Genomic DNA, 72089 nt, shown 5'->3' with positions numbered 1-72089 from the left:
TTAGTAAGAATTTTGATGAGGAGGCGCTCGTCAGCGCGATCCAGACCCTTACAAGGGGCCGGGTAGCGCCGGTGCTCCTCCTTGTAGTAATCGGTGATTTGTTTGAATGTAATGGCCAGATTGTCTGATTGGGAGTACCCTTCCAAGGACAGGGAGATAGCCCGGGGAGAGAGTGCGCGGGCGGCCTGATCGGCCTGTTCGTTTCCCTGGAGTCCCTGGTGACCGGGGGCCCAAATCAGGTTGCGTGGAGTTGGATCTTCAGATCGACAGCTATATTCCAGTATGCGCCAGGCAAGCGGGGGAGCCCAGCCCAACTCGTAGTTCCGACAGGCCCCTCGCGAGTCTGTGATGATGTGTTTCGACTTGGGAGTAGTGAGAGCAAGAGCAATGGCAATCTCCTCCGCGTGTGTTGCGCTGTAGGCTTTGAAAGTGAGCCCGTTGACTGTGTTTGTGTTGTGTACGACTGCGGCCGTGTACCACACCCCGTGGTGTGGGCCGGCAACGTCCACGTAATACACATGTTGTTGGTTACCATAGTATCGCGCCAACGCTTCCGCGCGCGCCTGGCGACGACCGCTATGGTCTTCTCTGGACATGTTGCGGGGAAGGGGTCGGACCCGGAGGGCGCGTCTCCAGGGTGCTGGCACTCTCTCCCTTTCCTCAATATGGTAGTCATGTTTGATGTGTAGCCGGTCCAAGAGGCGGCGACCGGACGTGGTCTGTGCAAGACGCGTGTATTGGTTGACTAAGTGGGCCTCTCGAAGCTCCCGAAATGTGTTCACCACGCCCAAGGCCAGAAGTCGCTGGTTGGACGTGGTGACCGGGAGGTCGAGAGCCCGCTTGATGACTTTCCGGTGGATGACCTCCAGTTGGTCATCATCATGTTGCCTGCAGTACCTTCAGAGTCCATGGCGTTTATTTGTGCGTCTCCTTACCGACGCCAGCCCGAAAGAAGGGCTAACAAGGACCTTGCGTTATTCGGTGTTTGGGGCCGTGCCTAGTGACTGGGACCGTCTAAAGGAGCAGTGGTGTCACCACTGCGCCTCGTTTAATTGAGTCCCTAGGGCTCGCGTGTCAGATGAGGTGCGCGTGGTGACGTCGATGCTGCGTTTTTCTCAGCGCACCCTGTCGCCTTCGTCGCCTATATGCGGATGGAAAGAGGAGTTTCGGAGCGTCTATAGCATTTGTTACGAAGAAAGCCTTTAATGCCTCATCGTTCTCGACAGAATGCTGTGGGTGGTGGTGGTGAAAACATTTATTAAGAATGAACAGGAGGTATGTTTGGATGAGCCTGTAAGGGACCGATCCTTACAAACACTGTCAGCAGAAGCTTGGCAGCAGAGGTGTCACGCTTTTGATCTGTTGTTTCAGCCAGTCTTCGCTACGGCGGACGCGGTTGTTGCGACGCGCGTCTCTTCTGTCACTCTTTCCTCTTATCATTAAACTCTGGTATCAGCACGTGGTAGGGGTGGTGGCTCGACTCGAGCAAGTCGGCAGGTCCGTGCAGTTTCCTTTTCACCCTTCTTTCAGACGCAACAACAACAAGAACGCTTTTGATGGGTGTGCACCGATACATGTGAGACAGTTACTGCGTAATTTCTTTTCCTCAAATACAATTTTCATTTTCTTCATCATGGCCCCTTTTTCTCTTCTTTCACTCCCACTTCCTCCATTCCTACAAGTCCATCGAGGTGACAGAGAATTACTGCGCCGTTTCCTTTCCTCAAAAAGCGTTGCTTTCAAAGGGCGAGGCATCGCCCCGAACGGGTGGTGGCGTTCCGTGGACTCCCTGGCAGCGCTACAACACGTTCTCGCGTTCCACTCCAAAAGGCGAAGCTTAAGCGTCATTAATTAGCAGTTAATTGACATTTTGTCATTAATTTGTAATTTTACATTACTTAGTCATTAATACTTAATTATGTGTGACGTAATCTAGTGGTGACGTCACCAGTGCCACAGAGGCAGTCAAAGTGGGGCGGAAAACAATTTCGCCTCTACGCACTTTAGACAGTCAAAGTGCCTTCTGAGATGCCGCCGCCGCTGCGACTGCCGCGCCGTTGCTTCTGCATTATACTCGGGATGGCCATTGGACAAACATCAGCCAATTTTATTGCGAAAGCAATACTACTTGCACTTTCACGCCTTTGCCGTGCCGCGGCGGTGACCACCATTGACCTTCATTTGACCTTGATTGCGTTAGATTGGATTAGATTGGATTTAACTGGATTGGACTGGACTGAACTGGATTGGATTGGATTGGATTGGATTAGATGAGATGAGATTAGATTACATTAGATTAGAGTAGATTACATTGGATTGGATTGGCTGGAGTGCATTGGATTGGATTGGATTAGAGTGGATTGAATTGGATTGAATTGGAATGGAATGGATTGGATTGGAATGGATTGGATTGTATAACCGATGCATCACCACAAGTCTAACCACAAGCACCACCATCAGCTACACTACCAGCTGTACCATGGCGTAGGTACGGATATTGCTTTCGCAATTACCGGGCTTAACCAAGCTAAGCCACAGCGAATTTTTATGCGTAGCATATTGCAATCACTCAGTTCAGCCCTTGGGCGCGGCCGGGCAGCCACCAAACCACGTGACGTGACGTCACGTGGTTAGGTGATACGTGACATGACGTCACCGAACCACGTAAAAAAAGAAAAAAAAGGAAAAAAAGAAAAAAAAGGAAAAGAAGGCAAAGCGAAAAAAAAAACAAGAAAAAGGAAAAAAAGGACGGCTGAGCATGGTGGCGGTTGCCACCGCCCCGTTTCAAAGTGGGCGCTCCTATCCATCCATCCATCGATCCATACGTCACGGAGGAAAAGCTGCTGAGAAAATCGAGTGCCGCCAAGGAATACCTCGCGCAAAAAGACCGCGCAGTATGCAACGCATTCTTGGCTTAACCACGCTAAGCCTGGGCATTTTTTTTTTAATCATGGACCTGTCTGATCAGCCTGCCGCTTTCTATGCTTAGTCAGTGACCTATTCAGGCATGTAAGAGTAGTAGTTCCTGATAACATCGTCGCATGCCGTGCGGTGGATATTATGGGCTCGCTAAAACCTGTTGTGCTGGTGGCTCGCCGCTCACCGATGCGCAGCGTTCAATGGCCGCGCTTAACGTCGACACCTTTCCCAGACCATCTATGCGACTGAAGAAACTTGGCTGGGCAGTGCTGCCTACTTATGACCAGTTAGAGCGGTGAGGTCGATTGGAAAACATTTTAGTCGCCGGTAAGAGGTTGGTGAGAGGTCGCATTCAGTGGCCGAGAGTACATAGCCCTCGACGACTTTGTCAGCCCACTCTACCACCTGAAATTGCGTTATGGGGTCAGAGCTAGCCACCACGGTCTCTCAGCGGTGGGTTGTGTTACGCTCCAGTACCTGTCCGAATTTCCCGCTCCCGGAATCTAATCGCCACGCTGCAGTCACCTACGTGGTAGCTCGTCTTTTGGCGCGCATACTCCACCTTCTTCGACATGAGCTTATGAGGTTTTTGTCGGAGGAGTTCTTTTTCTTTGTTCTCTCCGGCAATGGTCATGCCCATTCATAGCTGTAAACAACGATAATCTTGTTCTGGGTTTTTGGTCAAACTGGAGCTAAGTTTTTTGTTCTCTGTCGAATTATTGGCGTTTCATTCTTCTCTCAGTAGGTGTGCTAGCCCGTTTTACACCGCCCACAAGTACTTCCTGTTAGTTGCCCAAAGGTGCTTATGGTACATCTTTAATTGGCTTGCCTTACATGCTTAACGTCATGTCTACATGTGAATGTCAATTTATCCGGTAACTTTGGCATGAGTGCATATGTAAATAAAAATTTTTTCGAGACAAAAGAAAATACGTAGTTCGACGCTAGGAACCTAGCGCCGAATTATCCTTATGTGCTTCACAAAAGCTGTCTTAATGAGTGTAAAAGTCCAGAATTGCTGCCCTGGGTGATAATGCGCATGTGCGGACAGGCACATTAGATTTTGGATTGGATTGTAAAACGTTTATTGCCAACAGTCTGAAGGGCATATAGGCCCCCCGCCTAAACGACGGCCAGAAGGTCTTGGCTCCTGGCGGCGTCTTCGGCCAGTTGGACGACTTTTGTTTGAGTCTCCGGATCGGAGCTGAGTAGGAGAGCCTCCCATTGTTCAAGTGACTTTATTTTTGTCCCTCCAGGGGGGCAAAAGGGCATTTCCAGAGAATATGGTTGAGATCCGCTTTGGCCTTACATTGCTTACACTCGTTTGAATATTGTCCCGGATAATAACGACTACACATAACCGGGTTCGGAAACGTATAAGTTTGGAGACGGCGCCAAGAGGTGGCCTGACTCTTTGTCAATGATTTATCAGCAGCGGGGTACTTTGTTCGATTGAGCCTATAATGTTGTGTGATTTCTCTGTAACCTACAAGACGATCCCTGTCTGCGAAGCCCTCGGTATGGCCACTGGCTCGGAAAGCAAGACCTCGAGCCAGTTCGTGAGCTGCTTCATTTCCAGCCAGGGATGCGTGTGCAGGTGTCCAGACTATGCGAATTTTGCGGTCGTCCCTTGCAGTCCGCAGGATTCCGTTCGTCAGAGGGGCGACCCTCCCCTTGGCAAAGTTCATCACTGCTACCTTTGAGTCACTGACTATCATTGACGCATCCGTGCCCACTATTGCAAGTGCGATGGCGGCTTCTTCTGCAATTTCGGGACTGTCCGTCGTGATCGAAGCGCCGGCTCGGAGATATGTCTCGGCGCTAGCTACCGCTATCACCATTCTCCCCCTCCCGCAATTAGCTGCGTCCACGTAGGCCACGTCTTCTATCGGATAGTTTTTGAAACATTTGCCGAGGGCTTCAGCCCGTTTCTCTCTGCGATCCTTGTGGTGGACGGGATGCATGTTTTTCGGTAGTGGTGGGATCATCAGCCTATCGCGCACGCTCTTAAGCATGTCCACTTTCGGACCTCGCTGACTCTCGTAATTTATTCCTAGTTTCGCGAGGATTTGCCTGCCTGTAACGCTTCCCGACAGCCTTTCGTACTGCGAGACTGTCACGCCTTCCACAATTTCATCCAATGTGTTGTGAAGACCTAGTTCTAAAAGTTTTGCGGGGGGGGGTCCGAATTGGTAAACCCAGCGCCTGCTTGACACTTCTGCGAATGATCCCTTCCAGCTTGGACTTCTCCGCTGCCTTGAGATTAAGGAAAGGAGCTACGTAAGCAATCTTACTTATTACAAAGGCTTGAACTAATCTGATTAGATTCGTTTCTTTCATGCCATAGCGCTTATTTGCGATTCTGCGGATGAGCCGCATAGTCTGTTGCGCGCATATCTCCAACTTCTTTATTGCTTCTCCATTGAAACCGTTGTTTTGAATGTACAGCCCTAAGACTCTAATCCTGTCCACCGTCGGGATATCGAGTCCCTGAGCCTTAAGAGATATCCGCGGGTGATCCGACATTAGAACTTATAAGTTATATCAACGTCTCCTGGATATTCTTGGTCAGAGGGCGCAAGCCTTGTCTTACATGCGTTTTATATAAGCAAAAATTTTTAGTGATAGGTGAGGATATATTTCCAGGTAAGAAGATTTGCGCTTCGGTGTGGCTGGTCGTCCACGGAAGGCATCAGGAAATAAAGGAACCATGCAAACTGATTAATCACTTAACCAAAAATATTAGTTCATACTTTGATTATTGCAGCTACGCCCCTCCGTTCAGTACATGATATGCTAAATGCGCAGCGCCGACTCTAGGCTCTCCGAGAACTGGGCCTGCCGTGTAGGCTCAGTCGAGAAAAGGAAACCGCTGCCCCGCATCGGCATAAAACGGCTGTGCTTCGTTTTAAACATGAAATTCCGATGCACTGTTCTGCTCGCTGCGCATTCTGCGAGAACACTACAATGAATGCTGGAACTAGGCACTTTTCAGCTTCTAGTATTTTATTTGTTTACTCTGTGCCAATGTTTTAACGGCATCCTTTGCCACGCGAGGCATCTTATGTCAGCAGCCCGACAACGCACAGCTTTTGCGCTGATTTCTCAGAAAGTTTTATAAGTGGTTTGCGCTTAAATTGAGATATGGATGTGAGCCTCTACTGTCTGTGATCAAAACTAGAAGCCAATTTCGTCCATTTTACTCTCCGATAGCACATATTCGGTCGGAATTGAACATATCGACTTAACGAAGAAATACAGGAGGCGAATTTTTTTTATCCAGCTCACACCTGTGTTGCCTAAGCGTGCAGTCCAGTCACAAAGAAGCGCTTTCATTAATTTAGTGGCAAATCTTCGCTATGGGCACTCAGTGTGCTCTATTTACAAACTTGCGTTTTGTGGCGAACTAAATGTACTGAAAGAACCGTTCGCCGACTACTGCTTAGCTTTCTACGGGCACAGTTGAGCTTTTCCCAAGTTAAATTATTTTTAGAAGGGCTGGAAAGCTCTTTTGACAATGGAGTTGTTGCAAGGCGCCATGCATCGTTTTCCTCTAATGTCATGCGTTCGCACGTGCCTAAGTTATACGCGTTAATGCTTTTTTGTGACGTAATACATACGAGGTATAAAAACTGAGGTGTGGATGTTTCGTTTTTTCAGGATTCCTACAATCCATATCCGCGGTGACGAAATTCTGTTCAGGAATGAATGATGTAATTGCTTTATTGTGACGGAGTGATGCGTTACAATGTACGCACTGTGCTGAAAACGCTTCGGGTCGCCTGATGCTATTATTGTTGTGGCAAGCTTGAACACCTTCCTCCGCGGTTTCAATATGGCGCTGGACGCTGAGACAGCGAAAATCAACTCTTGCAATGGCGCCGGGGGTGACTTTGAAAACCATGGGATGTGCGTCGCGTATCGAAGTTCAAGGAATGACATTATGCGGCTGGTCGAGAGTCCTGTGTGGTTCTGCTGTAATGCACGCAGCTGCTAACGTCGGTGAGCACTATAATTTGCATTGCCACAGAAGTTGGTTCAGTCCAGGTAAACACATTTGTGTACTCAACGCAAAAGAACCACTCGCTATTTCATACCAGATGAATTTTCGTCCACTTGAAACTAAAATCGCGATGATGATGCGCTCAGCTTTACCAGGTGCTTAAACGCGCAAACTGAAACGCAAACAGCACAAAGTCAATAAGCTTTCCAAACCTACGCATGTAGCAAACGGCAGACCAGCTCGACGAGCTTGCTGGTACCAATCTGAAAACAGTATGCAGCGGGCGTGGTGTTGCCAGACCAACAAACCATTTCGCATATCAACTATTGAGGATTCCCTGCTGCTCGTGAATAATAAAAAGATTATGCTCTCACTGCTGGCGCACCAACTAAAGATTTTACGATCGTTGTCTCGTCATGCGTTGGTGGTATTCGAACCACTACAGCAATGAAGAAGGTATCGATACTCTCAGTGGAGTGTGCTCTTTTGATCTTTATGGTACAGACTCTATGTGTGCTGCAGCGAACCGTATGAAAATCTGACTCTATGTTTAGAGACATGGAAAAGGAGTCGTAAAAACCTCTTGAATAGAACAATAAGTATGGCGTTATTACTTTTACACTCTCTCTGGGGCCTTTTAGTACACGCGCCGGTCATCCAGGTCCAGCCTAGAATTTCGACGCTTTTTGCACTGAGACAGCGTCGAGGAATACTGTTCAACGAAAGCGTTCCCCTTATAGTAGCATACAAAACTAAAGTGCCCTTCGGTGGCCACTTAGCAGGGCGCCCATTTTAAATGAATAGTTTTTGCTTGTGCCTCAGTGTAAATCAAAATGTTTATTCGTGATAATGGAGACCATGTTGGCACTCTTATGAACGTGCGTTCGATTTAAATGCATCCCTGATAATTAACGCCAATTAGGGCGCAGATTTATTATGCCCGATACTCTAATAGCACGTTGAAAGGAGAGCGTCCACCGCATTGAGCTTAGGCTGATTACATGCATGTGCATCTGTTTTCCTTGTTTCTCCCACAGGTTGTGCCGATTCATCCTCCAGCAAAGGAGTGTTTTGTTCCCCGGAGGAAACATCCAGCTCTGGCGCTTTCTACACGGACAGTAGACACCGTATAACGGTAGTGTATCGGTTTCGAATTATTATTCAAAAACAGTGCCCTCGTTACACTTTCAGTCTTTTTCCTGACTCGCCTAGCCCGTTATACTTCTGGTTGTTCATTCTCACGAAAGCGAAACGCAGATCTAAGGAAAGTGGAGAACCACCCGGGAGCGAAGTTTCCGTGCGTGCTATCCCGACGGAAAGAAACGCGAACAACGCGGCGCCTACGCGCTCCGCTGTTCGAATTTCTTTTTATGGCGCTTTTACCCGAGTGGCAAGAAAAAGGCGTTAGAGTCATCTTAGAATGCATCTGGGACAACTCTAGCATCTTTTTGCTACCATCAATAAAAGCGTGGTTAAAAAAAATGCGAGCAGCTGAGCGCCTAGGCTCCGCTCTGTTCGCGCTTCTTTTCATCGTGATAGTACTCTCCAGAGGCTTCGGCAAGTTGGTGTGGGTCTATGAAGAAGGAAGTGCGATTCGTTCCGCTACCGGGAATATTTAGGAATAGCAAGAAGGAAGCATTTGAGGCCTCCACTCTTCCGAGTTGTTCGTGTTTGTGCGCCCTGGCATTATTATAGACGTCTTTGTACTCCTTCCATTCTTCGCTTGGATTCTAGCAAGCTACTATGGCTAACTAGGACTTCGCGATAATTGTGCCATCTTTCGGTTTTCGGTGGTAGACAAAAAAGTTTGAACGGAAGAGAAGATAGGTTAATTAGGCGAGCACAGCCTCAGCAAAGCCTTTGCCTTGCTGCGCAAAAAGACTAAAATAATTAGAAATTTCCCGAAAAAATCTCCTCTCTTATAGAAAGTCAGAAGGGCATAGAGCTTATGGCATTTTATTTTCAGAGTTGTCAGCTGTGTAAATCATAGTCGTCAACCATGAAGGCGACATACTATTACATTTCTTTATTGCTCACCAATCGGGTCTAAAAACAACTACTTTGTAAGATTTACAGAGTAGCTAGTTTGCAGAAGCCCCTCTTAAAATGATACTGTGGTTGTGAAAGATCCAGAGGTTAACCTGCTGGTTGATGGCTTTACCAAATTTGCGTGAAATAATTGGTGCACATTTTTATCACTTTCACCTTGCGTATTTTTCGCTCTAGAGCGGCTGTTTTTAGGACGCCGTCGATCATGGCGGCTAAACGGTTTCTTGGTGTAGATACACACCGTGATTAAAAAAAAAAAAGGAAGGATGAAACACCCGTCGGACGTCCCCGTCCCATAGGCATCGCCTAATTATTCTGAAATTAACAAAACAAATATAACCGTAGCGCATGATTTGGTACTTCGCAGCAGATTCCTGCCAATTATGAAAGTAAAATATTTATTCCGGGCATTGACAGTGTTTCCTGGCTTTAATAAAGCCAGCTTTAAAACTAACTATGAACCGGAAAGTTAACGCGAAAGAGTTCAGGGTCCAGTTCAGCGAGAAACCCGGCGTCCTCGAAATCCGCATAGCTATTTAAAAATAAACCGTTTCAGAGAATTTGCGCATCCAGTAATAATGTAACTATAGACGACAGCAGACGATGGAAATGTAAAAAACGGCGATTATAATGAACTTTTTAACTCTGCTACAAGCTTGACATCATAAAGGAAAAAGAAACAGAATAAGACCAGAGCGAGCTCAAAATGGAGAAAGACAATCCTGCGGTTTTTAATGCGGCTCGTACGCGACAATCTCTGAAACCCGCAGGGAGAACCCTTCACGTATTAATATAAGCGGTAAAAGTCACGGAAGTCCCAAATCGACTTCGATGCTCGCATCAGCGTACTGGAGCTTTCTCTTGCTTTCGTTGCTCCTACGTGACTAGGAGTGAATGCCACATGCAGAAAAATAAAAGATATTGCTGGCTTTATTTCAGCAGTTTTGCGTGTTCTTATATTAGCTAACTGAAACCTGTGGTTTGGTCTCTTCGGCTGACCTCTTAAGCGGAGTGCCGCGCAGATTGAAATTCAATACCTGCTTTCACAAAGCGCATGGAGTCACGCCTCAAAGAGCTTCGTCCCTGGAAGTACTCCTATCTGTTCTTCGTAGAGAAGGAAGAGTAAGCCTTCAGCCGTTCCTTATAATATTTGTTCGTTCCTAACCTGCGATAGTGGGCTCAAGCTAAGAGTTCTCGCTATATTTTTCCGCCACATTAGAGCGGGCAGCAGGAAGCAAGCACCACATAAAGGCTTTTTTATGTTAGTTAAAAGAAAGTGTCCCCAAGGATACTGGCACCTTTAAAGCGCTGTTTGAACTGTTTTATTCCTTAGCAAAGCCTGAATTGTTGTGGCTCTGACCAAGCAGCCTTCTACCGGTTGAGGCACTTAAAAATTATGAGAGAAATTTATTTAAAGGGTAAGTCATGATATTGAAATATATTAAAAATAACTACAAGAAATCGTTAGTCATAAAGTATTCAAAAGACGCTTTTTGAAGTTTTTTCAGAACGTTTTACTCTTGACTTTATAAAGCGTTCGTTATCACTTGTCACACGTCGCCGAAATAAAACAAGGTTCTTCTCTGTTTTAAGCCCTATTCTCGTTACATAATGAGTCGAGAAGCGTATGACATTCAACATTAGAAGGAGTTTGGCCTGTTTGTGGCTGAATAAGCCGGTAATACACTGCTCCTTGCCTAGCATAGGGTAAGCTTTTAATGCAATAACACATCATGTGCTTGATAAACCAGTATTAGTGTGACTAAATAGAGAAACATTCCTCTTTTTTTTTTTACAATTCCTTTGCTCATAGGCCATAAGCTGAGCACACCAGAGGCTGCAAAAAGACCACTGGCGATTTAATTCGCTTTCACCTATTATAATGAATCATAAAATCATTTTAGCTAATTGATCTGTCTCACAAAAGTTATGAGAGAAGCCAACAGCCACAGAAACCAAGGGGCACAGCGGGTTTTTAATTAATTAATTTATTTATTTTGTGTTGTTCATCAATTTATAATATGACTGAATAGGTTATCGCTTAAAGCTAATTGATTAGAAAAGCAGAAGAAAAAACACCCAAATGCCGCCGGTGGGATCCGAACCCACTACCTCCGAATTACGCATCCGGTGCTCTACCGCTGAGCTACGGCGACGGCTGTCAAACCTTATACTTTCGGGGGTATTTATGTTTACAAATAACCTAAACTTGGGAGTGTTCACCAGCGCCACCTACGTTCTTAAGCGGCGGACGTGGCACGTCCTGGGTTACCGCTGATGTGACATAGAACGTCATCGAACGGCGACGGTGGGAGCTGTGTAAGAAACCTTATACACATAAGTTATACACGATTAAGAGACAAGTCAAGGTGATCCAAGCAAGAATTCGTTGCGTATAGGATTCACACAGTTAGTAGCAGAAGTGTACGGGTAGCACAGTTGGTAGCAGAAGTGCGTTAACCTAACTGAATCGCTGTATAATGTAGTAGTCTGACGGTCCATTGTAAAGAATACGCCAGGCGCTTCTATTTTGGACATTGGATGTGCTGTTGTGAAAGTCTATCCTTAACATTAAGTTCAGAGCACTATACAACACTTCAGCCTTCAGTCCACGACACGGAGACTCCCTTTTGCGATATTTTATACATGGATTGAAGGAAACTTCCGGGTTTCGGGTACTTTTCCGATAGGTCGTCTAGTGCTGGACATAAGAGACCGCTACCGCTGTCTTCGCCTGTTCAACCGGCCATTTTTAAAGGGCCATGATCGAGTTGGTCAGCCGCCTGCCCGAAAATGTTGCTTTCCCTGATTCCATTGCATGTTGGTGGTGCGATAGCGTTCGAAGCTGTTGATGCGTTTGCCGAAACTGACTGGTCGAGCTCGTGAAACCCAGGCTGCTCTACCCGAACTGTTCCAGCATATTACCTGCCACGGCCAGCAAATGGAGGGTTCGTACGGATGATCCTGGTTTGGTGCCGTCACTTACCTTCAAGCAACTAAATACTATGACGGGACAAAGAAAAAGATTTAAAGAAAAAAGTGTTCCGGCCCGTGGCAGTTATTCAATAGGAATTTTCTGTTCTCTTGACACGTACATCAAGGCAGTTCGCTTTCTTCGCTCTGGTGTCGTCACTGATCACGTGACTCCCCGCTAACCGATCAGGATTTTTCTGGACGACGCCGTATGTTGGCCGCCAGCTTTGCGCTGCGGGGAGGCTTCTACCCTGCTGCATAAAAACGGAGCAAGAAATACCTACCCGGTATTCCAAGATGATGGTTTGGTTTGGTTTTGGTTTATGGGGTTTAACGTCCCAAAGCGACTAAGGCTATGAGAGACGCCGTAATGGGGGGCTCCGGAAATTTCGACCACCTGGGGTTCCTTAACGTACACTGACATCGCACAGTATTCCAAGATGATGTGAAATCATGTGAGAAGTATAAGATAGCGCTATCACTTCGAAAAGCTCGCGTGACCGAAAGGAATGTATATTTATTCTGAAGATAAAGCAAGGCAAGGCGCGTATTTCTTGCACTAAGAACACATCACGAGCTAGTTGGTTTTCCATCACATGAAAAAAGCGCAAACTTCACAAAGGACGTAGAAAGGGGAGACGACACAGCGCCTGCGTCTCGTCTCCCCTTTCTGCGTTCTTCTTGAAGTTTGCGCTGTTTTCGTGTGTTCTTGCATTAGAAACTCTTAACACTGTATAGTTGCAAGAGGGAGTATGAGAAAGATCTTAATGCTCCCATAGTCTGTGCGTCTTCCTTGGGTACATTATATCTCAGTTTGCGAGCGAATGCATGAGCGTACCCATTTGCTGGGAAGCTTTCATCGACCAGGTGCAATTCACTTATTTTTGATCACACCTTGAATAAGTGCACTGCATCATTAAACATAGCACATGAGTAGAAGGCCGAGACCCTTGCACTTCTTCGCTAACTTAACTTCAGCCTTGCCCTATACCCTTTCCTCACTGGTATACTTACTGCTTCAGAAATTTATTTTCCTGCGCACATAAGCTCATTTACTGTTCCGTCCTTTTATACTCTCGGCCATAATCATTACCACTGCGGAATCGGTACCCCTGCAGCTATTCACATTCTTCAGTTAGCGTTGTTCTGAACTATTCTAGGTAGCGAAAGGCCATCCCATATTCCGCTTGTCTGCAGTTCGCAAACGGAAGTTGCCACACACTGCAATATAACCTGCTTTATATCCTTCATGAATACGAACCTGGATTTGTACGCATATTTAGAGGAATACGTTTATTTTAGATAAATATAAAAAAAAATATCTGCTTTATATCGCGCTGTAACCCATTTTTCAGCTTGTTGCTTTTGTTTGAGATAATTGCCGCTATTATTAGTCTGGCTATTAAGATATTAACAGGTGTCATATTCATTTTGGTATAGCGTTTGCACGACTGTATTGCTGCACTGCCTTTGTTCTTTTTATAGTAAGGTACTGTTACTTTTACTACCTCTTTTCTTCGTAACACGCCACGCAAGTTGCATGCAGGGTGCTAATTACATTACAGTTAATTTCAGGATTTGCAAGGTTATGCTGCCGTTGGCCTGTCATTGTGCTCCTGCGCCAAGTCTAGCTGATAAAAAAAAATAAACTTTAGGAGATGGGCGCTTGCAGCCGACTTTTGGGAAAATGATCAAGATTCACACATCGCTTCATCATATATACTTTTTACTTTATATTCAGATCACCTAAACGACTTGTTTCTGTTTAATGAGAACAACTATAGGTTAGAGGTATCACACCTCAAGGTGAATTCACATGGAAGAAAATGAAGACTCGGAAATCAGACAGACGGGCCATTGTGAATGATATTCTCGGTGCGGTTACAACGACTCTGATCACAAGAGGTTTGGAGCTTTGTTAGTTGTTAGTGCAAATAAGCAAGAAAATAGATCCCGACAAGAAAGGAAAACAAGGTTGAGCAGCGATCTGAAACACAGGAACCCTCTGCGGTGCAAAATACCACGATTAAACCTTTATTTGTGCCCATCGAGGTTTTCTCTGCCGAACCTTTGTGAATCAAGGGGCGAAATTAAATCACGTCATGGCTTTCTCCTCTCTTTTCGGCAGTTTGCTTCCCCTAGAAAAACTAATCTTGAGGTTCCCCTCACACGACTGGGTTTTCCTTCTTTCTATTGCTGTCCTTCTCTCCTTTTGAGCGGGCACCAGAGGCTGTATCCTAAAACCAATGTGCGATAATCTTCATGATTACATCATTGCGTCGGGAAGACCCGTTTGTTAGTTATAATTTTCAAAATTATTTAATTTGACCCAAAATTTCCCCCATGCCTGCCTTAATTGCATCAATGTGTCACTACTGTTTGAATATGCAAGGCACGCTGGCCAATCTCCCGTATTGGGTATGTGCCACTACACAAGAAGCCAACAACAATAACAACAACCCGGACCATTCATTCACGCAAAATGGGCACTAGCATTTTCCCTCTTATCGTCACTCCTAGGCTCGAATAGCAAAACCCCGTCGTTACAGAAATAGCCCACACCAGCCGAATAAACAACACCGAAGGCAGCAGTTGTGGGAAGTCTGTATTTATGGAGTAGAGGCCCAAGATCTGTTTGTCTAACGGATGGGTCGAAGACGGTCAGACACATACAACTGTCGAGGTCGACCTGGGACATTCGCTGTGGAGGATAAGGAGAGCGTTCCACAAGAAATATATAGGAAAACAGTGGCACGTGTTTCTGCTTGTGGGCTCTGTTGGCACAGCTGCTTCACTAATCCAATATTAGGGGCTGAATTCTTCCTTCCACGGCATATTGACTTCTACCTTCGAAATAGGACACATTGCCCTACCAACTACACGCAAGAAAGATATACAATTGAGGGGCTTATTTTCTTACGAAATGGAGCCGCCATAGTGTGTATCGTTTCAACTGACGCGTCTTTGTTTTGTTTTTTTGCCAACAGCAGTACTTATACTTTTCAAATAATAACAGTGAATCATATTCTTTAATGAGAAGTTTTCTAATCAGGTTGCCCGTGATGCTGGGTGTACAACGTTCAAAAGGTGCTCCTATGTGGGTGCGGGGATAACAAAGCTACCACAGTTCATTAAAGCAAGTCGCATATTTTAGTTACGAAGAGTGCTGCAATACATACGCAGCACGGCTGCAAAGTTTTGCAAGAAAAGCGATAAAAAAACCATTGCAGGCGTGTGTCCAGGGTTTTCTGATGGCATGCAAAAGACGAGGGTGCACTAATCCAGAATGGACATGCCTGAAAAAAACAACAAAGGGGCTGGTGGTCACACAGTTTAAAACAATTTGTCGAGGTAGCCCTTATTGAGCACCGAATTAATTCTGAACTAGCGAGACTGAAGCATTGTCAGCGCATTTGATGTGTATCAAAGTGGACTGGCGGTGCAGAAACACGCTCAAAACATCGAAGGAAGACAGCGTTTTAGCATTTAATTGAATATGCGATTTACTTTTATTATAAAGCCTTTGAAAAAGACTTTAAGGAGAATAAAAATACAGGGGTGCCAATGATGATCTGGAAAAGAAGTGCTAGGAAGTTACGGCATAAAACAATGTTTGTTGTGCGAAGGTTTTAATTAAGAAAAAAAAACTGACGTTTCACGCTCAGAGTGGCCTTAGCATAGTTTTCATTAATCTTGAACAATTTAGCAAGCCCAACGCCTTTTGTGTGTCCGTTTCGAAAGTCATGTCGAGCTGTGCCGAAATGTTGGTACCTGAAATGGTCACTAATAATCCGTGCCCTCCTCTTCGGCTTCCCTGGTCTCTGTCCAATGGTGTTGATTTTGCGTGCAAAAACCGGTTAACCTGTGGGCCCAATCCTGGGAAACAGGAATGCGATATATATCCTGAGAAAAAATGTGTTACACTCTGTTTATCGAATCTTTTTCGCAAAATTGCGGAATGCGTTTCTTTTTATCATGCGAAAAATAAAAAAAGAACTAAGGCGTATGATGAAATTGCATTGAAATTGTAAAGTGCTTCAAAACAATAAAGCAGGTTGCCCTAAGTGTGCAACGAGCGATCGCTGCTAGTTGGTTCGCGACTAGATTAACGCAATGTTGACGACGATGCGACGTGGCTGTTTCTTTGATGGGACGATTACAATCAACCCAAGGGGTGAGAAATTTTTGGGCACGGTTTTGAGGGTGTTGTCTCTAATGAATGTGTTTTTTAACTCCGTGACTAGGAACGGATGAGGATGCGACGGCGATCACTACGCAACAACGAGAGAACTGGGCTTAGTAAGCGAGCACTGTAACATTAGAAGCCATGCTCGGGCCTAAACCTGAGGCGGCTACGTACGGTTTCGGTGTAGCACAAACACTTGCTTCTAGGTGTATTCGAAGTTTCCTACGTAACGCGGATAAAGCGCGGCACGCTGTACTTAAGCATGAATTTTTCTGCTTTTCTTGGCTATAGTGTTGTTGCGCTACAGTACGAAAAATTCTGGAAATGACTGTAGCGAAACACAAGGCGTAGGACCAAGGGAAAATCATGAACAGCACGAGGGTTCATGTTCTTGTTGTTGTTAACCTCGTACAATGGCGCATGCCCACACAGGGTTATCGGCCAAGAAGTGGGGTGCATCATGCTGTTTGCGTCCGTCACTTCCTTCTTCGTCTTTTGTTTTGCGCTATAGCTTTACGAGAATAAAACGCCAACAAGTCCTACAAGCCACGCTTCTTCGCGGAAAACTTCAATGTATGAGGACGAGTAAATATATTGCATAATTTCAGTTTACTCCCCACATTTCACTAGAATGGAAAACATGAGTCGCCTAGGAAAAATGATGGGGAAGAAAATCACTAAATGGTGCCAGCAGTGACCCTATACGGCAAGTGTGACCTAACTGCTCACGCTGCTTGCTTCACAGCCTCAACCGGAGGTATGCTGTAAACTACGCTGACAAAAGATGCGTAAAGAAAGGGAGAGAATTTATAATTGTCACGGAAGAAAAGCATTACAAAAAAGCTGCCGCTTTGTCATGTTCATCCCGCATCACCAGCGAAATCGACTTGTCCCATACTTGCGTTTACTACTCGTTCTGTAATGAACGCTTCGGTGTGCAAGCAGATATTTGAAGGGGACACGAAAAAAACTGGCCATGAAACAGCACACGGCCTTAAAGAAGACAAAAAAGTGTCACAGCAAGCAACTATACAAAAAGCAGGTGAAACATGAGCAGTGTTGCTTTCCGCGTTAAATAAAGTTACACTTTTCGAGTACATTCAATGACATTTCATAATTAACGAGGACGTAGCTTTTGTCCTAGTTACTGTACTACTAATTTTTGATGAATATGCGAGCATTTTCTTATTGGGTTGAGTACATAGCCTCTAGTGCTTACGCAAACGAAGGTCGAACTATTCACGCTCCATTGCAATGCTAAGGAGTGACTTGGGCGTAAAAGAGGCTACGTACCGACGATATTTCGCCTTTCTCTACCTGCCACATCAGATAGCGCTTCGGAGCCCTATTGAGCCCAATGCTGAAATTGTGAGGCTTCGTTGCTTTCGATCAGTCTACAGGCACCATCATCTTCACACTGTCAGTCTGAAAGGCAAGAACGTAATATAGCTGTCATAATCTTCACCGTAAATAGTAAACGCATTTGTTTACTGTAGGAACTTTTGCACTAGGCTCAGCCGGTTGCTGTTCCCAGGCAACGTATATTCCTTTGCTAAAGTAAACTTCGGACACTGTTTCGAATGTGAGATTCGGAAAAGTGTCTGTCTGTAATTGTTTTATCACTAGGGTGACTAAAATTGTGAGGAGGGAAGAGCACACAGCCGCTACCAATAACAAGCGATGCCGCGATGCGCGTTCCTGCCACTAGAAGAAAATTCAACGCTTTCGTCTAGGGCGCCACCAATGCATTGTCCAATATGCGGGCGCCGCGCAATGTGCCCTGCTTTCTGCGCAGTTCGGTTCTATTTTTCTTGCGTTTCTGAAGTGGTTCTCTATATTTGGTGCTGTTTGTGGCTTTCGTAAGCTCCTGCCACTGCGTGAAAAATAGAGTCAACATTGAAGAAAGGAACACAGAGGTCATGGCTCTTGACAAATTCCAACGCCGGTTCTAAAGTTTGCAAAAAAAGTTCCTCTTTCGCGCGTCTGCGTGCAAAGATAATTTCACAAAGACGGCCCGCGCCAACCTAAGGGCCAACAAACTCCTGCAAGAAAATTGTCAGGTTTTCGAAAGACATTTGGACACAAGGCACGTGTTAGAGCGTTTGTGACAAGTTGATATCTTCACCCATGTTAGCTTCTTAAAAACGTCAACTCTGGTTGCGCCGCTGCTTTTAGATTGGGGCAACAGTCTCCCTACAATGTTGGGAGTGTTGTTTTTTATATTTCTGCAGTTACAGTTTTGTAAAGGAGTAAAGCTCAACGAGTTTGCTTCCAAGTCATATAGCGGGCTCTTTAGCACATTTGAGAGTCTCAAACTTAGGTAGTGTCGAGTACTGAAGTTGCTTCCGCCTTTGTGAGATTAGGGTCCCTGTATATGCAAGAGGAGCTGCAACCTAGGGCCCAGAAGCAGACCCCTTGGGCTGTATGCTTTTGACAAAGACTAAACCTTGCGACGTTTGGCGCTCGTCAGGAATAGAACGGAAGTCGTCAAGCAACGTTGTGTCCTGCACTTGAAGGTGGGGCTTTTGGAACAGCTTTCACCCCTCTTACTTGATACAGGTCGAAGATTCTGCCGAAAAAACCGCGAATTATGAACGAATTTTAAACACCCTACTGTGACTACGAAAAAGACCCGCAGGAATCGTGATAAGTCGGCATGCGAGTGAGTTTGAGCAGACTACAGACGATGATCAATTGGACAGAATTATCGACGGAGTCTCTGCCAAGCTTTTCTTCTTTGATCTTCAACATCCATCACATCACTGGTCACGACATACGGTTCATCGCAGATGTCTTACCATACATCTGCGGTGTATAAAATGCTGCTCCAGCTGGCTTCCACAAAATATTCATGCTTGAGGACGAAGACCAAAATTTTCCCAAGCTGCAGCCTTTTTATGGCTAGCAGACTTCAGAGTCAACGGGATATTCAGTGTGAGTGATGGGCGCATGAGCATCTGATGTGCACAAAAAGGCGAGTTATGTGCTAGCTTTTCTTCAAGTAAATGCGAAGGAGCAGGAAGCTCTATCAGCGTGATGTGTTGCACTGCAGAAGATTACCTGGACGCGACTCGTTCTTCAATTTTGGCCCGTACGCCACTGTTGATTTCGAGCACATCATTCTCTCAAGTTCTAAGAATATAAAACAGTTTTCTTCAAATGTTTGAATGTTTGAGTGTTTCTTATGCTTGAGTGTTTGAGAGGCAGGAAAGTTTAGCGAATCCTACTGGCCCGTTCGCGGAGTTTAAATAGCAAAGTGCGGCGCGTACCAACGCAGACTGCTGGAAGGCGATTTAAGAATGCTACGTGCACTTAGTGAGGAAGAAAAAGTTCACATTCTGCCTGAAGTCATCAAAACGCTAAGAGTAGAGTATTAAAAAATTGGACTGTAAAGAAAAATATCTTTGAGGTAAAGGTAAGCTATTGCACTTCTTCGTAATTAACAGCTTTTAAAAACGTTGCTCTTTGTTTTCATTTGAGGTCAGAGATTCCCAAAAACCAGCTGTATGCTAAGCGAGCATACTCTGCAGAATCGAAGCGCTCCCTGTGCTGATATAGGTATCAATAGACATGGCTAATGGAGTGCATTAATCAGTGGATTAAGTGCACCTCTTTTTGCGAGCATTTGGGCTTCACAGTATTCTGGCACTTACAAGGTACATCAGGGTGTGTGATTGAAAGTTTTATAATTATGCATAATTTTGTATTCTTTGTCTTATATTTGCAGCCATCAAAAGCATCATATGGTTTCATTCAGCCCACAACTTCGGAGCTGTTTCAAGAAGAAAGCCAGCAAAACCGATCAAATGAACAGGCATGGCTGCCTGGTGGTAGTTGAAACTTAACTTTCGTAACACCTTTATCTGAACTCTACCACGGACAGTGTAGGCTCTGTGAACCTGGGTGAATTTAATGGAGCACGCGATTGGGAAGTTCAATGGAGCTTTGTGCTCTCCGCGTGCACGCGATTTTCGAATGGCGTCAGAAATGGCTCATAGGTCCTGATTCATGGTGGACGGTTAATCGAGTTTTTCGAAATTTTAAAAACTAATGTGGCCATTACTAATGGCCGGCCGGATATCTTTAATTCCAATCTCGTGCCCATCGGTAAGAGTTGAAAAGTTTACTTTTAGAATTAAGTTAATCACTATTGTAGTCAACCTGATTGTCCTTTTTTGGACGGCTGCCAACACTGATATTACTCTTTCGCACTTACCTCAGAAACTCTATTTTTTTTTTAAATTTGTGGCGGGCTTTCTTAAAACACTTGAAATATATATCTGCACACCAGGGTAGGCGCTTACAAATGCGGCTTTTACAGCACACATGTGAACAATGATCAAGCGCTCACAAAAAGCAGTCTGAAGTGGCCTCGAATTGCCATCTACTAAGACCTCACGCGTGCGTTCAAAACGCGCCTATGGGCGCAGGGTACGCGTTGGTTGTGCGCTGTGTTGGCACGCTGGTACATCACCTCGCATGACTGAGCACGCAGGCACCTTTGATCAACTGATGAAGGAAGCAACATGAGAGAAAGCGGGAGAAGAAAGACGAAGAGAACGGCGTTCCCTTCCCATAGCGCCCCGCTTCGAAGCACGTCTTTATAATTGGCCCAATTAGAGATTAGTCATGTTACCGGTTCCGGCGGGGTTGAGACACTCGGCCAGAACAGCGCGTGCGGTGTGGTCGCCATCCTGTGCGGGTGCGTTCGTTGTGGCCTGGGAAGTGTCAAAACTGACGCCTGCGCAGAGTTCACGCTGACTCACTCCCTGACTCAGGACTTGCGCTTTATTTTTACCCAAGAATTTTTTTTTTAATATTTCACCGGCCCGCTGGTGTTAGCCGCGGCCATCCTTATTACCTTCATTTATTTTTTGCTAACGTATTTGCTCCTAACATTGCCGTCTTCAGGCGAAACTTCATTTTTTCTTCGTTATTGCGCATTTGATATATTTTGCGAAGATTTTGAACCGAAAGAATTATTCGACTATTGCCACGCTGGTTAAAATACTTGGTTTTGCGGAAAAATTAAACCGAAACTACAGAGGAATAAGCCAAGGCGGCAGACAATATGGCTCGTTAACCACTGCACAAACGGAAGTTTACATGATTGCTAGGTTTATTGAGAACTTATCACCCCGCACGTCACCTCTGCTTAGAATGCCCGATTGCGTAGTCGCTGTTTCTGACGTGCTCGTTTTCAGTCTATCAGTTGATTTGTACCGAATTCGCTTTGATGATAATTTCTGCCTGGTATTTTCAGCAGCGTAACGGTGAAATACGAGTTGTATTAGCATCTTTCCAGCTGCGGCAGTTGCAAGGGTTGTTAGGTTCTATTCGCCACCTGCCAAGTTAAATTTTGCTTATACTCCTAGTGGGAAATTTCTCTGGTCAAATCTTAATTAGAATAAGCAAGCATAGTTTCTATCCCTCAAGTCTGTAGTGTTTGTACAACCATTTGGTGCAAGAACGAGTTTTGTGCATGTCACCTTTTTGTCCGATGTTAGCATTTACGTGCAGACTAGATTAAACAACACTAATACACCGGGTAATTTTGTCTTAAGTTATAAGGCCCTGACGGCTGATGAGTGTACAGCGGAATGCAAGAAAAAAGTTACTGAAATGTCTACTAAATTTTTACCGCACGCTCTCTTTTGCTTGGTAAAACGCAGAACTCATTGTAAGCTCCTGCTCCTGCTCCTGTTTTTGGTATTTATTTTCTTTCGACAACACGATAGCCCATTGTTGCCACAGGAGCGGCAGCGACGTTACTGTTATGTGACCGCCTCAGGGTCATCAACATTTTTTATGTCACTGCGCACTCATTCTCAGATAATTTATCGCGGAACGAACCATATCACGTAACTTAACGGGTGAGGTGGCGTCGACTATTACTAAACAGCCTAGGAACAGCTCCCGCGGTAAAAATGCAGACCCTATACCGCCTGCCTCATGCGACGTCCAAGTCTGGGATTATAAAACTGGCGTTACTCCCAGCCATATTATGTATTCGTGCTCACAGTGTCATATTTGGTTTTCACCGCTGTAACCAGAGCTGCGTGTCATCACTGTTTACAGATTATGTGACTACAGCGGAATATATAGAACCCGCCACGATAGCTTAGCACCTGCGGCGTTGTGATGTTCAAAACGTCCCCAGACTGAATGCCAGCCGGAGCTGCCAAATTTTTACACGGGCAAAATTTAAGATCACCTCTGTGCTACACTGTGTCAGTGGACGGGAAAAGAGCCGAGGTGGTCGAAATTAATATGGAGTCCTGCTCTCCGGATTTTCCCACAGCTCATGTGTACTTTCGCGATGAAAATATTGGTTTGGTTTATTGGGGTTCTGCGCCCCAAAGCAACTCAGCCTATGAGGGACGCCGTAGTGAAGGGATCGGGAAATTTCGACCACCCGGGGTTCTTTAACACGCACTGACATCGTACAGCACACGGTCCTCTAGAATTTCGCCTTCATCGAAATTCGGTCGCCGTGGCCGCGATCGAACCCGCGTCTTCCGGGTCTGCAGCAGAGTAGCATAACCACTGAGCCACCGCGGCGGGGTGCGATGAAAAGAAATGTGAACATCTCGGAGCCTACGCGCTCCGCTATTCGCATTTATTTTCACTCTGATTATACTTTGGTGGTAGCAAAAAGACGCTGGAGTCGTCCATGGCACATTGTAGCACGACTGTAACATTTTTGTCTTACCACCCAGGCAAAAGCGTGAAGAAAAGAAGTTCGAACAGTGGAATGCGTAGGAACCACGTTGTTCGCATTTTTATTCATCGTGATAGTACCTTTGAAAATTGAATGCACATATCAGTCCAGAGAGAGTGGCCGGAAGTATGCCAGTTCCAGAGACATCGTTTTGTTTTGGTATGGGCTTAGGGCAATAACTTTACAGGCACCGTTTATGTCTAATGATAAATAATGCCTAAGAAATTTTCTGACGTGATAAAAGCCTGTAAGGGTAGGAGGTGAAGAACGCTAGTTGGCAGTAGAAAGGAAGCTGCGGCCAACAAGTGGAATGGTGAAATATTGTTCTCACAAACAGACTGCCGTTTTCTCGCGGCTATTTTTCTTCCAAATGGCCTGTACCATGACCGAGAACTGCGCGGGATGCAGTTTAATGTGTCAGCTCATGTTTCCGGCTTTATGTTTTGGAACCGTCTTATCTCCTCTGACCGTTTGACTGCATGGCTCTACCGGGTTGGTTGCTTTTAGTAATGCATGCGTGAGTGAGAAAAAGCACTAAAAAATTTTTTTTTTTGAATCGGCAGTCAATGAGCCCTCCAGTGGCATCGTACTTTTTCTACTTCTCTGATATCTCACCTGTTTAAAGCCGAAAAAATATGAGCACGGAATTGTGAACACTGTTAGCTTCCGTCTCTGGCTACGAAAGTATACTGAAGGCTTTAGGAGCGCTTATAAGGCGCTTGGTGCTTGGCGCTTGCGCAGTATTTAGATACTCTTCAATGCAAACACTTGTCGTAAAATGTCAATAGTGCGCATACAGGTTACAGCGACGTCAGCCGTTTGCTTTCAATTGCTGCTTTTCTTCGCCTGTTCTGGTCAATCAAGATGATTGATAATTTTGTTGTTTATAATTTTTTCTGATAGTTTCTTGCTCTCGACAACTGTTGAATAAATGCAATGTGAACTGTGTGTGCCTCGCCATTAGACGGTTTTCTACTTGTAATGGCGAGAACAAGTATGGTGTTATGGCTCTCGTACATTTGTCAGGCAGTTTAAAAGGAAGCTGAAGAGGGCTTTGAGAATTTGACTAGAACTCATGAATTCCACTATGTGAGGCTTGAAAACATGCTAAGTTTTAATTCACACTGATTTAAAATCGTGATACTCAAATAATCACCGTTTAACTACGCGGCGATGTTTAGACTTTTCTTGGTTACGTTTGGACAGTGCCGAGAAGGTCAGTGAATTCATAACCACTTGCTAGATTTTATATTCTCGCTGCCTAAGCTCATATTCTTAGCCATCAGATGCGTCCAAACGACATTCCCCGCCCTTTGCCTTCGGTGCCATGTTTTTTTTACCACGAGTGAGCGTTTCTGAGTTTAAAATATGACACAGCCGTATATGACGTCATCATCGGGCTCCGAACAGGGCGATGTGTCGTACTGAGAAGCCCGAAATACAGCACGGCTTCAATCTGTAATTACGTCGCTATTTCTTATGCTAGTCCAAAATGGTTTCACGTGCTTTAGCTAGGAAGTTTTACACTTTTTATCCACTAAAGCTCGTCGAATCCTGAAAACTCTTCGATTGCCCTCTGACGTTAACATCTTTGTTCCTAACATTTCTTTTACATACCGTATTGCATGACACATTTGAAATCCAGAACATGACTGGTCCGTTGTTACCGAGCCCCATGATTCAGATATCACCAAGAAATGATATAATAATCGTTACCGCTTTAATGAGTAAAAAAAAAGTGCTTCTCTTGGCGCCACGGAGAACTTTACCACAAGTCATCTTACCCTTGGCGCCATGCAAATGAGCTCTTTTCTGTACGTAATAAAATCAGAGCAGTGCTGCCACAGTGCGCACTCACACGTCTGGTAAAGTTTAGGGTACGTAAAAGAAAAAAAAAAGATAAAGAGGGCATAGAGAGCCAGCATATAAGCTGAAGGCAACACCGATGAAGCACCCCCACTGTAGGCACGAATTCAACAAAGAACGCAAAAAGACGAGATGTGCGGGCACTCATCTTTACAAACAAGGCAAAAGCAGCGGTTGCGATTCATCTTTCCTGTTCTTTAAACTCGACCAAGAAACTGATGTAGCCCGCAATTACGGGCCGACCCACTAATAACTACGCGCAAGCATCGAAGTCGACGTCAAAAGTGGGGCCGATTGAAATCTCCGTTTCTATATAAATTACATGAATAGCCTCCCAAGCTGCGCATTTCATCTGCTTGAAGAACAGTCGTTAAAGAAAGTGCGCCAGTTCTTCAGAAAAGAGAACAGACAGCAGTCAGGTTCCCTTGGCCATTTTCAAACGAAGAACAAACTGAAGCAAGTAATTTGTGGGGAAACTAAAAAGCGCGATGGGTTTGTTAATTTATTACATGTCTTGAGGATGGTTTTGGGGAGCGGCGCCAATGTTTTTATTTTTTAGTTGCATTGAATCTCGAACACGGAAGCCAAGTGGGGGTCCTTTTGTTACGTTTATGGTCAAGTAACTTAAATTTAATTTGGAAGGCCATTCTTTCGCGGAGAGATAAAATTGACGGGATCCAAGACATTTATCTACAGCACAGCAACTGTCCACCAACCACGCATGCGCAGGATTTCTCTCCTTAATATGCTTCTCCAGCGCCTGCATTATAAAATTGGCGCACTATTGGAGCTCTGCTGGAGTAGGTTTGGATTTTGTATATTGCTTTATAAACTAGACTCCTCTATGCTATACGAAGAAAGGGAAATGTAAACTTCCCAAAAAACTTCACAGAACATTTCACAAAAAAAAAAACAGGTATATTGCCTTTGACGGTTTTTTTTTTTTCATGCGCTTGTTTTATAAACCCTCTGAGTGTTTTTATTTCTGACATATATGCAGTAGCATTACTGCCCTTGCTTTTCTATGACAGTTTTTTACACACGGATCTAATCGAAAATGTGGCAGAAATTCGTCTTTCGCCTTGAACATTGAATGGGTTATGCTGTTGAGCGAAATATCTATGAAATCCCTTGCTCTGTAGATGACGGAACGTACCTGGTTTTAGTTTTTTGCTACGTATCCAAAGCGGCACGCATATAATCTTTATTTTTGCTGAACCTGCACTCAGTCCACGAGTAATGAAGTAAAGTGGCGCATGTGCAGGCTACATCGCTAAAAGTAAGCCCAAAAAAACGTCTTCACTAAAGGATTTCCAGACCGCACATCTGTTTGTGCGGTCTGACGCACAGTAACTTTATAGCCTAGTTTAATCTATTACCAGCATGAGCGGTCGCAGCAGGAGGAATGCATCTTATATTTTTTTTTTTGGGGGGGGGGGGGGGGGATTGGTCATTAAACAGTGAACGCTAAAGTTCTATCAGCAGGCATGCGTTGACAAACCATGCATGGCTAATGTCGTGTAGGACGACAGCAGCAATACACGACTGTCGTAGAATGGAAACCATTCAAACGTTTTCCTTACTGCAGTTATGCCGTTCGCTCACCTATATTTTGTCGTCATTTATCTGTCGCGCGTTGCTTGTTTATTTAATTTTGCGGAAGCAGGTCGAAAGGGAGAAATAAAAAGTGTGACGCCGAATCTGGATAACTTTCTCTCACTTCTCTCGAAAAGAATCCTACGCCAAGGCTAATGCGAACGAGCCACTGGCAAGATCTCTGAAAAAATTGAAAGCCGCAAGGCTAACAAGAGTACAAAACATTAAAATGCTATAAATGTTTCCGCAAATAACACTATACAGATGAGTGCATTGCCGGAAAATATTGAATAGACGCCCAACTATGTTATCATGATGCTAGCCAATGCGCTGCTTCTTAGTGCTCTTTCTTATCGCGTGTTTCTGCGCTGAAGTACGTCCGATTGTACCACCCAATAGATGACGGAAATCATGAGGTACAGGAGGACCACACAAAATTATATAGTATGCAACCATGCAGGCTAGGCGACCAATGGTGGTCCGCATATATTTTCGCTCGAGAAGAAAACGGGGTGAGACCAATCGCATTCGATCCCGGCTAGTTTCGCATTGCAAATATGGGTGTCCAGGCCGTAATTTTTGGTTGCAGGGCCGCCTTTTAGGAGCATTTACAATCGTTCTTGAGTTCTCTCTGTCCCAGTTTTCATTACTTTAAATTTTTTTTCGTGCGCTTGTTTCTAGGTTCCAGAAAGAGGTGCGCTTGTTTTTATGCTTTCCTGATACGGGCTCGTCCAACCCAAACCGGTCAGCTCTGATGACTTGTTATCAGAGCTCTCGAGAGCTTTGTGCAGCATCAGAGCTTTGTGCAGCAGCCCGCTGAAAGAGCAGCAATTCAGTACAAGACGGTGGTGAGTGTAAATCGTCCGCGAAAATATATTCGTGCTTTTGCGAGAAGTTCCCGCAATACTCAATTAATAACTCTCCCCCCCCCCCTCCCCACGGCTTATACTGGGTAAAAAGCGCCGATTATTTCTTTGAGGTGCACCGCAGCAAAACACGTTCTTGTCAAACCACTGCATATAGAAAGATCACTAGAAAAAGGGGAAAATGGCTCCCCTACTTGCTAAATTTCAATCGTGCTTCACATTACAGACGTGCTTCACTCAGATCTTCAGTGCAGAAACTCTGCAAACTTTTCGCTCTACAATGCCTTCCCATATTCCGAAAGCGCTGCATTTTAATTGACGCTCTTTTTGGATGCTCAGTCGGAACCTGGAGCCGCCTCTTTTCGTCATAGATGACGTGGTTCCAGTTCCGTACATTACATTTTTTCTTTTGCACGTTGTTCGCTTCACGACAGACACAAAAACAAGCTTCCAAATCTTACAGTGCGCTAGCGTACCTTACTGCATCATTGGCGTGCTTGCGCGTGACGGATCTGGCGATGTCATTAGAATGGGTGCGGTAAACGAAGCTGACACATTGCCTCTGCTCTCACATTAAACACAGAAGAACGCCTTGTGTCTTTCGGATGGTTCAGCGCATAGAGGCTCTCGCTGGCATAAGCGCAGTTAATCTGTTTGACGGCTGAGTTTCGTCATCCCCAGGGAGACTACTCTATTTGGCAAATTAACTGCGTGTAACTAACAAAGTTGTGCTGAGGCTACATATAATAAGAACATATTATAGGAGCTCTCTTTTGTGACAAGGCCGCAATTCTGCAAACTATATTGTAAGAAGCATGTCTGGTTGCGCGCAAAGTTAGGTGCAGTTTATTGTTACTAAACGTTTTGAGGAATCTTACCGCTTTACTGCGCAAACGCCAGAGAACCCGAAGCGCCTCGCATTGATTCTGACGGTTCGTCTCTTATTTGTGCTGCTTTTTTTGCTGTAATTATTCCTCGCCAACTGGCACACATTTATTTACGCGCACACCCCAAAATACAGTATGGTGCATTAGGTCGAACGTCAGGCAGCTGCAAATAAAGGTTATTAGGAATGCAATATGAAGGCTTCAGATTAACATGGACCCTCTTTGGGCTTCTCTAAGGCGCACTGCCATATCACAACACATCACGGGCGTTTTTTTTTCGTTTACCCTCCGTCAGAATGTGACTGCCACGGTCGGGGTTCGATTCTGAGGACTTGGGCTCAGTAGCCGAACGCCAACGCGCCTAGAACAGGAGGATCAGGTCGTCCACGTTCTTCTCAAGGAATATCTCCCTGTCCTTGAAAGCCTACTCCAAATCAGACAATCCTGCCTTTACATTCAAACACATCCGCGATTACAACAAGAAAGGGCACCGGTGCTACCCGGCTCCTTGTAAGAGACTGTATCGTGCTGAGGACCGCCTCCTCATCAAAATTCTCACCAGCACTTTACTGTGCCCAGCGGCGCTTCCACATTTCAACACATCCTTTGATGGCGCGTGCCAGGTGTGTGGGGAGGTGGCTGGCACCTTCCACATGGTTCAGACATGCTAATCAAACCCATCTCTCCCCCCCCCCCCCCCCCCCCCCCCAACCCCACTTCCAACAGCGAAGGCTGGGAGGCGGCCCTGCTCGGCTGTCAAGACCTGAAGACCCAAGAGAACTTGGTTCTACGGACGCGGGCAACGTTGCTTGCCAAAGGGGCCCCGGTATAGAGGCTCCAGCTAGTATTGTGAGTGGAAGGGGCCAATAGGGCCCCAACCCAATCACACCTATTCAGGTCAAACTCTTGCGCGAATTAACACGATGCACTCTGATGAGGCCATACTTTCTGGCTTTTTTCATGAGATATATGAATGAATTGTCTCTTCTTTGCACAAGTTTTGAAAGACTGGCCGTCAATATGCCCACACCACCACTGCTGAGTCTGTCTTATGTACGCAGACGGAGGGACCTGTGGACATTCACAGGTAAAGGCACAGCCAACTGAGACTGGAACAGGGAGTAGGCAGACACAGATGCTTTACTTGCAGAGCAAACATGTGTATTCTTTGTACTGAAGCGTTTTACGATTAACGTGAATTCTGGTTCCAGTATGGTCAATGAATTGCCGACTTGAGGTGGTGGTGGTGAAAACTTCATTTACAGCAGGGGAGTTTGGGACACACAGGTCCGTGGGCCCCCGCACGGCCCCACTGCACTCAAACGTTCATGTCCCGGAGGCTCATGACACTGGCAGCCCGGCCGGTGGCGATGGCTTGCTTGGCCGGGTCCTCAGAACGCAGTAGGGTCTCCCAAGCCTCCCAAGTGGTAAGGTGCTCCAGGCCCTGTGGGGGAGGATCCGTCGGGCAGAGGCCTGCAAAGCCGAGCGTCGGCTCTACCCTCCATCCCATCCCTCCCTCGACCATTATCATCAGACACTTTGGAGGCGTCTTCAAACACGCACCTTACCCTCCCCTTATATACGCTCGCGCTATCACCAAGGCTTCACAAACCCCTCCTGTACCCTCTGCCACCACCCCACAAAGCCACTCTAGACCATATCCGACTTGAGGAAAACCCGAGAAACTTGGCTGAAAGATTAAAAACACGAGCGTGAAATTTTCATAGATTAATTGAAGGAGGATTATTAATCGTGTTATAGCAATATATAATTAAACTAATCTCGTCGTTGTAACACCTAGCATCTTTTCACTCGAAATAAAGCACAGCGAAATTTCCATCACTGCATTCTAGCTGCTCGCTCTATGAACGAGATTGTACGAAGTTGTACTTTTTTGCGCTCTGTAATGTACCCAGACTGCAATCTTTACTCAACCACTGATAGACACGAAAAGGGCGCCCTCCACAGCAGCGGCCAGTCTATAAAAAAGATCTTTACCGGAAACTCTGTCTACAAAGCTCCACCAACATAAATTCCACGCATAGGGTATCCTTTTGACGCATCATCTTTCATTGTGCTAATAAGTTCGTAAACATTAGCTCGTGCTGGAGAGCGCAGCGTCATCGAGAATATTAATTGTTGGCTATTTTTTTCTTGCGCGGCCAGCACAAATGTGACCCTCACAGAGTAACGTCTAAGGCATTTTGTGAAGGCTTTTAGTTTTCGGAGTAGGCTTCAGCATTCGTCCGTTTTCGCATGTTGCTAGTTTGTATTGTGTTGCAATAACTGGCACGTCGGTGTGAAATTCTGCCACCTTTATATTATTTGGTCACTGTTTCACTATTGTCACGTGGAGACGACGCCGGGGAGAACAGTCGAGCAGCATCAGGTGTCACTTACTGTTTATTCGGCGAAATAGTGACTGTGAAAAAACTGGAAAATTCGGCGGCGGTGTTACGAAGAAACGTGCGCTGAGATCTTCGAAGAGCAGATCCATCGCTGCTCTCGGGCCCACTTAGTTTAAAGTTGAAGATTAACTTTCAAGATCAGGAGGTGTAATCTTTTACAACAACCTCGAACAGTGTAGAGCCTATTGTGCGCGTTAACAAATTGAATTCAATTCAATTCAATTTATTAAAAAATAATCCTGCAGAGGTTACAAGGCTAAAAGCTGTTAGTAAAACAGCTTGACTGGGGCCAGGAACCTCTATAAGGGCAGTAAACGATCCGACGCTCATAACTAGATGATTTTGATTTGACAATAATATTTAAGCAACATGAAATTGTGAAGAGGTATTAGTAACAAGTTTAACATGAGTACATAAGTCAATTTCTACAACCACACCAGGTACAAACTTAAACACAAGCCACAAATTGAACACTCAGTATGCTTGGGTGATAATAACAGTTTGCAGAGGTACGTACAACCTAGCACTAAACAGAGTATGTTTTACGCTCAATTAGGGTAACATTAGCTAAAGAAAGGGATTTGTCAATAATAGACGGTAAGTTATGTTCTAGTGCTTGTAGTTTTTATAATTATTTCGAAGGTATGGTATAAACCAGCGGTCTGTGTTTCGAGTGGAGATTTGGCTTGATGGGGATATTAAATGTGCAGTATTTGTTAAAAAAATCCCTAAAGGCAGGAGAGGAATGGCAAAACGAGCGCAAAATTTGAAAGACATACATATGCTCAAAGCGAATTATTTTGTAATTCTGAAAAGCAGTTCGCGTCAGAAAGAGATAAGGAACATTAGCGATATAGCGAATTATTTTCTTCTGCATGATCTGTATTTTTTTTATATTTGTTTTTGTAGTGGTCGCCCAAAACAGAGTTGCAGTAATTCAAGACAGAACCGAAGAGAGCATGATAAACCTGAATTTTTATCTGAGTAGGGAGAAGCTATCGGCATCTGGATAGCACTCCTGCTATCGAAGAATGCTTTTTACATATATTATCTACATGCCAGCCCCAACTGAGGTGGGTTGAAAATGTAACGCCAAGGATTTTGTACTTATCTACAACTTGAACTTCCTGACCTGCGTATTTAAGAACGTGTAGTAGTTGAGCTGGCTTATTTTTGCACGGAAAATTATTACCTTAGTCTTTGTAGGGTTTATTCGGAGGAAATTAGAAAAAGACCAATTCTACAGTCTCGTAAGTATTGCATTGCACGTTTGTATTAGATTGTTCACATCAGGGCCAGAGAAAAGTATACTGCTATCGTCGGCGTATATAATAACTTTCGCAGTATCATCAATCTGGACAATGTCATTTATGTAGACGTTAAAGAGCAGGGGTCCAAGAATGCTTCCTTCGGGGACACCACTTTCTATTTGTAAAAAAGAAGACTGATGGCTCCCTATATAAACAGATTGTTGCCGATTATTCAAGGATGACTTCATGAGGTTAAGAGGTATCCCACGAACTCCAATCTGATAAAGTTGGTTAGTTAAAATTTTATGGTTAAGGGAATCGAAAGCCTTGCTGAAATCAATGAAAAGTCCTAGAGCAAAAATTTCAGATATTTCAGATAAACAAGCAAAGTGGCGCATTCTGGCGGCTTTCAGTATGAACATATGAGCACTACAAAGCTTTGCGGGACTAAATATTTAACGTGGCTTATATAACCATGTTTTGTAAAAACATTACCACTTTAACTCAGTGCATATCGTCGTTCCTGCCATCCTAGTTTCAACAATATAGGACAATAAAGTTGCTGTACGATTAAGCTCACAAAAGCTTTCTCCTTATGTCTTACGCGCCATATTCACCAAGGACCATGTTGGGAACACACAACCGTACGCTGGACCGATTTTGAACAAAACTAAGCATTATTAAAGACCAGCTTTCTCGAAATCTTTGCGTAGCAAGACAGCCAGGCGAAAGCACTCGTGGAATATTTTATTTTTTATGGTCTTTATTTCCGCTTACTGCGACTGGTTTAACGATGCACGGAAAGACACTCTATGCACGCTTTACTTGGGGAAAAGTTCCTGTAAGAACCCATAAGCTGCAGAGCTCACTAAGTACGATGATTACAGTGTGAGATTCGTGCATCTATTTATTATTCATGCCTTCCAGCCCCTCCTGCTTACACGTTCACTGTTTCTCACAATGTAACCGGTCTTAGCTGGTTATAATGGTTTGGCGCATCTGCCGACGTCGAGAGACCCTCTGCAAGGATTATTCTTCTCGGAGGCTGTATTGTACCTTATGCACAAAGAATTACAGCGGCTTAGGGTATAGAAAAAGGGCTTCTGAACCTCGCAAGAATGTGTCCCCTCAGCAAACCTTTATTATCCATGATTTCAGCATTTCTGGCTGTGTCGTGTGTATTACGCCTAGTCTAGGAAAGCTTTGTGCTATTTTTCTTAATTTGAAACTACACAGCACGATACGTTGGTATCGCAAATGCATGCGAGAAACAGAGGCAAAACAACCTTAGTATAGCGTTCTTGTTTCTCACTATACGACCGAACAACGCATCTCTAAGGTTTACCGCGTTTTGCTTTAGGGCTGCGCGATGACTCTCCCGCGACACGTGTATGTAGGTAGTTTCTCATGTCACGCTTAACTGGGCATATATTGGGCGCAGACTAATGAAGGAAGCTTTTTTCTAGTTTCTGCGCGGATGGCCGCAGGCCGGCATTTTTTACTGCACTTGCTTGCTTTCGCCTTGCCAGCGACCACAGCATGGTGTCAGCAGTGGGATGGATACCTTTTATTGTTAATCGGCATTATTCGGCCTTCTCGGCCTTGAGTGCTGCGTAGGAGCGAATAAGCTTCACAGGCGACGATACCGGAGCTTTGTTTAATTAAGGCGTGTGTCAATGCACATGTAACGAAAGTGGTAGTTCTCCTCACCAGGTGCCCGGCCCCACTGGGAAATTCGCAGTCCAGCCACTACGGAGGTTCGACTTTGGTAAGAGATGCGAATGACCGGCGAGATCGGATGACTCCGATGGTTATCGTTTCACCTGTGCAGTGAACAAATAAAACGAGGAAGCTAATGCAATGTAGTTGCAACGCGGTAGCGTAACTTCCATAAAATATCAAAATAATATATCCATACTTTAAAAACAATGCAGCTAGAATGGTTCACTCGCCGTCCAATCTGCGGGAAGAGGAGGAATGAACAAAATCTGATGTCTTATTGACGTCCTAGAAACGCAACGTCGAGCGTGCGTGTTGTTTGGTGGGAAAAAGAAATGTTCGCTTATCTCAACGTTCACAGCGACGACACGAGCTTGAATGAGGAAGGCACGACGAATTCGGATTATCGACACAATTATTAGAGCGCTCGTCTTGACTTCCTCATCTATCCTCGCTAGTTGTGCCCCACTGAAAGTAATTGTAAAACGTGCAACAGCACAATTATTAATTTTAACGCCCAGTAGGTACATTTATAGAGGCCTTCTCTTTGAGAGCTTTCGGCGCACCCGAGTACGCCAGCAACGGGCAGTGAAAGAATTTTGTTGTTGCAGTTTTTTTTTTCAGAGGAAAAGATGGAACGCAAATTTGTAATAAAATTCTTAATGTATTACTTGGTAAACGACGTAACACAGAATTCCGACTGAGAATAATGATGGAAAAAGAGGTCGGTGTAGTGCTAAATAAAGTGTTAAAGCCTACACGCGGAGAGCATAACTTTGTTACATACACTGTGTAAACAAAAGAGTTATGTAAATAGCGGTACACTTGTTCAGTAATGTCAAGGCTGCCTTTGATAATGCAAAGCTCGATCAATCAGTTATAGGGAGAGACAAGAAAGGCCAGACTTAAAAATTAAGAAGCAGAAAACCGAAGTAATGTTCAACAGCCTCGGAAAGGAACCGCCGTTCACAATTGGTAGCGAAGTGCTGGAAGTCGCAAGGGAATACGTGGGCTTAGGGCAGGTAGTGGCTGCTGTTGCAGATCATGAGAGGGAAATAACTAGAAGAATAAGAATGAGGTGGAGCGCAAATGACAGGTTCTCTCAGATCATGGATGGCAGTTTACAATATCGCTCAAAGGAAGTGTATCCAACAGCTGTATCTTATCGGCACTCAGCTATCGGCAGAAAGTTGGAGGCTAAAGAAAAGGGTTTAGCTTAAGTTGAGGACAACGCAGCGAGCTATCGAAAGAAAAATGAAAGGTGTGACGTTAAGAGATTGGAAGGGGTGAGAGTGGGTGAGGAACAAATGCGGGCGAATGACATCCTAGTAGAAATCATGAGGAAGAAATGGGTTTCGGCAGGGCATGTAATGCGAAGGCAAGATAACCGCTGGTCCTTGAGGGTTACGGAGTGGATTTCAAGAGAAGGCAAAAGTAGCAGGGTACGGCAGAAAGTTAGATGGACGAATGAGATTTAAGAAGTTTGCCGGGTTAGGGCGGCTGCACCTGGCCAAGAACCGGGCGAATTGGAGAGATACGGGAGAGGCCTTTGCCCTGCAGTGGGCGTGGTCATAATGACGGTCATGAAATACGATCGATAGGCACGCAGACAATATGAAACATACAATTAAGCACTGAGAGAACAACGAAGCAAATCAAGGTACGCGAGAACGACCGGATATACCAATGCTGAGACTTTAGACATAGAGTAAGCAATTTCTCCGAGGGTTGTTAAGCAGTTTTCAATGACAGAAGCGACCTCATTAAAGACTGTTGCATGCCGAACGCAAAAACAGAAAGTATATGAGCATCGAAATGCTGCAAAGGAAGCAGATAATTGCATATTTCATTTTTTTCTGTAATTTACAATAAAAGTGAAGTACAAAACGGCATTATTAATGAACAAAAAACTATATGCTAAGTTGTGCACAAAAATTTCTCGCCCACGGTTGCTAGCAGTAACATGCAAGTGGCGTGAAAGTTCAAGGATGACGTCATTTAGGTTTTAGAGATACAGCGTTAAACATTTCTTCATGTATTAATCTGTTCCCAAATATTTAGAGAGATATAAATCAAAACATACACCACATCACAGAGACGCCACACCATACAATATCTGTGTGCCCCACCTTCGCCATTGAAGAAGGCCCAACTGCACGTTGATTCATATACATCATGGCACACTTATCGAAAAAAAAATATTTTTGGATTTCATTATAACGAACACAAATATTTCTCATGTATTATATCGCGCAGTTGGATAAATGCAACGCATGATCATTTCGTGCTATTTCACGTTCCAGCAAATGAGTAGAATCCACTACAGGACACGCTCTTCCGTACTATCAAGTGATAATCCGAAGCTTACCCCAAGCACTTATCAAAGAAGTGTTATAAAGCAATTTTGTGGCTTCTTTATGGAGCCATTGATAACGGCACTGCAGTGCCAATATAGTGCTAGAGTAAATTTAATACCGCACCTTCGCATTGTGATTCCAACAGAATAGTTTTCACTTTGGTGCTTTCCTATAAAGCACCATTTGTTCGTCTGCTGTGCACTCTTCTTCCGAAACCGCGTGAAGCGTTTCAACTTCAAGAGCCTCGGACGTACCACTGGAGCTGCGACTTGTAACGCACGAAGAAAATCGTGGATCTAGCCTACTAAAACGGAGCACAAGAACAATAAGTAAGCGAGCACTTGAAAGAAAAGCTGATCCACAGTGAGAACCGTACGCAAAGCATTCGCGTGCTATACTCAGGCCGGCCAAGACAAGAAAGAAGAGCCACTGCATTGACAAGACGAAACACAGACAGTAGTTATGTGTAAGAAAAATATTACACTTTCCACGAACAAAAATTTTAAATTCCAGAAACCAGTACGGTGTTTTGTGTGGTTAAGAAACACAAAAAATTTTCGAGGAAAGTTAAGCGCCGGCTTCAGGGGGTATGAGACGATAGAGTCAATAAGTCGCATCGCGACTCCACTTAATCTCATTAGCATATTACCCGATCACGTGCTCTAATAATGTTACTATATCATTATACACATCACTGTCAGGCGACACAGGCATACACTCGTTCGCGTACAGTCACGCCTCGCCGACATGCACATTGCTGCCAGCTTAATTACAACTCCCTCAGTTAGTCCCTCTAATTACACACATTCTCTGCTTCCACACATTCTACCTGCCTCGTAGCATATGGGCAGCATGTCTGACTTGCAATCCATGGTTGAGGAGTTCAATTCCACAATAATTTCTGCATTTTTGTTTTATCGCAATTTACATTATATACTTAAATGTCTTAACTACGTTTGAACCATGATGCAACCTTGTAATCATAATTTGTCTAATTTGTTATTAACTTCAAATTCTTCCACTCCATTTGTGACGTCAAATCTTGTCGACCAATCCGAAGTTTCACGATTAAACGTCAAATGCCGCTGACGGGGCACCGCATTTTCCGCTGAACACGAACCTTAAAGGGAAACTGTATAGGTTTTAGAAATCAACGAGCTTAAGAGGGTCGAATGTGTGAAACTTGCAGGTAAAGCATGCGAATTCTTTTTGAGCTAGCACTTGAAATAGTGAAGTAATCGCCGATTAAAATCCGGACGCCCTTCAAGCTTCACCACAGCGCGCAACACCAAGTGTGTGTGTGTGTGTGGGGGGGGGGGGGGGGGGGCAAGATAACGTCATCGAAGGTATCGGTACATTTCCGACGCACAAACGCCTGCTTTGAAGGAAAAAAACCAACGCCACCGAAGGCGAATCCTGCCGAGATTTGTTTGGCAGTCTAACGAGTCAGGGTAGGGTGTGGCTGACGACAGCGGTAATTTGAAATCATACCTTCCATGACGTCGCGCTGAGTTTTCCGGCATTCCTCTGGGTATTGAGGAGAAGCGCAAAATTCAACCGTTGATTACGTAACTGTTTTAAATGCTAGTGCAAAAACACTTGGCATGCTTTACCTACAGCCTATATAGATGTGAATCTTTGAATATCGTGAAATTCTCAAGAAGTGCTGCAGTAGCCCTTTAAACCTATCGCTTTATTATAAGACAGTAATATTGGTTTCTGTTCTATTTGTCTACTGAATTCATGATTCCGCTTCTGTCACGCGCCGCCACCGGATGCTACTGGCACTTGGTTCTAGGCAACACTCGATCCTCGGCTTCGCAACCCATTTCATTCGTCCTCCGCTAAGGTGCGAATCTCGTGCTGCACTCTGGCGAGTGAAAACGATAAGCACAAGTGAGCAATCGCCAAAGGGGCAGAATAAAACCCGCGGCGTTTTATTCTGATGAAGAGAATGTTAGACCGTTCGCACTCCTCATAGTCATCGCCTGCGAAAAGTTCTTGTTCTCTCTCAATTTTTTTTCATAAAATGCTTCTGTAAGACAAACAGCAACAAAATAACAGTAAACATTTGGCTATACCTGCGCACTGCGACAGGGTTCAAAAGAAGGCCTTGTGCCGAGTCACGCACGCCCGACCAACGCGTGGGTCGGCAAGTGGCACTCCGGAAATTTGCGCCCCCTGCCGACCTTCCCGAGCTGCAAACGTGGGAACGGCCCCGCACTGTGGCCGCAGCGCCGCGCGCTGCGATTCTGCTCTTCCTATCTGGTTTTGAACTTTACTTGTAATTGGCGCGAAGGGACTCCAGGCGAAGAAAAATTTTTGAATTGAGTTTTGATCTGAATTGGTCCCTGAAGATTACCCGACAGTCAAGAGAAGATTCGCTGACGATTTCATTGCCACTCGAAACCTGTTTGTTAAAGTGCCCGATGTTGTAGCCACTACCGAGAGCGAGTAAAGTCATTAGATCAGCTTTTCAGAGACCGCAGTGCCTACGAAGGCATTGAAGAGCGTATGGTTCGTGATAGCGCTGCTGTGGGCCTGCGTGGTGTCAAATGATCAGCGGTTGTTCAAATGAATCATACGAATCGATGCTCAGTTCGCTTTGGCTAGCGCTCTTGCCAAAGAGACGTTGGAGCGAAAGCAGCCGGAAATAGGCTGCAGATATACGGAATGCTCCGAAGATGAAGGCTGCAGTGCACGCAATTTTTGGAGAGCAGCAAGTCAAGCGCCTTCTGCCGTGGAAGAACCACGCCAGTAAGCCGGACGCACCTTCACAGTATTTAGACAATGAATGCACGCAGCCTCGTCTTCTCTTCTGCGAGAGGTGCAACGTGCCGTATTTGTGACAACCGGAGACACTTCACTGCCATCTGCAGAAGTGAAAAACCTTCAAGGTAGGCGAGTCTCTCGCATAGACGGCCATGCAAACTTTCAAGAGCACGAACTCCGTATAAGCTCTTGCTTGTTTTGCGTTAAATTCTAAAGCTGAGATGGTCCAAATGTTCGCATAAAACAGACAGCGTGCGCAACAACGTGGCTTTAAAATGAAAGAACTAAGGAAACCTCACTAACATAATGTCCATGGGTAAAAGAGATCAGAGGAACGCAGAAAAGACGTTGTGGGGTATAGGGCTCAATTATCGATCCGTGATTAATTAAAATCCTTCGAAAGCGAAGGCTGGGATTACACGTGAACAACGATCAAAAGAGTGCGAACATAAAAGGCGCTTGCACTAATCTTGTAATCCGGTACGCGGTGGCCTTGCTTCTTGCACACCTCCTTAACAGCCGTTGGGCCGAAGATTGAATAAAATATTTTCGAAAAAGTGCTTATTTCAAGCAGTGGCCCTTGAACTACATCTTCTTTTTTCAGCATTGGAAAGTCGATCGGAAATGTGCTTCTTAAGATCCATTTGCTTACAGGCATCTGTACCAATCAAAATTAGAGAGGACAAAACGCTTGTCTAGAACTCCCGAACTGCACGCTCTGAATCTATACGCTACTGGAGCGACATCTTATAATAGCTCCTGGTTCGAGACTGGTAGGTTGTGGGGATCGGCGGCCAAACTGATAGCGTTTTCCGTCTTTTCGTGACTTGCTGGCTGCTGCGGCTTTTACACCTGCTTCCATCATCAGAAGCGCTGTCTGCGCGTCTGAGGACCCACACTGCCTTGAACAATCATATGCACGTTTCGGTACTCGCTGAAGGAGGCAAAGCGCTAGATGCGTGCTCGCTATTATCATGCAGTGCCGGGGCGGAACAATGACGCGCTGAAATGTTGCACGCCAAAGCTGCCGCAATAAAAAAATGGAAAAAAAAACAAGCCAAACATCATGCACAGAGGTGCTGATTTCGTTTCACAGCCGACACCACCGACAGAGTTTTTGAAGGCAAAAGCAAGAACAGAAGCCATGGTGGCCAGCGAGCCGGCAAAAGATGGGCGATGTTTGCAGTTGGGCCACGCATGATCACACCGCTCGGCTCGAAACAAGGTGTTATATCTAGATGTCGTGAGTACAGCCCAGAGCTGGCCGAAGCACGCATTTCGGGCGTTTACCCTTCTGTTGAAGAAAATTCCAGAATGTCATTTTTCGGGAGACGCTGCATTTTTTCCCAACAAAGATCGCGGTTAAATAACAAGGCTATGAATACGAAGCGGCGACGTTTCGATGGACGCGAAATGCAAGAACGTCTATGTTCTTTGCGACGTTAGCGCCCCTTAATGAGCCTCATGTAGTCTAAAATATTAAGGAGGCCTGTTGTACGGCTTCCTTTATTACCAATGTCTGTTGTTTAGAAGTTAAATCCCACTATACACTTTTAAAACACCACTAACAATTTCCAACCTGGACAGGCGTCTATTTTTCTGGGGAACATAGTAGTTGCTCAGTGCAATCCCCAATGTTATAATAAAATGCCAGATGTAGTAGTGAAACGTTTTGTGCTCCGACGCAACAAAAGGCCGCATAATAAAGTGGAGGCGCAGGTGACAGTTATTCGCCTCCCTCAATGCAGCCTGTTTGCATGAGATTCAATTATGTGTTTTATTGAGCTTTCTATAATGCTAGCGAAAAATCACCGCAGTGTCCGTTCATACTGGCCGTGGGTTCGAATCTGGGTTCGAAAGAAAAAGCGCCAAGATCACTGAAAAGCACGGCATATACAAGGCGCACGTCGGAAATTGCAGGAGGTGGTTGAATTTCGGCAAAAAAAATAACTCTGCAACAAGCTTTAGAAGATAAAATGGTACAGATTGGACGACTAGCAGGGAGGTCTACCGCATAAAGTGACGCTCAAAACATGATGCAAAAAAGGGAACACAAAAACATGAAAATACAGCGTATAGATGGAGGGTGTTATAATCAGTTGTGTAGTTCTTGTATGGGATTTGTTTTTTTCTAAACCCAAATGACGTAACACTGACAAGGGCCTCGCATGGAGCCATGCTTCACTAAATGGCTGCGTTATTTCCACTGCCTTTATACCCTACAGCCCTCCGCATTGCGACTATACCCCCATGTGTGACTTCTGTCGCTCGCACTTGGTTTTGTGCCACAAGTTCATTGAACATAACGCGTCAGGCATCTCAACTTTCCCTGACCATCGAACGGCAGCTTCATTCCTCGTAGCATCAGTTCTTTCAAAAACTGCCCCTGCGCCTTTGTGACTCAGCCGATTAAACATTACAAAAGCCCAAATTTCAAGCCAGCATGCATTCATGCATGCGCTAGAGCAACATGACGCGTTGAAATTTTTTCCCACCCCGCGGCGTTTTGGTTTTTTTCTGACCGTTAAAATGCACTTGGTACTCGCTATGCACAAGTATTGGCTTCATTTTTTTTTTTTCAAATCGAAAAAAAGTCAGAGGTGGCACGTCTCACTCGAGGTACAAAGGGCCGGGGTCGATTCCCATCGTGTTGCGACCTCATATTCACAATTTTGGGAAACTTTAATCATTTTTCGCATGCTCCGCTCCACGTGTGGCGGGACTACGTTTTCGACCAATCCGCATCTTGTCGCACGTGGTCGGTGCTGCTGCTTCGTCCGGGTTGTGAGCTCAACGGGAGCCTTTCACGCGGTGTAAACAAGGAGATAAATTTATTTTTGCCAAATTGTTCATCATTCGCTCATAATGATAAAATGCATGCTCAGGTTAAGCCTCCACCGTTATTGACATATACACGTTACTCATGGTAGGAATGCAAGCGAACGTCAACTAGATTTGAACGTCATTGTTAAGCTTTTTTAGAGGATCTCTTTTACGTGTAGTGATGAATGAGCAATGGAGGATTTTCATTGTGCACAGGAACAGGCACACGTGTTTCCTAAATATTTTATATTCTATAACCGTGGCATCCTGAGTTCGGTTCACTTGTGTTGGCGTTGCTCCTCTGTTTCATGAAAAAAAAAAATCCGTAGACTGGACTACAAATCTCGCACCGACGTCTGTAAGTGGTCCTTTCAGGGTGACACTTTTTCTATTTTCAATATTTCAGCAGTGCACTGATCTGAATGGATTACGAGGAAGTATTTAGGCTGGTTCACATGCGCATATAAAACAGCTGAAGCTCAACTTGTCATTTATTAAGCTTAACCGGTACACGACAGGGCAGGTTTCCCGCCCAAATAATGATGCACACTTGGGGCTACCAGAAACGTCGACTGCTGGCATTGACACGTAAAAATATCCCTGTGGAAAAGCATTGAGGCCTCTCCGCAAGAGAGGAAGCCGGAAGCACAGTATATCTGCGGAGAGCAGGAGCCGCATAGATGTTTACTCCTGCTCTGAAGTGCATCTGAAGGCCCCTGGGGAAGTCGACTTATACGCTCTTCCCCGGTCGCTGATGTCATATTTCACCCTGAAGACGTCCCCTGCGAAAGATTACTTTGTGTATCATAGAATAAGGTGGATAGCTGTCGACATCTGCACCGTTACGTAACCGCTTAACAGCGCTATTTGGGTATCACTACACGCTCCACTCAGTTGCCACTACAGCGAAATAAAACTTTACCTCCAGTATTTACTATGAGCGAACATCTTAATGACTATCTTTCTACGAAATGGCAGCCGCTGCTATTGGTAGATCTGCAGTTTGAGTGGTAGCCCGTCGCTTTGTCAGGAAGGCAAGATTCGCCTGGCAGATCTTCAGTGGGGAAAAGTGTGCGACTCACCGATATTCTCAATAACGAAGATGGCCGGATAAGATACAGGATAAGTCGATACATTTTTTGGAATGAAGAGGTTGAAGTTATTAATGTTGACCAAATGTTTAGGGGAATCCCCCAAGGTGGAGTAGATTTGTGATAAGGGAGTAATTACTCATTGACGTTCACCTGAGCGTCCCGGTTAGCTCAGTTGGTAGAGCGACTGCTCCGGTGAAGCGGGGGTCCCGGGTTCGAACCCCGGACCAGGACGAATTTTTCTTTAACTACGAAGTTTCTGAGAAAGCTGTATAGTTTTCCTTGTAGCCGTATGGCTGCGCTCGGGTGGACGTCAATGAGTAATTGCATCTTATCACAAGTTATTAATCCTGGGCTTCGTGCAATTTAAATTCACTCACTCTGATCACAAAAAATACTAAGCGAAGGGAAAGTGATAAAAAAATACAAGAAAACAGGTGCTGTCATGCTCTGTGCATGTGCCTTATGCATTTTTTCGTTTGACTTTCTTTTTATGCTGATACTTTTAAATGACACGTATCTTCATCACCTAGCCAAACTTTCTATTCCGCTACTGTCATCGTACTTGCATAATATCGAGGACAAAATACCTGAGTCACCCTCCAAATTGCGAATCATGCTTCACTGCGGGCGGTTTCCACCTGGCACACTGCCGCACGATCGCTCAGCGGCACGGTTCCGAACTTGGAGGGGGATCTATTGCTTTTGTGCCCTATAGTACTTCTGGATTTTTCTTGCAGAAGGAAGTGCATCACATAGCTTGTAAAATTCGGCGCACATTCACTACTCTGTGCAGCATTTAGTGAAGCAGGTGTGAATATTGTTGCTCTTAGACAATTAAAAGAATATTTTTGACACGGAATGTCAACGTACTGCACGCAATTTTTATTGAACGCCTTTGGATATAGTAAAAGCAGCCGTCGTCTTCCTGCAGCTCGATGTCGAAGAACTCAAGTCTTCTAGCACTCATGAGAATGAAAGGAAAGCAATTGTGTATCTTATTTCCAGTTGAGGCATGAACATGACGGTCGATTGCCGAGATTCTTGTATTTTCTGCGTGTTCTGCCGTTTATGTTCGTTGCCCCAAATGACAGGATGTGGTATGCGTGGGTGTCGTCAAGCTTGCTTCAGTAATAATTAACAAAGCAGAAATATGCCCCGACCGAAACGAATGAAGGTAAATATTTAGAATAAAATTGGAAAAACAGCTGTCTCGGTAAATTCCGAAATTCCCTCCATGGTTGCTCTACAGGGGAAATTCTGGTTACAAGCTCAATTTCGCATGGTTTTAGATGTGGGTCTATGCTAAGCTAAAATAAAATGCTACAAACAATTTCCTGTAAGTAAGTTTGAGTTTTTCCAAGAGATATGGAGGTCAGGCAAGCTGTTCCCCCGGACAGAGCCGGGCGCACGCCACAGGAAAGCAAACCCCTCTTGCGAGGTCAGAGAATGATCTAAGAGACTGGGCAAGGCGAATGAAAGAGGAGAATCAAATCAGTGAAATCATGACTGTGTAAGGAGCGGAGCTTCTCATGAAATATAGGGCAGAAAAGCCAGATAAGTAAGCCCCAGGGGAAATCCGCGCAAGAAAGCTACAAAACAATATAGTTATGGTTGAATGCAGTCTTCATAAAGAAAGGTAACTCTGTTTCATTCTGAATTGCCTCAAGTAATTTAAACGTGTTCACGACAAGTCGATAAATCAGATAATTTTTTCATCATTTTACAAACTGTCTCGCAAACATTTAAAGGATTGTCAAATGCTTCAGAGAAAGCCGCAATTAATTTTTAAAAATAGCTTTTTTACGACACACCTTATCCGGCATTATAATACCGGACATTAGGAAACAGGCGAAGCATAGAACTAGTAATGAAAATAGCTAAGTTTTAGTGGTTACCTCTTTGACTATTCCTTATAGCGCCCTATTGCATGATTTCGACCGAAATTGTTGGTGATAGCCGTAGCAGTTTTTTTCATTTGAAAAACGTGATTACTCTCGCCACTGTGGCTCAACAACTTTTGGGCCATTTCTCGTGCCATCTGAAAACTGCACCCTCGCCGAGAGTGCAAAGTGACGCCCATTAAATCGTATGACTCCGTAACGGACGTGTCAGGTGAAGTTCTCTGCATCACCCGCTCACGAAAAGCGAAGTGGCGAGGAGAGAGGGGCACAACTACGCGGGCGGGGCGGAAATTAATGTCTCGATAATGACATTCGAGTGGCCCAGCCTTCGGGGAAGTGTTCATTGACATTTCGGCGATGCTTAAAAGAATGTAAAGAGAAAAAGAAAAAAAGGCAGAAAAATTATCTGCTTTTGAAGCTCCTCCGCGGTTAACGGCGTCTCCTGTCGAGTCTTTATTGCAACTGTTTTTGTACGATTTTTCTCACCTATGTCGCCGCTGAATCAGTAGTAGGTCAGGGAAGCGAACCAGTTATGTATCGTTTTGTCAGAGTGAATCACCATCATTCAGCTGATAATCATTGGTGCTAAAACGATTAAATGCGTAAACTTTGCTTGTACAGGCTAGCCCAGACAAGTACCCTTTTGCAATATTGTTACTTACACAGTTGTGCTTACAGTGTTTTAAGGAAAGCAATTTCATTGACGTGCTACCAATTGTAACGGTGACGAAAATATCTGCCTTGTGCGTTCGTTTTTTTTTTTTGTAATTAGGCTGCTCGGTACAAATGGCGGGCCTCCGCTACCTGTGGTCATTTCTCTCGAATTGAACCCAGTTCCTGAAACAGGGACGCCCGACGAGCCAGTTTAAGATACACACCAGAGAAGCACGGTTGCCCTAAGCTGGTGTGTGGTTGTGTAGCTGCCTGTGCAAGAATTCAGAAAATTTCGTGCTGCGAACGTATATACCGTGAAATGACCAGCGATTATCACCGCAGTGGCCGCTGACAGGCTGCTGCGACAAACCAATCTACCAGAGGGCTGACACTAGGCGCACCCCGATTGGCAGGAAGTCGTTTTGTACTCGAAATTGCCTGTCGTGCCGCCATCGTAAGTGGATGTGCGCTGTCGACCAATGTCTCTCAGGTCCGCGCTCACACCTTTTTAGAGAAAATTTATATCGTTAATTACATGCAACTAATTAAGAAAATGAGTTCCAGTAGTTTGCGAAGAAATTCCCGCTATAGCACGCCCTAAAATACATTCGAAGTAGAGTCCTCTCTCTCTACTAGACGATGACGCGAACGTCAAGAGCAGGGCAATGGCCCGCTCTATGCCTACGTATCTGCTGCTGAGCGCACCTCAATCCAGTTCGTGCATGGCTCCCGACCTTCGTTTAATTTTCGGGAACATTGGAACAGTGCTGGTTGTGGCCTATCGTCGCTCTGTGAACTTGACAAGGTCTGACTACCAGAAAAAAGCTGTCTACAGTTTAACAAAAACAAGGAGGTAGCAGTGAGAATATCTTCTTTTCAACGCCATAGCGTTGAGGTCCCTTTTCCTGACGTAGTATTGGTGCTTCCAACCAACATATCGACCCTAAAATAACTGGAGCGCGAGTATCAGGAGGCGTTAGTACGTTTGCTCCCAGCGTGGCTATACTGTTTTTGCTTTAGTTTTTTTTTTCCGAATACAACTAAATAGATAAAATTCTGCGTGGTAGCCGCTTTCCGCCTCTCGGCTACCATAGACAGTACTATTTATGAGGTTCAAGATTCCGCTTCCAGTTCTTCGTGCTCCACCACTTCAATGGCGCAGCAAGGTCTCCAGGGAATCCATTGTCAGCCGCCATCTTAATGGTGCCGTACGTTCTATTCCGGTGCCCTCACCAGCAATTCTGCACCCTCGTTCCTTAACGCTATCTTTCTGGCGGTTTTGGTTTCTTTGACGACTCCCATTCGCTTGTTTTCGTCTTTTTCTCTTCTTTTAATTTCTGCTTTATTCCTATTTCGTCCAATGTTCACATTGAATGGCGGTCGTAAATTCTTTCCGAGCGTTGATAGGTTTCGTTGGCTTATTTACGGCTTGAATGGTCAAAGCTAGGCCGTATCGCGGGTGAGGAAAAAGATGCAAAAGCGATAAAAGGGTGCACTGTTTTGTTTGTTCTGCAGGCCGATTGTTTTGCGAAGAATCCAAATGCTGCTCCTTGATGAAAAGGAGGTCGGGGGATGCCAGTTCAAGGGGGGGGGGGGGGGGGGGGATGAAGGGGAGAAGACTTTTGTCACGTCTAAGTGCACCTAAATAGCACTAGGATTTTTGCGATGAAGTTTTACTTTCGCAGCGCAAACATTCCGTTGGAATGGCTGCTGTTTGTTTTATCTCCTGATGCTCCTCTGTACATTCCACTTTCTAATTTTTGTTTATCCATTTCCCATTCCTGTTTATCACACCTGTAGAGGCTTCGCGTCGTCAAATACGGCTTGTTTTTATGACGCAAGAGTAACACTGCGCGTGGCTTGCGATCGCGCTGTCACGCAGACGCTAGTTACCTTTGCAAGAGAGGTTGGTCGCCCGAAGCAGTGCTCGGAAAAATGTAGCGAACGTCGTCGCTAACGTAGGCGCGAGCGACGCTTGCGGGTAATTTTGTAGTTGCAGCCCCGTGCAGAGAAGCGACATGAGGAGCTGCGAGAAGATTCTGATCGGCGAGCTCGTGATGTTGAGAAGATGACACTACGGCGTCAAGATAAGGCAACGCACTCCTGGACACGAAGGTACTGATTGAAAAGGTAGGCAAACAAACACAGTTGACACATGAGTGTTGCAGGGTAGATTCAACGCCAGTTTGTGTAGCTGTGCGTATAAGTAAGCGACCAGCTTAGCCTAGAATTTGCAGAATTTTTGATGATCGCCGAAATTTTTCAGTCCGCAGTTATATTGTAAACATCGATTATAATCGTATTTTGTGTTCATTATAACAGCCAGGAAAAAACGCACGGTCCGTTTTTGGGAACAAAAGTTCGATACATAGAAAAATCTGTGAACAAAATATAAAAATGAGTGACTGAAAAAAAGCCTTCATTATGAGAGTAACAGCTCAAGCGTTGAATATTGCCAATAATAAAAAAAAATATTCTACAGCAAGTTTGAAAATGGCTCTCTTGAATGTCCCGGAAAAAAAATTGATTTACTGTGCACATCATGGGCGAACAATGGTGATAGCAATACATCTTTCGCAACAACCGGCAAGTTCGTAGGTACACACAGAAGCCGCGAATTTAACGTTTAACCAGAGCTAGCAGTGTCCGAAGTAGCTGGAGCGCAAAACTAGCGCTGCAAAAATGAAAAATTACAAGAAGGGATAGAGCTATGCATTTTTTTTTCTTGATCTGTTGGCCTGTTTAAAATGGTATTTCAAACAAGGCATGCTTTAAGTAAAGAGAGGGCGTGGTTGATGGTCCTTTGCGATCACAAAAATGAACAAGGGAGGGGAAAACCTCAGGTTGCTTGAGCCAACGTTTCGACAAGGGGACTTGTCTTCGTCTGGGCAAAGCGTTCATCATTGGCAGGGATTAAATAGGGCCTTCGCTCCGAGGAGGAAGGCCCCGGGGGTGGGGAAGGAAAGTGGTGTGAGAGGGGATGCGTGTCAGGAAGGGGAGGGAGGTGAACCTTGATTCGTTAAGTTGCAATAGCGGAAAAACTTATATCCGGGGGGTGTGTAATGAACAAAGGCTTTGAAGGGGCTGCGACGGGGGGAGGCGCTGTAGGACCTGAAAAACTCAGATAAGAGGATTAGTCAGCGTGGTACAGGGAAATGAGAAGAAGGCAAACAACATAGGCTGGCACTGGAAGGCGGGGCATTTCCAAGGAAGGACAAGGCAGGGGGGGTGGGGGGGAATGGCTCCAGTTCAGAGCAAGCCAAAAAGGTGGGGCGGAGGGGGTAACAGGAATGTCATGGTTTCCGAGAACTGATAGTAGGGGATTAGGAAAAAAAAATGGGGGGGGGGGGGTGAGTCACAGGGAGACGGTGAGAAGGCCGGAAATGTGGTGGAAGATATGACGTGGGAAGGGTGCAAAGAGCGATAGTATACTCGGAAGTACTTGTATTTGGCCGTGTTGGTTCATAACTTTTCAGGAGGACACAGGGGCGCAACAAAAGACCCGGACATAGAAGCAGACAGGGATAAGACCTTGTCCCTGTCTACCTCCACGCCCGTGCCCCCCATACCGCCCCTGTGTCCTCCTGAAAAGATAATATACTTATGCGAGGTTCTATAGGAAATGGTCTGAGCACGTGCAAGACATTTGTTAATTTAAAATTATGCTAATTCTGGAATGTATCTGAGAGATTCCAGGTTTCCTCTAGACATGTTAATCCCTGTTCGTTGCAGTGTTTTAAATTTGTGGATTAGGAATGCTTCTCTGTATTTTCTGTCCCTAGTCGATTTGAAGCCTGACTGAAGAATGAACAATTTGAGTTCGTTGAATTTGTGATGGTGTTGATTAAAATGGGTCGACACTGCCTTCTGTTCATTCCGTGTTGTGTCAGCCCGGTGCCCGTTTAATCTGGCACTCATTGTTTGCCCGGTTTCCCCGATATATTGTTTCTGGCAGAAGGAGCACTGGAGCATGTAGATAATATTGGACGATGTGCAGTCAAAACTAGTCTTTATATCGAAACTGAAATCGTTTGCCGTACTTTTAACCGTAGTGTCTCTTTGTAAATGTTTGCATGTCTTGCATCTAGGTCGAGAGCATGAAGTTACTGTCGGTGGTGGTTTCTTACCAAGCCTAGCATGCACCAGGATGTCCTTCAGGTTTGTGTTGCGTCTGTATGTTACCCTTGGTGCGTCGGGGAATATTTTCTTGAGACGGTCGTTACCAGTTAAAATGGGGTGGTATTTCCGCAGGACATTGTTTATGTTTGGAAGCGCGTTTGAGTATTTCGTTATAAGTGCAGGAGGTCGTCGACTATTAGCTTTTGTTCGTTTTTTAAGAACTACATCTCGTTTCAAAGTGGTTGCTCGTTGGAACGCATTATTGAGGGTTGTCTGTGGATGGTTTCTGGTGATTAGTGTGTTTTTTAGCGAGTGTAGGTGTTTCAGGTAGTCGTCGTCGTCGCTACATATTCTTCTTAGTCTCGTTGCCTGTCCTACGAATACACCTTGTTTGCAGTGTCTTGGATGATGGCTGGTGAAATCTAAGTATTGTTGTCGGTCAGTGGGCTTCCTGTAAAGTGTGGTTTTGAGCTTGCTATTTTCTAAACGGACAGTGGTGTCAAGGAAATTGACTTGCGTTTTCGAGGAGTTGAAGGTGAATTTAATGCTAGAGTGGCATGAATTGAAATGTGTGACGAATGTCTTTAGGGTCTCAGCCCCATGCTCCCATGTCATGAAAATGTCGTCTATGTAACGCAGGTATATAAGTGGTTTTTTTAGAAATGAATTTAGAAGTTGAGATTCTAGTAGTAGAGATTTAGAAGATTTAGAAGAAATTTAGAAGTAGTAGATTAGAAGTAGTAGTAGTAGTAGAAGAAGTAGATTTAGTAGTAGGGATTTGGTAGAGATTTAGAGCAGAGATTTAGAAGTAGAGATTCTAGAGATTCTAGTAGTAGTAGCTACTAGAATCTCAACTTCTAAATTCATTTCTAAAAAAACCACTTATATACCTGCGTTACATAGACGACATTTTCATGATATGGGAGCATGGGGCTGAGACCCTAAAGACATTCGTCACACATTTCAATTCATGCCACTCTAGCATTAAATTCACCTTCAACTCCTCGAAAACGCAAGTCAATTTCTTTGACACCACTGTCCGTTTAGAAAATAGCAAGCTCAAAACCACACTTTACAGGAAGCCCACTGACCGACAACAATACTTAGATTTCACCAGCCATCATCCAAGACACTGCAAACAAGGTATATTCGTAGGACAGGCAACGAGACTAAGAAGAATATGTAGCGACGACGACGACTACCTGAAACACTTACACTCGCTAAAAAACACAATAATCACCAGAAACCATCCACAGACAAACCTCAATAATGCGTTTCAACGAGCAACCACTTTGAAACGAGATGTGGTTCTTAAAAAACGAACAAAAGCTAACAGTCAACGACCTCCTGCACTTATAACGAAATACTCAAACGCGCTTCCAAACATAAACAATATCCTGCGGAAATACCACCTCATTTTAACTGGTAACGACCGTCTCAATAAAATATTTCCCGACGCACCAAGGGTAACATACAGACGCAACACAAACCTGAAGGACATCCTGGTGCATGCTAGGCTTGGTAAGAAACCACCACCGACAGTAACTTCATGCTCTCGACCTAGATGCAAGACATGCAAACATTTACAAAGGGACACTACGGTTAAAAGTACGGCAAACGATTTCAGTTTCGATATAAAGACTAGTTTTGACTGCACATCGTCCAATATTATCTACATGCTCCAGTGCTCCTTCTCCCAGAAACAATATATCAGGGAAACCGGGCAAACAATGAGTGCCAGATTAAACGGGCACCGGGCTGACACAACACAGAATGAACAGAAGGCAGTGTCGACCCATTTTAATCAACGCCATCACAAATTCGACGAACTCAAATTGTTCATTCTTCAGTCAGGCTTCAAATCTCGACTAGGGACAGAAAATACAGAGAAGCATTCCTAATCCACAAATTTAAAACACTGCAACCAACAGGGATTAACATGTCTAGATTAAACCTGGAATCTCTCAGGTACATTCCAGGGTTAGCATAATTTTAAATTAACAAATGTCTTGCACGTGCTCAGACCATTTCCTAGAACCTCGCATAAGTATATTATCTTTTCAGGAGGACACAGGGGCGGGATGGGGGGCACGGGCGTGGAGGTAGACAGGGACAAGGGCTTGTACCTGTCTGCTTCTATATCCGGGTCTTTTGTTGCGCCCCTGTGTCCTCCTGAAAAGTTATGAACCAACACGGCCAAATACAAGTACTTCCGAGTATACTATCGCTCTTTGCACCCTTCCCACGTCATATCTTCCACCACATTTCCGGCCTTTTCACCCTCTCCCTGTGACTCACCCCCCCCCATTTTTTTTTTCCTAATCCCCTACTATCAGTTCTCGGAAACCATGACATTCCTGTTACCCCCTCCGCCCCACCTTTTTGGCTTGCTCTGAACTGGAGCCATTCCCCCCGCCCCCCCCCCCCCCCCTGCCTTGTCCTTCCTTGGAAATGCCCCGCCTTCCAGTGCCAGCCTATGTTGTTTGCCTTCTTCTCATTTCCCTGTACCACGCTGACTAATCCTCTTATCTGAGTTTTTCAGGTCCTACAGCGCCTCCCCCCGTCGCAGCCCCTTCAAAGCCTTTGTTCATTACACACACCCCGGATATGTTTTTCCGCTATTGCAACTTAACGAATCAAGGTTCACCTCCCTCCCCTTCCTGACACGCATCCCCTCTCACACCACTTTCCTTCCCCACCCCGGGGGCCTTCCTCCTCAGAGCGAAGGCCCTATTTAATCCCTGCCAATGATGAACGCTTTGCCCAGACGAAGACAAGTCCCCTTGTCGAAACGTTGGCTCAAGCAACCTGAGGTTTTCCCCTCCCTTGTTCATTTTTGTGCATGCTTTAAGTAAGAAATTTTTGTTTTAAATTCGTTTTATCTGAAATTTACATATTTGGAGTTTTCACTTAAATTAACATTATTGATTTGTTTTACTCCACAGCCTTTAGTTTCTATTTCAGGCATACTTTACCTATTAGATAATTTAACACCCTCGACTCTTAAGTATTTTCAGAGTAAATGCGTACTGTTGCGAGAAAAAGCTTTCCGCTGAACTTTATTGAGTTCTGGTCGTTCGAATAATTATTCATTATGCGGTGCAGGCGTCTCAATTCATGAAAGGTCAACAGGTTTACTTTGCAAGAAAAAGGTTATCTTTTTTTTCTAGGTTCGCGTTGCTCATATCACGCCTGCAGTCAACAAGTGCTCTACTTTCGCGGCGATGATCATCAGGTCAGCTGCCTCACCTGTACTACAGAGGCTTGTCCCTGTCTTCGCCAAACCATTGTCTTGCAACAGCTGACGCTTCTTAATCTAATCTGCCCGTCAGATTATCTGCCACCTCCTATCGCATTTGTCTTAATTCTCTACAAATCCAGTTCCTCATACCAAGAGGCCTCCAGTTATTTGGGCATCGGGGTACGTGCTTTTGTTTTTATTTGTGAGAAAAAACGTCTTGGAGGCAACAGCACACTTTCAGAGCCTTGTATTAACTCTAAAACTGCTCCCCTCTCCCCGTCAATTTCCAACATAGCGAGGTCGTGGAAACTTCATCAGTAGCTGGAATTTTCTAGAAGAAAATCTCCCAACCGTGGTTCCTTTCTGGTTTGAGGTCAGTCGGCGGGCTCTGAGGTGCCGTGATCAGCGTAAGGAAACCCTGGTTCCCTACTACTAAGCAACGCGGGTATTAGGTCCGAATTTTGCTAATTACAAAAAATGTATGCAGAGGCATGCACTATTAAAGGAAGTATATCGTTGCTCCTCTAATCACACACGACCCTTCAGTAGTTGTTGGTGATGTTATTGTTCAAGTAATAAATCCTATGAGACTAATCTTGCACAACACATCATGAAAGAAATTGGAGTGAGCCTACAAGGCACAAAATGGCTCTTCACTACGCTTACAGGGACGCCTTGAACAATGCTCAATTAAGAAGAATGCCTGCGGGAGGGGGCTTTTCAGCGTACTCAAAATCATCCCCATGAAATCTGTTCCCGCCGAATCCGGCTGCTGTTCGTCCTGCTTTGTGACGGACGCTCATACTTGTTTAATTTATTAATTTATTTTGCCCTCAGGGCCGTACAGACATTGCAGAGTGGAGTGGGGAGAAAAATTTCAAGCAAACAATGTCAGGAAAAATAGACGGGTACACAAAAAATTAGTCCTGTGTAAACAGTGTTTGATAAGACAATAAACACATTAGTGCAGAACAACACTGTCAGCGTTTATATAGTGCTAGTCGAAGCTTAGCGCTACAGTTCAATATGCCAGTAATAGATAAAATTTCCTCATTAAGATTGTTCCATTCTTTAAAAGTACGGGGAAGACATGAGGTTAAGAAAGAAACTGTTTTGCATAAAGAGATGGCAACTTTGCGGGGATGAGCAACGCGATAAGTAATAGGGTCCTTGAAAGAAATAATTGTGTAGGCTGGAGTGATAATATAACTTGTGAAATAGTGTTAGCCGACATACCTTTCGTCGCGAGGCCAATGACTGAAGATTGAGATTAGATTTAATTCCTGTTATACTTGCTCATCGGCTATAGTTAGAAAAAATGAAACGAGCGGAGTTATTTTGACCGCGTTCAAGCGGAGTAATTAAGTAGTGACGGCTAGGATGCCAGACACCTGTTGGGTATTCTAGCATCGGACGTATGAATGCTTTATAAAGAACTAATTTCAAAGAAGATGGTGCGCGAGAAACGTTACGCCCTTTGCTACAATGTAGTGAAGGATGTGGCAGGAGCGCTTTTAGGTGGGGCTAATTAGGCCAACTAATTAGTTAGCTATAGCGTCAGATAATGAAGTCACACAGCTAGGCACACCCATTTTTCCTCGTGTAATGGTTTGAGGGTAACCTGCGCCCGTCTGGTTTCCTTCAGTGCAGGGGAATCTGTAGAAGTTTCCTTTTCTAATTCATGCACAGGGTGAGCTAAATTATTTCGTTTTATTTTCCTTCTCAAGTAATTTATAGAAGTACTTTTCTGGTATACGAATATATTCTGAAAACGACTTTGCTTTCAAGCTACGCCTCACATCATAATCAGCGTTAAGGTTGCTCTGCCACGTTAGAGCGTATATTAAAAGGAAGAACGCTTTACAGAAGCGCAAAGCCATATATGTGGTGTCCGTCTTTTAAGCACTCATGCTTTCAGCGTTAGTAACAATGGCTGTAGCACTTCTGCCAGTGCCGAACTTGGAAAGAATAAGCGTGCGAAGACTTTTTCGTTGTATTCCCGAGAAATCTACGAGCTGGCGAGTGAAACTGCAATATAGTGAGTGCGTGTAAGAGGAAACTGGTTCTATTAATCTTAGCTGGAATTCGAATGTGCGCACTGGTCACTGCGGAATGCGGTGACATATGCCGCTAGAACCTTCGACATGGTTTCATTATCCTGTAGTAACCGCTGAGTTTATGAATGCTTTTCTGAAGGATTGCATGTTTTCTATAGCTACGCCTCAGCATTTGACGTGAATTGCTTAGCCAGACTCCGCGTAGTAAAATTTTTTTAATGTGTTTTAAAAGTCCTTCAGAAGAGACAGCTTACAGTAGCAAATAATAATTCTGCACAGCAGTACAAAACATTTTCCTTCAGCCACATTCCATACATCGTTCAAAGCAAATAGTAGGTTATAATGTGAGGAACAAGAACTATTGACAGTCAATATTAATTTAGGACTGCCTTCATTGATAACCGCGCCCGGCATGCTCGGCCATACAGCAAGGTTGACGAGGCTTGGGTTAAAAAAAAATAAGATAACATCCAGGCGTTGCTCAAAAAGTGAAGGCCGGTGACATAGATAGCATGCATGTGGTCATGTAGCGTCTACGTATCAGAGTCTTCACCGTGGTATGTCATCAACACTTCCCGACTTTGCAGTTTAGAAGTGGGCTTATGCTTATGGGGTTTAACGTCCCAAAGCGACTCAGGCTATGTGGGACGCCGTTGTGTAGGGCTCTGGAATTTCGGCCACCTGGGGTTCTTTAACGTGTACTGACATCGCACAGCACTCAGGCCTCCAGAATTTCGCTCCATCAAAATTTGACCTCCAAGTGTATTATCTACGAGCTTGAGAAACGAATGTAACAATTTTAGACGAAGCTACTGGCTACGAATGAGGGCTTAGTGAACTCTAAGCGCACAAATATGAAGTGACTCAGCGTACGTTCCCACAAGTCGTTATCACCTGAGCGGTCCCTGCAGTGGCTCAGTGGTTATGGCGATGGGCTGCTGATCCGATAGACACGGGCTCGATACCGGCCACGGCGATCGAATTTTGATGAAGGTGAAATTCTAGAGGCCCGTCAGTGCACGTTTAAATGCCCTAGCTTGTCGAAATTTCCGGAGAACTTCATTATAGAGTCCCTCATAGCCTGAGTAGCTTTCAGGCGTTAAAACCCCATAGTTTAATCGGATCTAATCTGATGTGCACCTGAACACGTACTCACCACAAAGCATTCCATGCTTTCCGCTTCTTTCGCTACCCGAGAAAGTGGTGTAGTATTTTCTCGAACAGACCACTTATAATTAATTTTGTAGCAGGTTGGTTCAGCTTTGACAAGCTCAGCACTGAATATTTGCACGCGCACTCATACAGCTTATGACTGCGTCCGACGAGCACTTTACAAGCGCTGTTTCCGAAGTGTAAGCTTAATTTAGTGAAACATCAAATAAACCCTACTCCCTTATAGGAAGTTCATTTCGTTTGTAATGTGACTGTTCGGCCCACCTATTATTCAATTCTTAAGGCGCATAACGCTAAATGAAATCATGAAGATATAAAAATGAATAAGTACTTCCTCCAACCTTCTCGGTGTTCCGGCATAGAGAATACTTTTCGCGCGTCAAGTATTCAAGAAAAATACGAGATTCATAAGAGGCAGTCCAGAGTTTCAATCCATTTACGGCCAGTCTGGCTTGTAACCTGAAAATTCTCAGAAACTTAGAGGCAGGGCGTTCCCTCTACTAGGCCCGTCAGATAAAATAGGCCGAGACAAGCAGCGGTACACCAGCGCCAAAGATGTCCCGACCTTTAATTTGAAATCCGGCGCCTTTAGCGTCTTCACGCTGACAGCAAAGTTTGGTAAGGAGGAGAAATTGCATCATGGAGGTTATTTTCCAAAAAATTCGGGCTCTTTAAATATTTCCTCTTGCTTCCTTTCCTTGCATAGACGGTGTCGAGCGTCCCAGCTTCTTTCGTCCCTGTGGGCTCTTGCAGGTGTGTGTTGAAAAAAAGGCATGTGTGTGTGTGTTTTTGTGTGAGCGTGCTAAACAGAGTGTCGCTCCTTTTAGAGGCGCCAGCTGGAACACACTACGGAGCTTGTTTTCCCGCTACAATGTGTGTTCCTCGCTCTGTACATGCTGCGGCATCTTGGAGCGAGCTCTCTTTTTGTTTGAAAGAAAAGCCAATGATGAGTTTTGCTTTTTTTTTTCTGTCGAAAACAAGATGTAAACCTCCTGGCGTAAAAGCTCGGTAAGGTGCACTTTTTTTTTTTTTGGAAACAAGGCATTCGCGGAACGACCATATCAATAGGCTACCGAGTGCGCAGGAGTAGAGAGGCTCAAGAGAGTTTATTTTTTTTTTGTTACAACAAAAAAGCCTGCCGTAATAGCAGAAGGCGCCCTGAAAATCAGCAGCTCCTAAACCGCTTCCAGCTGTGCTCCCTGCTTTCTCACCGAGCCTCGAAACATAGCGTATTGGGCATTGATAGAAAAATACGGAGGGTCATCTCTACAGAAACACTACTAGCAATAAATATTCAGGAATGGCATCCTTGCTCGGTAGCTAGCTGGGCATGACATAGTTTTACAATCGACTATGCAAGCCTTTTCACTTCCAGCCATTGTTGCCTTTCATTTTTGCATAAAAATATTTGTGCTGGGCGATAGCACAACACAGCGGAAATGTGTAGTTCAGGGAAGACGTGGTCGCTGTTTGCCACTCGAGCAGCAAGCGCTATGCTGAGTTTCAAAATTTTAGGGGCGATCAATTGGACTGATGCGGAGGGAATTCGACTGCATTTTTATTTGACTCGGCAATCTTGTCCTATTATGATTATATTCCAATACCAATTTTACTCCACTCCTGATCCTGTTCCACTTATTTTATGCCAGTCCTTCCTCTTTTCCAATTTTTATTCTGTTCTGATTCTTAAAGCATCTTTTATTATTATTACAGCGTCTCTCTTAGTCATTTTAATATAAGGTCAGTCATTCAAAGTCGGCGTCTTCCTGCTCTCCTCTTAATAGGATTCAGTCTGTTAGGATCTATTCAAACGCCGCTCCATAGCTACAAAGTAAAGCTCTGGAGCTACCACAGCTTTCTCGGCCACGGACAAATTCTTCTTCTCGGAACAATCTGCGAAAGCTGCATACTTTGTTTGCAGCGCTAAGGGTGCACTTGGGTAGCTCAAGCGTCAGTTCAAATCTTTCTCTGTCTATGCGTTTACCCAGACGCTTTATGCCAATATTTGTCGTTTTTTTTCTCTAGTGATAGCGGATTACCAACAAAGTGTATGGTCTTGTCTGCGGCCATCTATTCATTAAACTAATTCAGAATTCGTCGCATGAAACTAATTCAGAATTCAGAAGTGCGGACATTAGCGGTAAACCACGTCTACCACTGAAAAACGTACAATTACTACACGACAGGAGTGTAGCGTGTTACCTAATCCATCATTTGTAATGTGCTTGAGAGACAGCACATCATTGCGGTTTGTAAAGTTGAGTCGAAAGCCTTGACTGTACTTCACAAACATGAGTCTCCATTTCTTAACTCCAAGAGCGTAAATGCGTGAAAAAGAAAAACACGGGGCCATCGAGAAGAAGGCGGAGCAAGAACATTTTTGAGCATTCAGTAAAACATTACCGCAGCTACATACTGCATCTCAAAGCTACAAGATAGTGATCAGAACTGAACTTTATTAAAAGGAGTCTACTCGAAGACAGTGTACAAATTGCAAAACGTGTTATCATGAAATCAGAGTGCACGAATTTCTAGTTAGCAATACACTTACGCCATCACGAGTACTAAGTTCAGTCATCGCGATTCAGGATAATACTATCGCTTTCACAATGGGTTCGATTCTGTCACCCGTGTTTTCTGTCGTTTTCTCTTCGACTGTAACTGCACAAATGTCGCTCCTACTTAAGAGCAGGACTATTCAGTCTGCTGGGCTTATTTGGCAAAAGTTCCCTTTTGGCTCTCACAGCTGTCGGAATTGTGTTGGCACCCAAAAGGCTTTTAACCCATGAATCATTTTTCTTCAGAGAGTGTAACAGTGCAATGACGCTTTAAACTTACGTGGAGACTGAGGGCGTGGCCCAAGCTGTGACCTAAAACGTGCGATTGGAGACCATCGGTGGCCACAGATGCACTAACAGGCGGCAGTCTTTGCGGTAACATACAACATTTCCTTCTCAGTAATGCCCCCCACGGTACTGGAATCTAGGCTTCACTTTCGGTAATGCCAAAGGCGACATATAATTCGGCATCGCTCATAATACATTACACAGATGGGGCGTGATACAGATGTGCGCTCACACATATAGCTAGTAATAAGGCAGTAGTGTAGCGGAAATTTTATGGTTACCCCGTCGTTATCGTTGCGGTACCTATTGCTGGTACTTCCGGCAGTTATTAAAAAAGTACATAGAGTGGAACTCTGCTCAAATACTAAATCGACTATTGTTACTACTTCGGGTCTACAGGACCAATTTTCATCCGTTAGAAGAGAACTTTGTTACTCTATACACTTAGGCCGTCCTAATGGGCCGCATCTGGTACTGGTTCGTAATTCTTAAGTCTGAACATAAATTGTAGCTCCAACCCCCTCCGCTCTTCTCTGAAAGATCGAGGCAAAAAGAAGGGCGCTTGAGCGATCGCGGTGATTTCTTCGCCCCAAAATAGAGCGCGTGGGAGAGGAAACTGTCTGGGCGTTTTTTCTCGATGGTCTGAGCAAATCTTCTTCTCCATGCGTTTCCTTAAAGGCGCATTATCTTGTTTATTTCCCGTGTAAAACCGAGGTGTCGAGTATCGGCTTGATTTTTTTTAATCTTTCTTTAAATATTGCAGCATGGTGAGCTAACTTATTGTACTCGCTTTCGACTCCACGGCATTCTGGATGACTTTCCTTGAAACCTGTTTAAGTGCAAACTGGAAGGAGCGTTTCAGGGTGCCTAAACACAAGGTGTTCAATGTAAAAATATCTCTACGACGAACGCTTCTCTCAAGTAAAAGGGAATAGGGACAGCGGGAGGGGAAGGAGGGGTGCTATTGGTGCGTACGGTCTTTTTTTAATCAAGTATGAAAACAAGGAATCTAATAACACAGATGGGTAGACAAACTGCAGTCACCAAAAAACGCGAAAAGCATCTCTTGTAATTGTGTGCAATGAATTTCGCTGTTTTTTGTAGGTGCATTTCTTATAGCTCCGTCTAGTGGAGTGTGAAAAGCTTCTGAGAAAAAAAGCAATTTTGCATTTATTTGAAGCATTACCCGAAGCAAAGAGTTAACCTCTGTTGCGTTCATTTTGCTGGCCTTGATTCGGCTATTTATCGTACAGAGGAGTGATGGCATTCTGAATATTGATTCTTCTTGTGAATCTTGAACTTAAAATATCAAATCTCATCAGCTATAAATGGCTGCCGACTACCTTTACGCACTATAAGTTTTTGCACGTGACTGACAACACAGGGTTTTGTTCCTGAAGTTGCTTCAGTCTCAATGGATGTTCTTGGCAAGAAGGGTTGACTGTGTCTGTGTACATGCCTGTTTTGGTACACAGTGTCTTATTAACAAGGACAACACACCACTCTTCATGTGTTGTTGAGCGCCATGTAAAATTCACTGAGAAACATAGGAGTGCTTATAGAGGCCATTCGTAACGATCCTGACGACGGCACATTGATTGCGTATCTCGAAATAAGGGCTTTCTCGCGAGGTCACGAGAAGCCCTTTAGACTGGCCGCGGCGGCGGTACGAAAAAATTGATTTATTTTTATGCAAGCTAAAAACACCGTGAGAAAAAAACACGACAAATGACCGAACACGCTCGCGACACAAGCGCTGCAAGGTTGTTACATAGAAAACAGCCATTGCTACTACAAATTACTTTAATTAAGGCTGCTGTATAGTCGAGGAGAATCAATAGCACGACGAGAGACCAATTCGCCTAGCTCGCACTCTTGATTTTTTCGCTGGACTTAGGAAAAAGTAGCGCAGACTGTCTTCTTTCCCTTTTTTTTTAGAGCGAAATTGGCGGAATGACTGAAGACGTGCAAATCATGATGAGACGATGACCAGTGGGCTGACATTAATAATGACCAAAGTAGACACGTTCCCCAGTGGGCGTTCGAACTTTCCATGTGATCGACTGGTTGTGCTCACACACTGCGCAAATAACCAGAAAAGTAAACAAAATATGGGTAGGGTAGACGGCAGACCACAAAAAAGCTGTAAACAAAGAAATACAGAACCTGACTGAAAAAAAAATCGGCTACGGTGGTGCGCTAATATTGTTTTAATTAGTGCGACAACTTTATGCCTATTATGGAGCTAAGAACATAAATCATATTTTCAAAATTAGATGGTCTAAATGAATTAGCTTCATTTGACCCTCCTGTTAATCTTTGATTTATAAAAGTTCAGTAAATTATTTCCATCACATTAATGTACTTAACATTCTACGCAACGTTTTACGCCTTTCTGCGTGCCTTCGTTTCTGTGGTCCAAATTAACTGCTCTCTTTTGTTTGCTGCATGGCATGGCTAGAAGTAGCATAATTTTTTGGCGCATAGTTTGTGACAAAGAAGACAGAAAGACCAAAAGACGACACTGCAGTACTAGCAAAAGCTTTAGGATGCTTATTTTAGGAACAAAGAAGGTTGCTGCGCGTATAGCACTTTGAATAGCGATTTGCGCGGGAACTCACCTGCCAAGAGTTATTCTTCTTGGGACGAAGCTTGCGACATATTTATAAACGCCAGTCGTATTTCTGCTAGTACGATATATAGAATACTTACGGGCGATTGTCCCCTTTGCTACGACATGAAGTACTCTAACTTTCTCTCTCAAACTGTTCTTTCCCTCCAGTGCCCCAGGCAATTCGTGCCGTAAAATCAGGAGCGCACGTGAAGGTTCTACGGGTTCAACGAACACAAAGCAGTATTAAAAATATCGATCGCACTCGTTCACTGTACTGACTTTCAATTTTTAAAGCGAGGGGAGGCTGAAGCGGAGTTAGCTTCTTTTCGGACACTTCCACATCCCTCTAGGGAGCATATTAAGGCACATGGACGAGCCAACCGCAGTGCCCTCTATACCTCCTCCTTACCGTTGACCCTACTGTCACCCTTGTTTCTTTCCTAGCTCTCCTAGCTTAAGTATAGCTTTGTTACAACCATCAGTAAATTTTGTCGCAGGCTCAGGGAGGCTTCATCTCGAATAGAAAAGGACTGTACGCAAAAATAAGAGATAATGGAGAAAAAATATGTAAAACACAAAGCAGGCAAGATATGAACGTATATAATTGCACATTCTTCACTTTTTTGTTCTATATGAAGTAAAGAGACACAGCCTTTGTCCAAAAATTAGAGCCCAGAGGTTAAGCTGTATAGCATGGCGTTGGGTACCCGATGCAATCAGCGTTCCGAGAGCGGAGGATCATATTTCCTTTTATAATAAAAAAACTTCGAATTCTGGCGATGCATAGCAAGTTACTCAGCGCGGCCGTAAATTAAAATACCATGGACTCTATTCATTCGCCACAGGGCCAGCCTGTACTTCTTTTACTTTAGTGATTTTTATTTGTGGCACAGTTTTCTCTGTCCTCTATTATCCTTTCTATCGAAAACGGGAGAAAAAGGGGGTAGGGGCGGTGAAGGCGAAAGGACTAGGAGTTTTTCCTGTCCGCTGGAAGGCTTGGAGCAAAGCCGTTACTTTTCATAACGCTAGAGGAAATGAAAAAGTGAACTACCCAAGCCTAATAATGGAGTTCCATCCGTTGACTTGAACAGCACAAATATTAGTTTTGAGGGGTTGTGCAACTGCGGATGAAGGAAAATAATCTAAAAAAATTCGGGGAGCACTTTGTTGACCTAAAGTGCGGTGAGGCGAAAGCCTTAAGCGCAGTTTTGCTGCTTGTGTCACTGATGTGTGGTTAAGATGTTAAGCTTCGCCTCTAAGAGTGGAACGCGACAGCGTCTTGCAACGCTGCCAGGGAGTCCATAGAACGCCATCGCCCGTTCGGTTTTACGCCTTGCTCGTCGGTAAATTGGTTTTCGAGGAAAGGGAATGTATCTGTCTCGCATATATTGCTGTACACGTGAACCTAGCCGCAACAGGAAGGGAGGAAGATGGCAGTGAACGAAGACACCGTATTCACCAGACGCGCCTTTGTTCATTCCAAACCATTGAGCTGGCATGGCGGAGTGGCTATCTTTTCGGGCCCCAAATTCAACACGAGCGGAGGAAGTCGCAATAGCTCTCGCTGCCGCCGATCCAAAATCGAAAACGGTTATCACAGACTCTCGCCGGGCCTGTGAACATTATCTTGCAGGTGAAATATCACCTCTTGCCTCGCAAATTCTAAGACGCGCTCTCGCCGATCCAACTCGCACAAAAGTGATCTGGGCTCCTGGCCACCAGGGTCTACGAGGCAATGAGGCCGCTGATGCGGCCGCCCGAGCGCTCACACACCGGGCTCCTCATCCTAGCTCCCATGGCTCAGAAGCTCATAAACCGATTCTGCGGTTCCGCGAAATCCTAATTCATTATTGCGACAGCCACCGTCTCTACCCGGCACCTGCCAAGGGGCTGAGTAAGGCGGAGGAGCGAACTCTGCGGCGCCTGCAGACAGGAACCCTTCTCTGTCCTGCAATAGCAAAACACTTCGATCCGAACACAGATGGGCGCTGCGCGCACTGTGGAGAGATCTGCGATATCTTTCACATGGTGTGGGCATGTACTCAGAATCCTCACCTTCCCCCCTCCCCCACCCCCACCCGAGAGGCATGGGAGACTGCCCTCCTCAACTGCTCCACACTGGAGTCCCAAAGGGCTCTGGTTAAGCGGGCGCGAGACAGGGCCTCGTCATGCGGTGTCCCGGACTAAGGATACCGACCATGCAGCAGGTTTTTTTTTTTTTTTTACCCCCGAGCTCTCTTTGATTAAAGTTTTTCACCACCACCACCACCACTCTCGCACTCCGGAGACCGGGGTTCGATTCCCGAGCTCGACCAGTTTCCTACTAGGTTTTATTTATTTATCGGACCTAACTAGAAAGCTTAATTAGGGTAATTAGGTAATTAAGCAATAAACTGAACTCCTTCCCACTTACTTGCAGCATCACTATACGATCGCTTTAATTAGTTGCATGGTTAGTAGCCAAAATACAATTGGCCCCGTTTGAAATTCGCGCGCTGGGACGTCACGACCATTTCGACCAATTGAAAAGCGTGACATTTCTGTCGACAACTGCTGCTTACAACGATAAGGCATTAAAGGCTTTCACCTTCAAAACACACTTCGATTATCGAACTTGTGTACAAGCGGCCTTCTCTTCCATGCGGTTGTGTGCGACGTGAACCGACAGCGCCAGTGCGTTCTTCACTGGAGAACATGCACCGAGCTTCTTACTGTCCTCTGGGTTTTTGATGAACAGAGGAGAAGCGGCTCTGCCTGCTCCCACGCTGGCGCCGTTGAGCACTGCCAGCAGTGGCTCATCCGCACAGCGCCAGGCGGCTGCGCTTGGGTCACGCCGAGCGCGGGCCCGGTCGACGCATTCAATGCCTCGCCGAGATACAGAGCTTGTTGAGCGGAAAAGCTGAAGGGCCGAAACCTACAGCTGCCTTCACTGTGTATTCTCGGTGGACTGGTACTGCACGGCGGCATGGTCTTTACGTTCACCCCTTCTTGTCCTAGGGCTACCTGGCGTAATGTATGAATTATTTTCTGGTGCCAGGAACCTATGGAAACAGCTTGCAGAGTTTCGCTTGTCCTGAGCAGGTGATAAACGTAATCCCAGATATGCGGCTCCACTGTGATCATCACTTCTGATTGCTGAAAAGCGCAAACTTTCTTGCTCCTGTATAAACCGTCCTAATTCTTTCTAAAGAATTCTGCCCTTTGCCGCACACGTTTGCCCCACAGTGAAGCCAGTAGAGGTAGTTGTACTTCGCTCATCGAAAAGCCTTGAAAGAGTGATTTTTTCCTCATTCGTCGGAAACTTCACGCGATAACAACGTAAAAATACTTGACTTGCAGGTGTCGTGAGAATGTATCAATGATATTATACGTGCACTGTGAACTAAAGAGTCAGCGCAAAAAAACAGCGATATCTTGAAGTTCCATGTGTTTAATTCGTCTTGGTGCTGATATACACTCGGCTTTGATGACTTCCAGTTAGTTGCCCACCGAGGTTATCTGGAGAGTGGCCATGTTAAGAATCCTCTCCAAAAGACTCTGCGTGCAGTCGAAACATGCACGCGCGTATTTATTCAGCAACGTTTTTTTTTTTTTTTTTTTGCGGTTGTCTCGCCCATTGCGCAGTTCAGTTTAACAAATAAAAAGTGCGCAATTGTATCATACAAAACATGAACATTACAAATGTTGCTTCGTATAGAACTTTTAAAAAGCAGGTCGATGGGTGCAGCCATATTAGAGATTGCATAGTGCTAGTAGAAGGCGCAAGAGATGGGGGAGCTCTCCCACACTGTCCCGACAGTGCAATAAATACGTCAAATTGAAAACCGTAAAATTCGCTACCGCGAGCGGTTACTAAAGTTTCAAGGCAATATTAACGTAATAGCGGATCTTAGGGATATTAGGTTAGCGTGCCGCAAGTGTCTTATCGCCACAGAGCTTCAGCATAGTGTTGTGAAAACGCTAAACGCAGTCTACTTCACTGGAGGCGAGAGGTCCTTTTAAAATGGTCGCCATTGCCAGTATTTGCCCAAAATATTATATTTTAGAATCTTTTGAAGCCCATAATAAAGTAACGCTCATTTTCGCCAAAAAAAAAAAAATACGGAAGCAATTCCTTGGCAATTATAAAAGAAATAAGAAATGTAAACACAGTGGTGCCGTCTAATAAGATAATGCTAAGCACAGACCGCTCTAACAGGAATACTCTCCATCACAGGACGTGTAACATTATTAATATTGCCTTAATAAATTACTGAAATCCATAAAACACCTCGAGAAAACTTGGAGCCTTTTTTTCTTACATTACGGGCAGTTGTGTAATGTTTCGAGAAGTTACAGATGGTTATAGCTAAGTTTGAAGTACTATTATACTCAAGAGTACCGGAATCAAGGCTGCATCTAAAAAACTGGCCTGAATTACAGCTTGCACTATGCTGGCGAAGGTGGGCACTTTACACTGCGGGCAACTCCTCATGCAGTCTATGCAAGCGGCTAGTATCAATTCAGCTTATTATACATTAAACAATTAAAAAGACTTACCTTATTTGTATCCCAGTGGCTCCATCCTGGGTGGTAACGTTGGACAAAAATAAAAGTAACTCTTGAAAGCATTCATGAGAATGAAAAATCAGTGGCACTAAAGCAGTACACCGTCACACTAATATTTCATACGGTTGTGTGCATTTAGATGGACCCCGGAAATTGAGTAAAATTTGGACAAGCGTATCACAGGAACTTTGATTTTGCAGCCGGAATACTGCAGCAGCTCTTAGTAGAGTAAAACCACCAATTCTAAAAGGCAGGCGCCAGCTGAAACTAGCCAACATGTTGAACATTAAGCAACTCTAACTGGTTTACTATAACCAGCAGAAGCCCAGAAAAAAGGGTACCAAATAAACCGATTTGCAACAAGCGTTTTAATACTATTTATTTTGCTTATATCCGCAATGGCCTCCACTCCACGAGCAGCTGTATCCTGAGTGGCAGAAAACCAACTCAGTGTGCATTCGTATATATCTTTTTTCACGTTCCCAAAGTTCTGCAGGGCTTGCTTTGCTCTCTTCGTCTGACTGCACATCACAATCCGCTACCCACCACACTTTCACACAGTTAACAACGTTTTTGTTCTATATTGCACGTGCGCTCTTGTATGCACGCTGGGTTGCTGGCTTGTAACTGAATCAATAACCTGGACCCCTAAATTACAGGTCGCTCCGTTATTAAAGAGAAGAAAGTTTGGGGATTCCAATATTGATTTTTCCTTTGTTATGCTTGATAAGCATTTCCTCTGCTGTTTAACTTGTTTTCCTCTTGCAAATGATATATAAAAGTCATTTTCAACGTTAGCTGAAAAATAGGCAGAAAATACATCTCTGTGTGGAAACCAGTTGTTTATTTTAATATTGGAGTCACCTACACTTATATGGAAGAAGCTTGCGCTTCGCATATGAAAGCAGAATATGTAGAGGGTTCGAAGTATCTTTCGGTGAAGGTATGGGCCGGAAACGGGTCAACGTTCAGCAAACAAGCCTGACCTCTTCCATGCGAACAGCTGCTGCGTAACCAGTGGTCAGGACCTGGAGGAAGGCCTTGCACTCGACGTCGTACCGCAGCCGAGTGACGGTCCACAGTCTTGCGCATCCGGTCGGCTTCTGGAGAGCGCTGACAGAGCGCTATTCTCGTGGACAAGGCTGAACGCAATTTCCGGTGTGTGGCGTCGAGATGAGGCTGGAGCATATGCTCTATATGCCATTGCTTTCGTGTGGTTTTCTGCTGCATTGGCACCGCCCACAAAACGGTAGAATCATCTGGTTCCATAAGGTTTTGCAAAACCGGTGCTTGCGAGATGCATGGGTTATGCTAGGCTTCCCTGAGCGGCGAATGCATGCTTTGCGCATTAGTACCGCATTTTTGAAAGTGCAAGAATAACCAAGAACACCAAAAAGTCCCAAAACAACAACTGCTCTGATGCACTAGGAACAATGTTTTTTTTCAGGATGATTCCATGTTGATATATTTTGTATTTTATTATCATAATGATTAAGTTTTTTGCAGCCGGTGCCTACCTGAAAATGTCTTCTCTAAGAAGAGAAGGATAAAAAATTGTAATGCGAATCATGTCTGACAATTCTTTCCCCCGATTGCACAAAATGTGTTTTCGAGGATGCGGTTAAATTTCAGCAAAATTCGGTGGTCTCAAAAAATAGCTCAACGAGATGATGATTAGAATGTTACCCCGTTCAGAATTCGCTCTTTCATGGACAGTGTGATGTAATATCAAACATGAGACAAACTGTAATATTGAGCATAAAACGAAAACAGTGCTAGCTACGACCAATTAACTTCTCTTGAACCACCTAGCGTTGGCAGATATTTGAAGATGAAAAGTATTGAGTTTCTGCAACACAACTCTTTACCAGCCGTTTGGTTTTCTCCATAAGGACGCGGTATTGAGCAAACGATGGGTGATGCATGGACTACATCTTGTCCTTCTAGTGATGCTGTACCTCTGGCGAAGTAGTTTTGTTTCATTATTGCATGATTTTTTCAAACGTAAAATTTTGCTTGCCGATGGTGCGGAAAGCAGTCGCAGTCCCTGCTTAGAGGACGTCATGTGGGAAATTCCTAGACTGACTTCTATTTTTCTAGCATGATTTTATTTAGTAAATACTGCAGACCAAATCAGTCTAAGCCGGAGAGGGTACATTTATTTCTTATTAAGTACTGTGCTTTAGAATAAAAAACAATAGTTAGCTTACAAACTGGTTTAGACAAGAAATTATACTCTGACACAAATAAACAAAGTTACAGAGCAAAGTTCATGGTGCGGTATTACATGTCGCCAACACTGCCGAATAAACAAAGTGCTGTATATAAATAATCACTTCTATTCATGCAGCCAGATATCACTTCAGATATCACTTTTATTCATACAGCCAGGCCTCTCGACATTGGAGAAAGGAGCTGAATATTTAGGCAAGGTGTTCCAATTTGATATTGTTTTCGGGAAGAAAGAAAATTTGTATGAATTTGTGCAGGCAGATATTGGTTGATGCTACAACTGTGTTTATGTCTGGAAGCCCTCGCTGTGTCCTTTTCGAAGTAGTCATGTGAATTAATGCCTAGTTTTCCAAAATATAGAGAGCGAAATAAACGCAGCCGGGCAGCCATTTTCTTCCAGCCAAAGGTTCAAGAGCTGTTTGAAATAACATTGCGGATGGAGACTCACTTCGCTAATGCTGGTTATATCCGTCCAGCTACGCGATCATAGATATACCATCTTACAGTGACGATGCATACAGTGACTTAGTAGAACGTTAAGTTGGGCGAGTTTTTCAACCATGAGCATACAGTGAGCTCTGAAAAAAACATGAATGCCTCTTAATCGCTATTCAGGTGAGCTTATTGATCATTGGAAGCACCATGGAGAAAAATGCATCCTCCATCATAAAATTCACTTTTTGGCAGGAGGGAATGACGGCACTAGATCAGAGCATTTCCGCTAGCTGGACGGAAGTGACATCACCAGACGGGTGCTATACCGTTGTTCAGAGGAGAGGGACGTCACCAGGCCTCAAGTGACCTCACTTCCGGTAGAGGCGTCGACAGCATCTAATGCTATCGCAGTGCCAACACATAATGGAATTAGCTGTCCTTCTGAGTTTTGTCTTTAAGTGCTGTAGCGCGAGTGTATAACTTAGGAGAGTCGGAACTTATGCTAGAATAAATACTGATAAACACGAAGGCGAATGTGTTGTCTTCCCGTCTTCGAGTTTGTCGTTTTGCCAAGCAAGCTCATCCAGCTCTACAATACAGGGACACAAAAGTGTTTCCCCAAAACTATGAAAGCTTAGTACGCATTATTCCCTCGAATGGGAACAACGCGGTGCAGGCTGTGGACAGCTAACTACAAATGGTGGTGAACCGTAGTCTGCCCCGTGCGACACCTCGCGCTCGCTAATTGCCAAACAGAGGCAGTGCTAGTGCAAAACGGCCATTTAGTTTTCTTACCTGCACATTTCCTGATATATTTGCACGTGCGTGACGCATAAATCATGAACACAAGCCTAGGCGGAGCGGTGGCAGCTCGACAAGAATTTCGGCTGTCCGTGGCTAGCACGATGTGCCCTGTTGGAAGGCGACTTGCGCTGACCGGAAACGCAGTGGGAACCCTTCGGACATCCTAGGCGGATGTGAAAGCGGAAACGAAACTTTGGGACATAAAAAATTACACCCGCAAAAGAATAGAGAGAGAAGTATATTGATTGCTCAGCTTTCTATCCGGTTATGCGGCTTGTTAAAAGAACTCATGATTTCTTAATGGTCTCTCTTCTTTTCCTCGTGTTCTAACAGCAAAATCTTCGAATCTAGCAGGAAAAGGGATATCCTGAAAATGTAAATATGACAGTTGGATAACGGATGTGTAAGAGCTGTAATCTCTATTACTCGATTACATGCGCGGTGAACATGTTACGCGTTTTCATGCATGACTTCGAATTTTTTCTTAATCGCCTTCGTGCAAATATCTTGGAGGGCGTGTGGAATTGATGCGCAGCTTATGGGGAAAAAACGAGAAAAAGGAGATTTCTGGTGGCTGATCTCATAAAGCCTCGATCATGAGCAGTCTGACGAAGAAACTGAACTAAAAGTTCGCGCCCCGTCTAAACGGAAGTCATTAGGACTGCTCAGAGCCTACAGACAACACTGAGCCTGAGCATATAATTTACTGTCGATTTCTGTTGCCCCTAATCACCAGAGCTGGTGTGGTGGTGGTGGTGGTGAAAAACTTTTATTCAAAGAGAGCTTGAGGGCTAAAAAACCCTGCTGCATGGTCGGTATCCTTAGTCCGGGAAACCGCACGACGAGGCCCCGTCTCGCGCTGAGCGCCCTTTGGGACTCCAGCGTGGAGCAGTTGAGGAGGGCAGTCTCCCATGCCTCTCGGGTGGGGGTGGGGGAAGGGGGAAGGTGAGGATTCTGAGTACATGCCCACACCATGTGAAAGATATCGCAGATCTCTCCACAGTGTGGGCAGCGCCCATCTGTGTTCGGATCGAAGTGTTTTGCTATGGCAGGACAGAGAAGGGTTCCTGTCTGCAGGCGCCGCAGAGTTCGCTCCTCCGCCTTACTCAGCCCTTTGGTAGGTGCCGGGTAGAGACGGTGGCTGTCGCAATAATCATTTAGGATTTCGCGGAACCGCAGAAGCGGTTGATGAGCTTCTGAGCCAGGAGAGCTAGGATGAGGAGCCCGGTGTGTGAGCGCTCGGGCGGCCGCATCAGCGGCCTCATTGCCTCGTAGACCCTGGTGGCCAGGAGCCCAGATCACTTTTGTGTGCGTTGTCGAGATCGACAGCGTAGACTAGACAAATAAAATAAGGATCCCATTCGGAATAGTTTACTGCATTTTCGCGGAGCGAGCTACAGTTGAAAAATACCTTACAGCGAGGAATGACTTAGTTTCTGTTTATATCTTTATTGTACGATCTAGCTTCGGGTGAACGCATTATATCAGGGGGAGAATAGGAACATATCTTATGTATGTAAGACCCAAAAATACGAGTGGCTAGAAAGTAAAGAGAAAACTCTAATGCACTGACGAGAACTGCAACGCGCCAATTCACACATCGGATATGGAAGCGCGGCACCCATCTAAAGTAGTGTTTTCAACAATGCCAGCGCATGACTTATTAGAGTCATTGATCGGCAGTTGAAAAATACACCTGCTCTGGTCATCTACAATAAAAGTAATAATAAAACTGAACATTTCAACAAAATATAATTCGTCGTACGAGTGTTTCTGTAAAAGCCACTTCCGACGCTGAGATTTTCATAGAGAACAACTTGCCGGGAAAGTTTTAATGACCTGGACTCAAAACAAGTTGATTGCCTACTCACCTGTAGTTTCTGACACCGATTGCATTTCTCGTCTCGCGTCAGAAAAATCTCTGCCTCTCCCGTAAACGAGAGTAGAGTAAGCATGAAATGTTTACGGGCCTAATGTCATCTCGGTGGACACCCGAACCGCACCGTACAGGAAGGGAGGAACGCCACCACTCGTTCAGCGCAATGCCTTGCCATTTGAACGCAAGGTTTTTTGAGGAAAGGAAATGGCGCAGTAATTCTCTGCCATCTCGGTGGACACCCGAACCGCACCGTAAAGGAAGGGAGGAACGCCACCACCCGTTCGGCGCGATGCCTTGCCCTTTGAAAGCAGCGCTTCTCCCCCGGATCACGTATGACAACGAAGTGTAACGTGGCATTTATGTGCTTTTTGCACGAGTTATTAGAAATCGGAAATTATAATTCCGTGCATTATCAAACCCACAGCTCCACTGATATCTTGATAAACATTGAGAAGGCACTGGCAGCAGTTATTTTTTGTCTCATTTGGAGACGAACCGGCGCTTGCATGCCGGTCGCGTAGGAGGGCTTAGAGATTCTCGATAAATCTCGTTAAGTCTCGTACGGTGCCCGGATGTTCTCGTTTCAGAGCCCGGATGAGTGGATTTCAGTGCCCGGATGACTGGAATTCAGTGCCCGGATGAATGGATTTCAGTGCCCGGATGATGGCTCTCGGTCTCGGCGTGACGTCACCACACTGCCGACAACGGGAGCTAAAAGCATTTCATGCTTAAAAATGGCTCCATATGTCTGCAGTAATATCTCAAGTCAAAATTTCCTCAACCATTCAGTTCCCCAAGGAAGCTATCACGAACTGCAGTGACATTGCACCGAGTTCATGGTTTGGAGGCTGTACACCAATACACCCCTTATAGAAACTGCATTTCATTTCCCAGACTATTTGTGGCAGTTCCGTACCCTCGTGCATGCACCCGCTGCCGGCTGACATCCTCGTGGGAAGCGACCCAGACATGCGAATGGAAAGAAGGCTGATACTGTGAGGGCAAACATTGCCACTAGAGAAATAGAAGGAAAGGAGCCTGGCTACACAACCTCTTTTGGCTGAGAACACCGGAATCTCGTCACAGTAGTGCGGGTA

Source organism: Amblyomma mixtum, chromosome 6 (assembly GCF_055824585.1).
Source record: "Amblyomma mixtum isolate Tamu chromosome 6, ASM5582458v1, whole genome shotgun sequence".
Taxonomy (NCBI): domain Eukaryota; kingdom Metazoa; phylum Arthropoda; class Arachnida; order Ixodida; family Ixodidae; genus Amblyomma; species Amblyomma mixtum.
Note: the sequence above shows the minus strand (reverse complement) of the source record.